At 36.9% G+C, this 53,151-nt stretch overlaps 2 long non-coding RNA genes across 2 annotated transcripts; both read left to right on the top strand.

The window, feature by feature from the left end:
* The first annotated feature begins 6,750 nt into the window (after nt 1-6,750).
* On the top strand, nt 6,751-10,425 carry LOC110696471. The gene is made up of 3 exons (XR_002506291.1): nt 6,751-7,096; nt 8,900-9,127; nt 9,702-10,425. It is a non-coding gene; the product is annotated as an uncharacterized LOC110696471 (long non-coding RNA).
* Nucleotides 10,426-24,022: 13,597 nt separating this feature from the next.
* Nucleotides 24,023-27,700, top strand: LOC110696470. Its single transcript, XR_002506290.1, has 3 exons — nt 24,023-24,368; nt 26,173-26,400; nt 26,975-27,700. It is a non-coding gene; the product is annotated as an uncharacterized LOC110696470 (long non-coding RNA).
* The last annotated feature ends 25,451 nt before the right edge of the window (nt 27,701-53,151 follow it).

The following is a 53,151-nucleotide window of genomic DNA, read 5'->3' as shown; positions in this document are numbered from 1 at the left end:
CTTTCTAGACTGGGAAAGGAGGTGCTTATCAAGACAGTGGCTCAGGCTATCCCAACTTAAATGATGAGTATTTTTAAACTTCCCGATGGATTTATTGATGAAATTCATGCTATGCTTGCGAGATTTTGGTGGGGCTCTACGGAGACTATAAGCAAGATGCATTGGCAACGATGGGAGCTCTTGTGTCGTCCCAAAGCTCTTGGTAGTTTGGGGTTAAGGGATCTAAAATGCTTCAACCAAGCTTTGTTGACGAAGAAAGTAAGGAGACTACACCATAATCCGGGAACTCTTATTCAGTCAATTCTAAAAGCTTAATATTTTAAGAATTGGGAGGTTCTCGAGGCTTCATGTGGCTATGACCCAAGCTATGCTTGGAGGAGTATGTGGGGTTCTAGAGGATTGCTGCTAGAGGGACTTAAGTGGAGAGTTAAGTGCTATCAATGTTTAGAGTGAGGCTTGGTTACCAAGAAACTCTTTTGCAATCGTGCCAACTCCTTGTGCTATGAGTGATATGGGTTAAGGGTAAGTGACTTGATTGACCATAATTGTGGGGAGTGGGATCTAAATATGATATCAAATAACTTCAATGATGATTATGCTGCAAAGATTCTCATGATCCCTTTGTCTACAAGCTACCCCCCCCCCCCCCCATAAAATGTTTTGGTGGCCTTCAAAGGACGGTGCATATACGGTGAAGTTGGGCTACTGGTTATGTAAAAGTGTACCGAATATGCAGGGTCTTGACATGAATGATGTGTGGAAGCTTGTATGGTCCCTAGTATGTCCACCAAAATTGAAGCACTTCTTATGGAGAGCCTGTAAAGGGTTCCTCCTTATCAAGGAGCGATCTTCTATCGTTACATTGTAGCTGAAAAAACTTGTAGTATCTGCCATGCTCCCGAGGAGACTATAATTCATGCCACATTCGAATGCAAGGCGGCAATCGAGATCTGGGCTGCTAGTCCTCTTCACGATCAAGTTAAAGCTGCTCCTGCTAGTAGTTTTTCTGAGCGTTTGGTGTGGTGCTCAAAGAATTTGTCAAGAGATGAGTTTCTCTCCATGGCTACTCTTGTGTGGGCTTCGTGGCATTGTAGAAATAAAGGAATTTTTTAGCAAGAATCGTTTAATGCCATTGAGGTGGCAAAAGGTTGGGTGAATTTCGTCAAAGAAAGCAATGAGTATACGGATAAGGTGTCAAATAGGGCTGCTCCTACTGTGTGCCGTGCTCCCAGCTCTTAGAGTTGTCCCAATGTTGGTGTGGTAAAGGTGAATAATGATGCTCATTTGGGTGCAAAAACAGGGTTGGGGGTGGTTATTAGAAGTGAGCAGGGCTCGCTTCTTGCTGCTGTTGTTCGTCATGTGGGTGCGGGGTGGGACGTGAGTGTTGCAGAAGCTGCTGCGTGTAGATTCGATGTACAACTTGCGAGAAGGTTAGGCTTCACAGATGTCCACCTTGAGTCAGATGTTGTGATGGTGGTAAATGCAATCAAGTCAAGGCTAAGGGTTTCTCTCCTATTTTCTGCTCTATGATGATATTTCTAGTTTGACTTCCTATTTTAATTATTTTTCGTTTTCTCATATTAAGTGTGCGGGTAATACTCTAACCCATCATGTTGCTAGATGGGATACTAGAGGATGTAATGAACTTGTTTCTCTCGGTCCTTTTCCCCAAAACTTAATTACTTTGGCGAAAATGGATCTCCTTTAATGATATTCGCAGCTTGGTTTTAAAAAAAAAAAGTATACATTACTCCCCTTGGTCCCATATTAGTAGTTTTTACACTTTTATTTTCCATTTACCCCAAATTAGTTGCACTTTCATTTTTGGAAAGGTCTAGCAATATTTATTTTAATACATCACTCTTTTTACTACCAAAAAGTTAGGATCCATTTTCAATTCTCTCACAATCCCTAGCTTATGAATAGTGTGCTGCCAATTATACCTCTCAAAATATGCATTTACATATTTACCCTCATTAACATGTACAATTTATTTTTTTTGCCTTTATGAATGTGGATTGCCCTTTTTTTTTTTCCTACAATATTGTTAATTTATTTTTTTAACTATTTAGAATAATAGTGTGGAAATTTATACCCATAAAATATTTGTTTACATATTTTCCTTCATTAACGTAACCAACAGTTGAAAAAGTTTCCTCGAACAAGCGAACATGACTAGCTATAGCGCGCGCATCGCGCACGTTAGCCACCTACTTAATAAAAAAAATTATAAAGTATGCCACTGCAATATCTTTTATCAAATCTATTTTTACAATAAATTAATCCCCAATATCTTATTTCACATCTACTTTACTTTTAGAAAAATTCTCCCTCTGTATCCATATAAGTGCAGCGCATTGACTTTTATACAATTCACAAATCAATTTTGACTTGATTTTCTACTATTATTGTTGAGGCAAAAATTGTTCTTTGCTAACAAGTTAAATATTCTATCTTGTTCTAGAGTATTAGGGGGGCTGTCCCTCGAGTTATCAGTTTCAAAGATTGATAACCTTGCTAACGTAACAACACAAACAATAAGGAAGCTTTCCCAAAGAAAGTAAAACAAGTTAGATTGCTTAAGCAAACGAGTATATAAACATATGACAAAAGATACAAATGCATTCCATAAATTAAAGGATAGAGTCAGGTCTACAATTATATAAGTTGAAGGAGAGGTTACCTCCATGTTCATACAATTGAAAAAGACGAACGAGCTTCAATATATACATGCTAAAGAATAAACTAAACTATTGCTTGGCTACTAAGCCAAGGGAAACTACGAAAGCTAAGAATAAAGCTTAAACAAAATGAAATGCATATTGTTGATTTATTTGCTAATGTCTTCCTTTGATCTTCACGCTTCTATTTATAGACAAAATGGAGCGGTTATGGCTGACTCCCATAACTGTTGTGCAGTTATGCTTTCTTGGCGCCAACTCTCTTCAAAAATCAAAATATCCATTTGTCTCCAAACCGGCGTTAGCATTGGGCCTTTGCACGGTATCGGCCCAATTTCTTGTTATTCTTCTGCTAGTCCAGCCTGAAGGATTTTGTTGTCTCCAAGACCCATTTCACTTTGTTAAAGTCAATAAAAGTCAAAAATCTGATTTTTGGGTGTAACAAACGCCCCCCTAATTTGGGTGGTTGATGGCGTTTGAAACCAACAAAATTATGACCTTTTTTCATATAAATAAAAAGTGTTTTGCATGTTTAATTCTGCAAAACAGAACATTAAATATTACTTATATTTATAAAAGACGAGATAATTACAAAAGAATGAAGAGCATTTCAAAACTTATTAGTTTTGAATTGTGTATGCTCTTTTGTGGACTTAAGACTAAATATATACAATGATATACTTATTGAAACGCCTCTAGTATCCAGGATCGTCTAGAATCATCGCTACATTGTTTTGTAGCCCAGGGTCTAAAAGGAGCCAATTGGCCCTGTGATGTTAAAAAATCTCAACATACCACAGTTGGCATGCACATTTGTACATCAGGATGTGTATCTCCCCTTCTACCCCTGGTTACTTTGACCTCGTAGTATGTGCTGCAACTGACGAGCAGCCTTTTCATAAGCAATCTAATACATGCAGGGGGATGAACGAACCTTACTTCTCGCGCCCAACCCTTGCGCATACTAACGCAGCATTGACCTTATCATCATCTTCCACAAGCTTAGATAAGATGTGATTTCTAAGAAGATCAACATCTAAACCTACGGAGAAACCGTTGGCGATGACAGGTCCTACGAAGTCTTTTATGATCGCTGGTTTTTCTCCCCATCTTTTATTAATTCGTCTATTGAGTACTCCTCTCTTCCTTATTCTGTAATTCTGGATCCACCTAAAATGCCAGTTAACGGCCAAATGGTGAATTGGACAGACACCAGGTGTGGGGAATATTTCAAACATCAACTTTGAGCCTCATTATGATCATGCACTTAAGCATGGTAGCTTCCAAAGGGAAAGAAGCTAGAGATAAAAGAGTCGCAAACAAGTTTTAGTAACTTGTAAACCGTTCACATGTGTGAAGGTTACAACCCATTCACGATCTCGGAGATCGCTAACTCCATAGTGGTCCGGAACCATGACTAGATATTCGGGGATGATGGTACGAATCCAATCTACAAGAAATTGAACCCGCCCTAAATCGGCCTCTACTTAATTCTTATGATATTCATGTGCGCTTTCTGATCAACATAAATACAACAAGTTAATCCTAAGCATATTTAATCTACGTCGGTTGATTATTAATGCACAAATAAATCTATTATTGGCGATCACTTGAATTAAAATCATATTAGCCTAAATCAAATTATTAATCATCTTATTAGGCGTGATTTCAATTATAAATTCCCTTTAAACATGCAAGAAAGGGCGTGATCAAGCAATAACAATGAATAACAAAGCAACATAATAATTAATATTGACACAACAAATCATCATCATAATCAAAAAAATCATTAGCAAGATCCTAGGCATGATACTAAACGGATTAATAACAAACCCTAGAATGTCACTAAATAATAAAAATCAAAGCTTTAGCCTAAACATGATACTAGAAAGTATGACATTAGAAATATCAAAATAAGACCCTAAAATGATACTTGAAATCAAAATCAACATCTTAACATGATACTAGGAATTAAAATAATATTTTAAGCATGATTTCTATATCAAAATAAAGGAATATAGATAGTAGATCTACTCACTTTGATGCCTCGTATCTCTTTCTATTAATACAATTCACGCGTTAGTAACTTCAAGAAAGATTAAATCAAACAAATAAATCAAATAAGAATTGAAATAAGGATTAGGGACCAAACTCTCAGAAATATCAACCTTTCACGTCGAGGTCGAAGGCAACTTCGAGAAGGGCTTGGAGTATTCAAGTCTCGCAGGGGTCGTATGGTGTGTAATGTGTTTAGGCTAAGGCTAAGAAAGAGAGAGAGAGAGAAGCTTATAGCTTATAGAGAGGATTAGATGATGATTGTTGGTTATCAAGATTGTTGATGAAAACGAAGGAAAACGACCAATATTTATAGAGAAAAAACGATGGAAAAGATCAGAAAAAGAGTCAGAATCCGACTCGGAGTAAAACGCCTTTCATCGCGTAACGATGGTTACATCGTAGCTCGATATTAGCATCGTTGTGCGATATTTCCATCGATGGGCGATGCTTTTCAGAAGATAAAATCCGTATGGAATCCAAATTCCAATCAAATTGGGTTAGTCGAATATTCGTACTTATCCTTATTTTATCAAAATTAAATCTATTAAAAAAAAGTGTTTTATCCGATATAAAATTCTTAATCTTTATCTTTTCAAAAAGATGATAAATTAGAACCTTCTAGAAGATTCTAGAAGCAAAAAAAAAATCTTAGGGTTTAAGGAATGATGTTTAAGGTAATGGACCCTCCACATGGCCATTGGGTCATAGGTAAGGCTCGGTTTAGGCTCAGTTTAGTATTTTGGCCACAACTTCTTCGTTATAACTTGGATTTGGGCTTATAATATATCGTTGGAAAGGTCTTTTCAAACCCCATCCAACTACTTAATTATTGGACCAGAATTATTGACCAAAATAATCAGGTTTGGACATTTTTATAAATTGGACACGAAATGAACTATCTTAGGTTGAAAGGCTCGAAATTAATGATTTTGGATTAAAACATTTAAGGAAAGGTTAGGAATGGTCAGGGTTTAAGGAAATTCACGAGACTGTTCAACTCTTCACCTAACTTGATAATCAAAGAAGTGAAGGGTACTCATCACTGTGTTTGTTTTTTGGGGAGACACAATCAGGTGTCTACAGAAGCCCCCACTTTGACTGAGTTTGGAGAAACATAAGTTTCGAAAACTAAGGTCAAAGTACCAATAGGGACGGTGAATTATTCAGAACGTTCTGCGATCCTACATTTTTCTTTTTTAACACCGATACCTGCAAACTAGCGTTAGTTATACAAATAAGGGACCATATCTTGCACCATCGGGTGCACGCCTTTGGGTAACATCTTATGCTTTATTTGACAACATCCACAATGCTTTGTTGTGCTGCGATTGGTTCTGTTGTGATGCGCTGGAATCGGGTAAGAGCTTTTGAACTCTTCTTTGCTCGTTCGGCTTTGCTGTTGTTGCTCATGCCTTTTCGCTCAATCAAGTCGCCTCAAATCTTTTGCAAGGTTGCTCGTCCGCTAAGGACTTAGTGTACCTGCATCTATATTTTGGACTATAGGACTTTGCTCATGTTTATAGTTTCCTTGAGGTTGACCCAAGACTTGGTGTTACTTGACTCATTGTGTGACTCAATATGTTTAAATCAACTCGACTCAATGTAATGTGAACGTATGTGCAGACTCAACTCAATGTGGTATGACATGACTCAATATGCAGACTCAACTCGATGTGATGACACGACATGACTCAATGTGCATTGACTCGTGATTGCATTGTACAATGATTGTGCTCGTACACTCGAAAATGCAAAAAATCAAAAAATTTCCGTCATTTTTGTGGAGGGTACCGAATTCTCCCGAAAAAGAAAGACTTGAAAAATGAATGAAGGTAGAGTGTTGGTGTAAAACACTACTACATTTTTAATCAAATGCAACGGCTAAAAAAGAGCTATGGAAACGGCTCATTTTATTTTCGTTGCATTAGATAAGCCTAATACAACGCCATAAACTTTGTACATCAAAAGGTGGAGCTAACGCAACGGCTTTAAGAAGCCTTTGCATTAGGTTTACTAATACAACGACCTGAAAGGCTATTGCCACGGCAGTGATATTAAATACTCCGTTATTATATTTTTCTCATCTCTCTCGTAATCTCGTTCACTCTCCTCACTTCCTCACACCTCACCACCTCAGTTCTCTCTCCTCTCTCTTTCTCTCCTTCTCCCTCTTCTCTTCCTCAAAGACGAAGGCAACCATCGCCGCAGCCACAACCACATCCACAACCATCGTCGCTCACAGATTAATTCTCTCTCTTTCTTCTCCCTCCTCATTCACTGATGGACACGGTGGTGATGGTGGTCGCGAGTGATAGCGACAGTGCGATTCGATTTTTAGGCTTTTGATTGGTGTTTAGGTATGAGCTTCTTTAATTAAACTTTCCTCTTTAAATTTCAAATTTAGGGTTCCTTTGCATAATTAATATGTCAAATTTTTTTTATTTTTTCGATTTAGCCTTCTCTCTTTATCTCTCCTTTTTCTTCTTTCTTGCTCCTCTCTAATTCATCTCTTCTGCATTCATTAGGAAACAGACTAATCTACCAAAAAACAAGTCCATGTTTAGGCTTTGATTTATATGATTTCAGATTTATGTCTAATTTTGGGGAATTTACGAGTCTTATTAACTATTGTTGCTAGGTTGTGTGATTTTGATTGCTTTATCTTGTGTTCACTGGAAATGTTTTGATGTTTATTTTCTAAATTTTTGAGTTATTTGATGTTTTCTATATATTTTAACAATGAGAATTTGTCTGATTAGGTATATCAGGGTTTAATTATAAGTATTAATTTATATATATTGTTCATTTTATTGTATAATTAGGGTTTAATTATTTAGATTCTGAGTTGATTACTTAATTAGTGTTATTTTTGGGGATTATTTGCTGTAAATTCTGTATTTGACTTTGAAATGAGCAGAATTTCAGGCAACTTGACTTAGGATGACAGTTTGTTCAAGTCTTGGTTAAAGGTACATGATTTAGGTGGAAATGTCTTTTTCTTTCTCTTGATCATCTTTTTCCCAAAACCAAATGGAAAAGGGTGATTTCTGATTATGGTTAGAACGGCTTGATTTCTGATTCAATTTTGGATTTTTTATTTCCTTTGTATGTTTGATTGTGTGATGCTGAGCAAATTCTATACTAAATGTGCATATGTTGAATTAGGGTCAATTTGGATGAACTTGTCTCTTAACCTATAATGATTTGTATGATTAGTATTAGTTGACTTAAGTGAACTAGATAATTGAATGAAGTATAAAATTTAGGCTGAATTGTCTTCTTTTTTTTTCTCCTCTCTATTCCATCATCATTATTGCTTGAATATAATTGAGACTTTCTTTGCCTTAAATTCGATCTATTCCAAGTTTCATGAACTCAATTTTTAGGGTTTCTTTCTTTTTACAATGTCTATGTAAATTGATTTTGCATTTCTTGATTTTCCATTTAAGACTATAATTAGTCATGAAATCAAAATTTAGGGGTTTGGGGATTTTTTTTCTTGATTTTCCAATGTAAATAGTTGTTACAGGTTTCAAATAGGGATGCAATTAAGCTTAGGCTGCTTTTAAGATTAGTCAAATTCATGCTGATCCAACTAGAAGGATTCTACTCACACTTAGTCTCTGATTCAACATCGAACTCCAGGTGTCTAGACTCGTGTGCTACTAAACTTGATATTTACTTTTAATTTCTAGATTATCTGTTTCTTCTCATTAAAAAATTTTGACTTTTGTTTTAATTTTAATGCTTTAAATATTATCAAATGATTAATGCTCACGATTAATTGTTTGAATTTAATTAGTGGTTGCTTGATACATGATTAAAGTTTATTAAATTTACATTGGTTGATTATTGTTATGGTGGTTAAGTGACCAAATTAAGCATTAGAATTGGTAATGTGGTTTCATACTTTCGAATGTCATGTCAAAAGAAAAAGTAAAGAAAAAAAATCAATTTCAATGTTAGGCAATGGTTGTTACTTTATTTATTGTTAAAGTGATGATCTTACTGATTTAATATGACAATATTGGCAAAATTAGGAATTTGTTACATTGGTTGTTGTTAGTAATAGTAAGTGAATTCAGCTTCCTAGTGTGGCAGTGTTTAAATGCCTCAACTAAGTATTCATGGTTAACTGTGATTCTTGTGTTCTATATCAGGCTAAGAGAGCTCTAAGAGCATTGAAAGGATTGGTAAGACTGCAAGCACTTGTTAGAGGGCATGCTGTGAGAAAGCAAGCTGCTATAACTCTTCGTTGTATGCAAGCTTTAGTGAAATTTCAAGCTCGGGTGCAAGCAAGGCATGTGCGTTTGGCTTTAGAAAGTCAAACTGAACAGCAGAAAGCTCATCAACAACTTCTACAGGAGGCACGTGTTCGAGAAATAGAGGTGATTACTTACTCTATTGTCAACGTCTATTATCTCTTTGGTTGCTTTGATTGGGACTGGGATCTGGCAATCTAAAAATATTATTAATCAGACCTTTGTAACCTTAATTCCTCTTTGGCAACCATCATTACTTGGATCAATTTCATGGTTTAATAGTAACCATGGTATTATACTATACATGAGACTAACTCTATCCAACATTTTAAAAAAAAAAAGCAATTTAAGAAATCTCTGTTTATTGACCCCTGCTTAGTTGCCAAGTGAAATTTCAATATGTTCTTGTCATATAGTGCATGCTTATTCTCATGTTCAGAATATTTTGTCATGTACCTGCCTATCCACATACACAGTTAGTTTTATTTCCATCCTACAATTCATTACAAAATTTTAGATATTAATTCCCTTAAGTTTGGAGTGTTGTTAGTAGATTCTTTTTGACAATCCATACTATGACATCTTAAAATCAGTGCTTGGTTTTTGGTAAAGCATGAAGTGTTTTGAAATAATGGGATGTTCACCCATTAGATCCGGCCTAAGCCTAATTATACATCTTACTGAATGTTTATGTATTCAGGAAGGATGGTGTGACAGTGTTGGCTCTGTAGAACAAATACAGTACAAGTTGCTAAAGAGGCAGGAGGTTGCTGCTAAGCGGGAGAGAGCTATGGCAAAAGCCTGACTAAACATATTACTGATTTGTTTGTGTGTTTTGTTTATTAGGGGATCTAGATCCATTGGGTATGTGTAAACAGCGCTAGAGGTGGATAATATTGAAGTTGAAGAAGATGCTTCATGAATTGCTTTACGAGAAATTGGAGAAGCAGGAGAAAGAAATGATAATGCGCTCCACAGAATTGCCGAAAATATTGTTTGGCGGACAAAATGGTTTAGTTTTAACTTTTAATTGTTTTTTCCTTAGTTTAACTAGTGATAATTTAATTTTGTAATTTTCGTAATAGATAACAATGTACAAACTTTGAATTCATATTAATAAAATTCTAATCTTTTTTTTTTTTTTTTTGGAAAATTCTGATTTTAATAGTATTATTATTATTATTGGTATTATTGGCATTAGGTATATGTATTGTGTGGAATTAGGTATTAGGAACCGTGGCATTAGGGTATATGCATTGTGTGGCATTAGGTATAGGGAACCGTGGCATTAGGGTATATGCACCGTGGCATTAGGTATAGGAAATCGTGGCATTAGGTATTATACCTAATGCCACAGCATTAATGTTGTTGTTGCATCAGGTATTGATTTAATCCACAGATCATTGATGCCGTGGCATTAGGTGTCATATGTCGTTGAATTAGACCTACTGCAACGCCAGTAGATGCCACATTACATGGCCGTTGCATTAGGCCTAATGCCACAAATTTTGACGCCTAATGCAACGGATTTGGGGGTTGCAATAGATAAAAAATGTAGTAGTGAAATGAAGTTTTTTGAACTTCCCCAAAAGGAAAAATATAAAAAGAATGAATCAAGTGATGGTGCATGTTGATTGATCCTAATCAAGTGTATGTGTTGATGTTGTATCTCATGGTGCAAGGATTGTAGCATCCTAGACTATCACAGTGATGACTCGAAAATGAAAGTATTTAGGTAACATAGGCGCAGAGGCTAAGTACTTCATACTTTGTGATGCAATGATGATTGTGATAATGAGTTATTCAAATATGACAAAGCATGCTTCAAGGTTGTATCAATATTTCATGACAAAGGGTTCCTAAGGGAAGGATTATTTGGCTATGTATCTGTGATGTGTGTGAAAGTGACACTAAGGTTAAGCTGCAAACGCTAAGGGTGTGGAAAAATATTTTGAGAAGAGCCAAATGATGGTGACTCTTAGGCTGGGTAGGTTAATGATGTAGGGGTCCAGCCCCCAATTCTAGCTCTAAATGGATAGGGATGAGCATTGGAGATCCCTTGAAATGATCATGTATGAATGTGTAAATGAATGATTATTACGGCCGCACCCCAATGTGAGGTTGCCTACGTATTCGTTAAGAATCAGGCCAAACATAGCTCTAGTCGAACCTCGCACAAGTGTGTGTATACCTTAAGGAGGTCTTTCAAGGGTTGTAACGGGGTTAGGCTAAAGGTTGAAGAAGAAGGGATAAAGGCTTAAGAACCTAGATAAGCCCCTAAGGTGTGCAACCTTGCATTTGAATCTTGGTATTTGTATGCTCGAGGTTTCTCACTTTTGAACTCTTTTTTTTTTTTTTTGCTGCATTTGAGATTTTTATTTGAATTCTTTTGTATAAGTGTAGGCAATCCCGATCATGCGGTCTATCACTCACTTGGCATTCATGTTTCTCAGGCACGGTACCGAGCACTAGATAAGTAACGCTATCCAAGACTTGTTCATATCACAGACATGTTCATATCAAAGACATTGGAACACCTGCCCTTTTGCACATTTTTATTTCTATTTTCTTTTTTGAACTTTTAAATTTTTGGCACTTTTGGTAAAAATTACTCAAGCTTTTGTATTTGGCTTTGAAAATTGCATAAGTTGCACGCCATCCTATCCCAAGGTTAGGTAGATGTGGGTTGAAAAAATGGAGGTCTATCGTTAGACGAGGCCTAAAGTGGTTTATCAAGAAAGGGATTGTAATTCAAAGGGTGAAGGTGATATGACGTGGCTACAAAGGGTGCCTCAAATCATTAGTATACCTTGTGCTTAGCTCGGTGTTGGTTTTATTTTATTTTATTTTATTTAATGCGATGCAATAATCATATGGAAAGAAATAAATGCTCATTTTATTAAAATGGGAAGGGTGAGAAAACCAACTCTAAGAAATAAATCTAAGGAAAATGAAGGGTGTCTATGCTAGACTTATTAAGGGAAAGGGGAAAAAAAAAGAAAAGTATCATGAAATCTTGTCGTTGAATCCTGCTTCACGCTTTGTGATTATCATCACTCGGTCTTCTTGCCAGCTGGAGGAACGGGAAGCTTGTTATTATCAATAAAATGTTGGATGGCCTCCTTTAGCTTCCAACAACTCTCAGTAGTATGACCCCTACCTTGATGGTACTTGCAGTGTGCATCTGGGTCCCACTTGGATGTTCTACTTTCAAGTGGAGGATCTTGCATAGGTCCAATGGGAATGATGAGTCCCTTAGCATGGAGTCGATCAAGGTATCGTAGCTCATCCCGATAGGGCTGAGCTCCTTTCTTAGTTGCCTTCTCGGCCCTTGATTATCCACGGTTAAGACATCATTGAGGTTAAAGGTACTAACATTGTTACTAGAGTGGGTGTGTTCGGAAGAAGAAGGATTGTCATTCTTTTTTCCTTTCCAGCCACTGTTGTTACTATTGTTAGCAACTTTTGATTTTCATAAGGTCATCCTCAATTTCAATGCCTATGTTATAAATAGCTTTGAAATTATTCAAGTTGCATTGATATTTCAAGTGTTTTTGATATTTTTCTTGGAGGTTTTTAATGAACATCCTTACAGACTCTTTCTCGCTTGGAACTTCGATCATTTTAGCAGAAGTTTCCCTTCACTTATTATAGAAAATAGTAAATCCTTCATTTTCTTTCTGTTTAAGTATTTCAAGTTCAATATTACATTTGTATCTATCAATAAAAGCATGTGTAATAGATTTCCATGTAGCGATCTTCTCTTTGGCTATAGAGAAGAACCATTGCTGACATATTGTATCAAGAGAAAGCGGGAAGAGTGAAGGGAAAACTCTCCTATCAGTTCCCTTGATGTCGATTGTTTCAAAAGCTCTTAAGTGAAAGTAAGGATTGTCAGTTGGCTTGAACTTAGGAATGTCATTGGCAGAGAACTTTTGCGAAGAAGTTCCTTATCCACTAAGATCCCTTTGGAGCTAATCCCATGGTACTTGTAGTCATTAGACATTTGACTCAAGCTTTCTTTTATGCGTTTGATGGTCTCGACTGGTACTTGCTTGCTAGGGTCGTTAACTTGATTAGTGAGCCCCTTGAGAATCTCGGCAAGTCCATTCATAGTTTCTTTAAGTTGGTCAACTTCTTCTTGACTGGCCATTATTACGAACTTTTTCCTGCGTCAAATCGGTCTATCAAAGAGTAGTACTTGAACAAAAGTGTTGTCCTTGATTAAACGTCCTTCTCTCCTTGACCAAACGCTGTGGAAAGGGAAATTATGGACATTCATTGTCAATCACATGACTCGAACTCGATTTAACATGCATAGATGTGGAAATATCATAGTGTATGAGGTGAGTGGCATGTATGGGGAAAGCATGTAAGATGAAGGAATGTGGAAGGTGTTATAAGAAGGAAAGTGTAATGTATGGAAAGTATGTGGGAAGGTATATGTGAATGTGAAAGGATATGAAAATTTGTGGGAATAAGATGGAACCTTAACTCAAATGATGGAAAGGACGACTCATGCATGGACCTAAGACATGGTCATGGTGTGAAAAAAGACATGTACCAAGTGAGTGCTAAGACTTGTGAATGAAAGTGATGTGTTCAAGACTTGTGTCATGACCATGTGAGTAGACATGTGGTTAGACTCATATAAAACCAAAGAAGACCTCGTTTATTCATTAAACCAGTTAATTATGAAAATTAGACTTAACATGAAAAGAAATAAAATAGGTTGGACGCTAAAAAGAACTCCTAACTGGACAGGCTGTAGTATTTAAGTCATAACGTTTGATCTGTGACTCTGATTGGGAGGAAACCAACTCCAAATAAAAGATAAAAACCGGGGCTACAGATCCATAGATTTTACAACTCGTAACTCTTTCTAAAACTCCGTCTATGACCAAAACAAGTTGACACTTGTGCATGATACGGGGATAAAAATCCGGGTTGACTCAAATAATAATAAAAACAAAAAAAAGAACTATGATTTGGCTTAATAAAAAGGAAGAGGGTTAAATAAGATAAATAAGTCCTAAAATTATTAATTCATCAAAAAAAAAATTTAGACTCGATGCGAAGACTCAGAAAGGAAAATCGAACTATCGCAAAACGATGGAATTATCACATTGCGTTGGTTCTATCGCAGCGCGATATAAATATCACGTCGCAATAGAACTTACGTTCTGCGCTACAAGCCAAACTTTCATGCCAGAACTGGAACGTCAGTTTAACTTGTTTTTGGTAATTCTTTCAAAAGGGAAAACTATAGTCTTAGTAGGTCAAGTATGTTTAGACTTTATTAATCCAAATTAATTAATTAACTAAAGTCCTTTTAAGTCATTAATTAGTTTATTAAGATTTTATAAACACAAGTCAACACAAAAGGTTAGTTTAATCACAAGCAAGATATGCACAAATAAGGGATGCACAACTAGTCAAATAGTCACAATATGATGCAATGAGTTTGCAACCTAACCATGGCTCTAGTTCTCTAAAGTTCAAAAATGATGGTAGTCAAAGAGGGTCCATGGTTATGAGTCCGGATGCATCACGCGGAAGCCTTACCTTTGGAAGAGTTGGCGCATATGGATGGGACCCCGCAATTTAGACTTGCTTCCATGGTTTGGTGAATTCACAAACTCGGACGTACCTTCCGTTGCACGGAGCGTTCGATAGGGTAGATGGAGCGTGAATTCCCTGGGGCTAAAATCATATGTAGAACACATATGGGTTTAGAAAAGAAGGAAAAACTCAATCAGGAAGTAGAATCGGCGAAACAGTACTAGAATCGGTCAAAATAAGAAGCCAGATTCATGGCGCGATGTCGGAAGAACTTGGCGAGAGAAAACAGGAGCCATCGCATGGCGATGGGTCCTGTCGTCTCGCGACAGTTCCTACGCTTCGTGGTAGTTTTCTGTGTTCTTCGGATTTTCTATTTTTTGTAGTATTTTTTTTATTCTAGTTTTGAAAGATATTTCCCAATTTTCCTACGTGTAAAAATCCTATGTTTTGACGCATTTCGGATGGTCTTTCCAATGCTGACCTTTTTATGCTTATACCACAATGTTAAAAAAAATTACGCACAATGAATATCTAGAATTTTTCAAGTCTTATCCACTCATTCTAAATTTAATTAACAAAATAAATTTTAGGATTCAAACCTAGAAATCCTCCCCAGCGGAGTCGCCAAAAACTGTGGGGAATATTTCAAACATCAACTTTGAGCCCCACTGTGATCATGCACTTAAGCATGGTGGCGTCCAAAGGGAAAGAAGCTATAGATAAAAGAGTCGCCAACAAGTTTTAGGAACTTGTAAACCGTTCACGGCTGTGAAGGTTACACCCCATTCACGATCACGGAGATCGCTAACTCCATAGTGGTCCGGAACCATGACTAGATATTCGGGGATAATGGTACGAATTTAATCTTAAAGAAAATGAAACTGCCCTAAATCGTCCTCTACTTAATTCTTATGATATTCATGCGCGCTTTTCGATCAACATATATACCTACAAAAAGTTAATCCTAAGCATATTTAATCTACGTCGGTTGATTATTAATGCACAAATAAATCTATTATTGGTGATCACTTGAATTAAAATCATATTAGGCTAAATCAAATTATTAATCACCTTATTAGGCGTGATTTCAATTACAAATTCCCTTTAAACATGCAAGAAAGGGCGTGATCAAGCAATAACAATGAATAACAAAGCAACATAATCAAGCAACATAATAATTAATATTGACACAACAAATAATCATCATAATCAAAACAATCATTAGCAAGATCCTAGGCATGATGCTAAACGGATTAATAATAAACCCTAGCATGTCACTAAATAATAAAAATCAAAGCTTTAGCCTAAACATGATACTAGAAAGGATGACATTAGAATATCAAAATAAGACCCTACAATGATACTAGAAATCAAAATCAACATCCCAACATGATACTAGGAATTAAAATAATATTCTAAGCATGATTTCTATATCAAAATCAAGGAATAAAGATATTAGATCTACTCACTTTGATGCCTCGTATCTCTTTCTATTAAAACAATACACGCGTTAGTAACTTCAAGAAAGATTAAATCAAACAAATAAATCAAATGAGAATTGAAATAAGGATTAGGGACCAAACCCTCAGAATTATCAACCATTCACGATGAGGTCGAAGGCAACTTCAAGAAGGGCTTGGAGTAATCAAGTCTCGCAGGTGTCGTATGGTCTGTTATGTGTTTAGGCTAAGGCTAAGAAAGAGAAGAAAAGCTTATAGTTTATAGAGAGGATTAGATGATGATTGTTGGTGATCAAGCTTGTTGATGAAACGAAGAAAAACGACCACTATTTATAGAGAAAAAACGATGAAAAAGATCAGAAAAAAAAGTCAGAATCCGACTCGGAGTAAAACGCCTTTCATCGCGTAATGATGATTACATCGCGGCGCGATGCTTGTATCGCTGCGCGATATTAGCATTGTTGTGCGATATTTCTATCGCTGCGCGATGCTTTTTAAAAGATATGATCCGTACGGAATCCGACTTCCAATAAAATTGGGTTAGTCGAATATCCGTACTTATCCTTATTTTATCAGAATTAAATCTATTAACAATAAGTGTTTTATCCGAAATAAAATTCTTAGTCTTTATCTTTTCAAAGAGATGATAAATTAGAACCTTCTAGAAGATTCTAGAAGCAAATAATAAATCCTAAGGGTTTTAGGAATGATGTTTAAGGTTAATGGACCATCCACATGGTCATTGGGTCGTAGGTAAGGCTCAGTTTAGGCCCAATTTAGTATTTTGGCCACAACTTTTTCGTTATAACTCAAATTTGGGCTTATAATATATCATTGGAAAGAACTTCTCAAGTCCCATCCAACTACACAATTATTGGACTAAAATTATGGACCAAAATAATCAGGCTTGGGCATTTTTATAAATTGGACACGAAATGAACTATCTTGGGTTTAAAGGAACGAAATAAATGATTTTGGATTAAAACATATAAGGAAAGGTTAGGAATGGCCAGGGCTTAAGGAAATTCACGAGACTCTTCAACGAACGCGATAATCAAAGACGTGAATAATACTCATCACTGGGTTTGGTTTTTGGGGAGACACAATCAGGTGTCTACACCAGGATACTTCAAAGAGCCATATTCTTTCACCAAATACTAAACGTTGTTCTCTGGTATGAACACTGGCAATGGCACTATTGCTTCATTTTGTGCTTGGCCTTGCTCTCCTTGATCATCGTCTTGTAATTCTTCATCATTGTACGTTATTTCTTCATGAATTAACTCTTCCGCCATTTTAATTATTTATTCGAGTATTTCAAGAAAAGAGACAAACTCGGAGACTTGATTTTTAGATAGAGAAACTAACTTGGCTTAATTAAGAAGGAAAATTTGAGTGAAGTAACTATACATATTTATAATCACCCTTGCGTCACTCCTTGACGGTTAAAATTCTCCATCACTTCAACACTTCATGGTAAAACCACGTAACTTTCCACATTCTTGAAATCATTTATCCAAAAATTTGATTAAGGGGGATAAATTTTTGAGATAAATCGTCACAGAAATTACTTGGTAACTTCCAATTCCAAGTTAATAATTACTGACCATTTAATTTTATTGGGAGTTTATAAGTGTCTTCTCAATTAAATGTCAATAAAAATTATTGTCTTTCACTTGGTAAACCGTGCAAGTAATAATAATTATCACCCATATATTTTAATTACTAAACAAAAATCGAAATATATTTTTGTGGGTACAATTATAATAGAACAATTGTATCGCCTGATCACATAACCAAAACATTTATACTTTGCATTGAATATGTATTTAATCACACAGTTCCAAGTTTAAACAGCATAGAAATTAATCTTTACAGAGTTAAGACATGATCAAAAACATGTTTAAGTACTTAGCTTTAGTAGAACTAAGAACATGTAATAGATCATGTTTGAGCACTTAATTTTTTCATCAAAAGTTAGTTCATTGGGACAAAAGAAATCAAACCAAGCAAAACCTTATAGCCATGATCAATCCCAAGTGTGATTGGGGCTTTTGAAGCTTTTGTGTGCTGGTTCGAACATATTAGAAGATAAATCAGAGCTATCCCCTTGCTTTATTATCATCATCTTGCCCAATCTTCTTGATGGTGACTTCTTTTCTTTCTTTTACCGCTTTTTCTTCATGGGTTCACCTTCATCTCTTCGGAGCCTATGGCTCATTTTCTTCCTAATTGGTTCATCTCTCACCAGATCAGGATTGAAGCTGAAACATGCATTGCCAAACCTGGCCTTGCGATGGTGTTCAGCATCTTCTGCCTTTTTAGCCTCCTTGTCCATCTTATCCCACTTTTCTAAAGCCAACACTTTTTCCAGCACTTGACTGTTCTCATCTCCTGAGCAAAGCTTCTCTATATCAGGGAACTCTATAGATAGTTCATCTATGTCTAGATTAAATTTTGTTGCCCCCTTGGGATGAGACTTAGCGGTGCTAGAAGTTGGACTTTCCATAGCTACGGTGAAGGAAAAGATTTTTGGGAAAATTTATTGAAGTTAGCTTCTTAGAAAAAAGATTTTAGTTGAGATAGAAGGTACACTTTGCGTATTTGAAGTTAAAAGTGATTTAATGATCTCAACCTATATCTATAAGTTGAAATAAATGTTCTGATCACTTTACATAATATGTGATATTTTGGAAATTACCTTGCGATTACCTTATAAAAAGCTATCAATAGTGTTATTTGATAAGCTTCATCGAAGGGTAATTTGGTAATTTCTTGCTTTTATTGATTAATTTCCAATTACTAAATTGAGTCCTAAAAGCTTTGTTTAAGGTTGTGCTTCTCAATTTCAATCGAAAATCAATTTCTTTTTTACCAGACTCTATCAAACCATTTGTATCGTTTTGTGTTTGAACAAAATCAAACGACACAATTTAAATAACTCTCCCTAACGCTTGGAAAAGCTGTAAAAACCTACAAGGCATCCCTTACACTATCTCGATCTTCACCAATTCACTCTTTGACCTTCCAATCTTTTCAACCTTTAATCATTTGAACTTTAAGAAGTACAGAATGACTTCTCTTCCTTTGCAAGAAGTGTTCAAACCTCTTTTAGTTAAAGAATGTTCAATTGAGGCTCATGAATTATGCGAATTGATAAGCAAATACCCTCAGAACTTTAGATCTGACTTCCTTTGGCATATTTCATCTTCAACCACCGAAGGCATCATGAAAGGCACAACCTCTATGGGCCAGCGTTCCATTTTGATCTTTCATCTCTTGGTGCACAACAAGATTTTCGAAAGGAAATTCAGCCAAAGTTAACTAAGTGCATCCTTGGTAAGGGTTCACCTCGCCTTGCGGCATTTATTGAATTGCATCCAAACGACAATTGGGTTTTAAGCCAGAATCCAATTAAGGGTTGGGTGCAAGACCTTATAGACAGAGGTTGGTTCATGAGGCTTTCCAAATTCCACTCCTCATGGGAGAAGAAGAGAATTTTCAGTTTCCTTATACTGGCGACATATGGTAAGACTCCATTCAACAGGTCGTTGACATGTGCTCTTATATCGCTCTGGGATCCTGTGTTAAACTGTTTTATCCTGCATCAAGGTTGCATGACTGTCACCCTTGATGACATTGCTTTCCTTACTTGTCTATCACCTTATGGTGATGAAGGCCAACAAGTCAGAGTGTTCAGCCTGATTGAAGGCGATGGACCCTTGTACAACATATTTCATAACCTTCTAAATCAGATATTAGCAACATCCAAAAGTAGCAAGGTCGCCTTCAATGCCTATATTTCATACTTTGCATCATCATCATACTCTACCAAAGTATCGCAAGAGGAAGAGATACTCTTTATTTTATTCGCTCTTACTCGCTTAATGATTTGCAAGTCCGGTGGTATTTCTGCAATGTTATTACCACTTGTAGTGAACATTTCTCATAGAAAATCTTTTGTAGCTCTATGTCCAATTTTATTAGGACAATTATACAAATGTTTGTTTAGATGTAAAGAAACTCTGTTTGCAGGTCGGAGTTTATAAAATGTTGGTGGCCCATTCTGGTTGATCACTTGTTGGGGTCATCTCTACACCACTTTGTGTATGGAGAACACTAAAGAAGAAGTCAAGAAAGTGATGGCAGATTAGACAACACTATACTCATCTAAACTTAATTATAGGGAGAAAACATTAAAAGTGGACTATCGCTCATATGCTGAGATTTGTTTCAACTATTTTGACCACCAAAAAGTCCATGACCCCAATCTTGTTATGCATTGTCTATTGAAGTTAGACCCTTTGTCTATTAGTTGGTATATTATGAGCCAAAAAGACAACCCGGATCCTAACAGTATTTGGGTCTTTGATGCAACTCTAGAATAGCTCAAGAAAGTAAGCATGAGGAAAACCTTTAAGAGGGATTCCCCATTCTAGTGTTCTGTATTAGCCTCTAGAGATTTGCCTACAGAAGAACCAGATCACTTTGATTTTGAAGCCTATAATCCTTATGTGGTAGCCAGACAACTTGGTTTGTGCCAATCTCTTACCGTTCCTTTATTCACCACATGTAATACACTTTGGGACTCTAGGCCAAAATTTCATGAAGAAGATGTTTAAAAGAGTGAATCCCTTACATATCCTACAACTATTTTACAATCCGAAAAATCCAGCGATGTGGTGTTGAGTTATCTCGAGTGGTGGTATCATGGACCACTTTAGGCTCATGCTGCTAAAGATGCCAAAGCACACTTTGCTGTGAATGTGGGAAACTATAAGGGTATGGTTCCTTCTCAATGTTTTATCTAATGACTTCTTTTATTTCCATTCACAATCTACTTTTCTAGGTAAAAAAAAATTGTTGTGTCTTCAATCAAATTAAAAGGCACGACTAATTACCATCAAATTGATCGTTCATCTGAGATAGCCGTAGAGTTTAATTATAAGCCTATGGCCATAGATGATTCATACAGAAGTATCATCCATCCCCACACTGATAGGGTCAGATTGAGAAAGATGATCTCTCTTTCAACCCCAAGTTCCTTACAGAAGTCAAGGAGTAACAGGCATAGGAACATCCCCATATCAAGTCCTAGCACAAGATCACAATCTGCATTCAAGACAGATTTAGAGATAGAAACTACTAATATCCCTCTTACCAGTAAGTTGATTAGCTCTAATTTGTCCAAGATTCTTGCATCTTGTTACTCACTCTAACCTCCTTCATATCAGGTCTGACTCCCAATTTTAAAAAGAAATGGAAGTCTCCAAAGAAAACCACACCTTCCTACCCTGTTTCAATTGACAGTGATGAAGCTTGAGCCACGTAAGTGCAACGGCCTCCTACGGCTCGCACCCTCAACCCGACCCAAACGGTCTTAATCCCGAAGCTTAGTCGGGACTTGACCAAATAAAACTAGAGTATTACTAACTTAAAGGTTTTCTCACTAATGATGAGATGCCTTATTGAATTCAACTCAAGTGATTTTTCCCAAACCCAAAACTTGGGTATTTATAGGGAAGGGAGCCTTGATCTCCCTTCTCCCATTATTTTGGAGATTTGCATAATCCTCCATTTTATTTTAATCAAAAACAAAATAAAAATGCAAGGCAATCAATAAGCTCCAAGTGTCACATGGAGGGAGAGAGTAGGTGAGGACCATTCAAGGGGGGACCAAATCCCCTTGCTCACCAAGCAATCTCTCAATTTTGGTCCCCACACAAAAACTGCATCACCTCGCCACGTGGCTGGCTGGCAGCCTGCCTTGGCTGCTAGCTGGCGCCTAGCACCAAGGCTAGGCAGCCGAGCCAGCCAGCTCGCAACACATGCGCAGCCAGATAGAATGCAGCCAGCCAGCACACGCATGCGCTACTGCTGCTGCTTGGTGCGTGCTGCTGTGCGAGTGGCAAGTGCTTAGTGCTGCTCGCTAGCAAGCACGCACAACCAGCTGCTTGGTGCTGCTACGCTAGCTTGCACGTATAGCCACACACAGGCACGCATGGATTGCGATGTTGCGTGCTGTGTTGTGCGACGCCCAAGCATGCTACGATGCTAGCGATGATGCAGCTGGTGCTGTTATGCTAGCAAGCACGCCCAGCTATGCATGCACAACCATAGCACACGCACGCATGGCACGCATCTTGCGATGCTCGTGCTGTGCAATGTGCGTGTGCTAGGTAATGCTAGGCACGCTAGCACGTATGCGGTTTGGGACCTCGCATGGCTAGACCAATGCGATGCTACGGCTTGGCTCGTACTTGTCGCTTGCTTGATTCCACGTCTCTTCGAAACCTAAATTCGACTCGACTTGCGACGCTTGGTCTCGACGCTCTAAGCTCGATATCTGACGTCTTTGTTCGTAATACTCTAATGACCTATCTAATCCTTCGGATTAATTTGTCGTTTCGGATTGGTTATTCGATAGGGGTGCAACCCAAAGGGTTCAGTCAAGATTAAGCCGTAATATTAATTATGCATTAATATTACTGATCGGAAGCTACCTCCACCCAGGCATTCCAATCACTTAACCTTACTGAAGAATTAGCTTTCTAATTATTCTGAACTCTCTATTAGAATAATACAGTTTTTGGAAGGACACCATTCCTTTCAATCTCCCACTTGTCCTTCCGGACAAGTGTGCAATTAGTGTATAGCCTATTTCCCATGTCGCTTAATGCCTCTTCGTGAACTATAAGGTAAGATTCTTCGTCATCCTTACTACGTCCAGAAGTGTTTCTTGATTTTTGAGTTCGACTGTCAATAAGCAGATGATTTCTAAAATCCATCTAAGCACGGCCATGCATTTTCACAGTCTCGCTCTTCGAGAGGCCTTGTAAACAACAAAGACACATTCCCTATTGTTAATGGGGGACATTCCCAGTCTTGTACTACAAGCTTCCCTTAATGAGGGGACCTAGCCGCCCGAGTGTTGCCGTTATAATCCCCTTTACGGCAGACGTTTGACAACATCAAAACGACTAGTACTCAAATTATAGAACTTACAATACTCATGGTCGAGGAAAAAGGTTCCGATAGCTATAATGAGAAATGTACTTATGACGGTTTTTAAATCTCTTAAAGTAATCTCATAGGTCGATCCGGTACAGTTCCAAACTAGTACCCGTGCAAATGATTTATGACAATCATGTCCTCGTAGCACAAGAAACGGTGCTATAAATCATACTACACACTAATCTCAAGTGGTCATTAATCGTCCATCGTTTAAATGACCTTGATTAGGGATAATTTTCGATTAAAATATTCAATGTTCACTTTAACAGGTGTTTCTTTATCCAAGAGCTGTTGTGCTGCGATTGGTTCTGTTGTGATGCGCTGGAATCGGGTAAGAGCTTTTGAACTCTTCTTTGCTCGTTCGGCTTTGCTGTTGTTGCTCATGCCTTTTCGCTCAATCAAGTCGCCTCAAATCTTTTGCAAGGTTGCTCGTCCGCTAAGGACTTAGTGTACCTGCATCTATATTTTGGACTATAAGACTTTGCTCATGTTTATAGTTTCCTTGAGGTTGACCCAAGACTTGGTGTTACTTGACTCATTGTGTGACTCAATATGTTTAAATCAACTCGACTCAATGTAATGTGAACGTATGTGCAGACTCAACTCAATGTGGTATGACATGACTCAATATGCAGACTCAACTCGATGTGATGACACGACATGACTCAATGTGCATTGACTCGTGATTGCATTGTACAATGATTGTGCTCGTACACTCGAAAATGCAAAAAATCAAAAAATTTCCGTCATTTTTGTGGAGGGTACCGAATTCTCCCGAAAAAGAAAGACTTGAAAAATGAATGAAGGTAGAGTGTTGGTGTAAAACACTACTACATTTTTAATCAAATGCAACGGCTAAAAAAGAGCTATGGAAACGGCTCATTTTATTTTCGTTGCATTAGATAAGCCTAATACAACGCCATAAACTTTGTACATCAAAAGGTGGAGCTAACGCAACGGCTTTAAGAAGCCTTTGCATTAGGTTTACTAATACAACGACCTGAAAGGCTATTGCCACGGCAGTGATATTAAATACTCCGTTATTATATTTTTCTCATCTCTCTCGTAATCTCGTTCACTCTCCTCACTTCCTCACACCTCACCACCTCAGTTCTCTCTCCTCTCTCTTTCTCTCCTTCTCCCTCTTCTCTTCCTCAAAGACGAAGGCAACCATCGCCGCAGCCACAACCACATCCACTACCATCGTCGCTCACAGATTAATTCTCTCTCTTTCTTCTCCCTCCTCATTCACTGATGGACACGGTGGTGATGGTGGTCGCGAGTGATAGCGACAGTGCGATTCGATTTTTAGGCTTTTGATTGGTGTTTAGGTATGAGCTTCTTTAATTAAACTTTCCTCTTTAAATTTCAAATTTAGGGTTCCTTTGCATAATTAATATGTCAAATTTTTTTTTATTTTTTCGATTTAGCCTTCTCTCTTTATCTCTCCTTTTTCTTCTTTCTTGCTCCTCTCTAATTCATCTCTTCTGCATTCATTAGGAAACAGACTAATCTACCAAAAAACAAGTCCATGTTTAGGCTTTGATTTATATGATTTCAGATTTATGTCTAATTTTGGGGAATTTACGAGTCTTATTAACTATTGTTGCTAGGTTGTGTGATTTTGATTGCTTTATCTTGTGTTCACTGGAAATGTTTTGATGTTTATTTTCTAAATTTTTGAGTTATTTGATGTTTTCTATATATTTTAACAATGAGAATTTGTCTGATTAGGTATATCAGGGTTTAATTATAAGTATTAATTTATATATATTGTTCATTTTATTGTATAATTAGGGTTTAATTATTTAGATTCTGAGTTGATTACTTAATTAGTGTTATTTTTGGGGATTATTTGCTGTAAATTCTGTATTTGACTTTGAAATGAGCAGAATTTCAGGCAACTTGACTTAGGATGACAGTTTGTTCAAGTCTTGGTTAAAGGTACATGATTTAGGTGGAAATGTCTTTTTCTTTCTCTTGATCATCTTTTTCCCAAAACCAAATGGAAAAGGGTGATTTCTGATTATGGTTAGAACGGCTTGATTTCTGATTCAATTTTGGATTTTTTATTTCCTTTGTATGTTTGATTGTGTGATGCTGAGCAAATTCTATACTAAATGTGCATATGTTGAATTAGGGTCAATTTGGATGAACTTGTCTCTTAACCTATAATGATTTGTATGATTAGTATTAGTTGACTTAAGTGAACTAGATAATTGAATGAAGTATAAAATTTAGGCTGAATTGTCTTCTTTTTTTTTCTCCTCTCTATTCCATCATCATTATTGCTTGAATATAATTGAGACTTTCTTTGCCTTAAATTCGATCTATTCCAAGTTTCATGAACTCAATTTTTAGGGTTTCTTTCTTTTTACAATGTCTATGTAAATTGATTTTGCATTTCTTGATTTTCCATTTAAGACTATAATTAGTCATGAAATCAAAATTTAGGGGTTTGGGGATTTTTTTTCTTGATTTTCCAATGTAAATAGTTGTTACAGGTTTCAAATAGGGATGCAATTAAGCTTAGGCTGCTTTTAAGATTAGTCAAATTCATGCTGATCCAACTAGAAGGATTCTACTCACACTTAGTCTCTGATTCAACATCGAACTCCAGGTGTCTAGACTCGTGTGCTACTAAACTTGATATTTACTTTTAATTTCTAGATTATCTGTTTCTTCTCATTAAAAAATTTTGACTTTTGTTTTAATTTTAATGCTTTAAATATTATCAAATGATTAATGCTCACGATTAATTGTTTGAATTTAATTAGTGGTTGCTTGATACATGATTAAAGTTTATTAAATTTACATTGGTTGATTATTGTTATGGTGGTTAAGTGACCAAATTAAGCATTAGAATTGGTAATGTGGTTTCATACTTTCGAATGTCATGTCAAAAGAAAAAGTAAAGAAAAAAAATCAATTTCAATGTTAGGCAATGGTTGTTACTTTATTTATTGTTAAAGTGATGATCTTACTGATTTAATATGACAATATTGGCAAAATTAGGAATTTGTTACATTGGTTGTTGTTAGTAATAGTAAGTGAATTCAGCTTCCTAGTGTGGCAGTGTTTAAATGCCTCAACTAAGTATTCATGGTTAACTGTGATTCTTGTGTTCTATATCAGGCTAAGAGAGCTCTAAGAGCATTGAAAGGATTGGTAAGACTGCAAGCACTTGTTAGAGGGCATGCTGTGAGAAAGCAAGCTGCTATAACTCTTCGTTGTATGCAAGCTTTAGTGAAATTTCAAGCTCGGGTGCAAGCAAGGCATGTGCGTTTGGCTTTAGAAAGTCAAACTGAACAGCAGAAAGCTCATCAACAACTTCTACAGGAGGCACGTGTTCGAGAAATAGAGGTGATTACTTACTCTATTGTCAACGTCTATTATCTCTTTGGTTGCTTTGATTGGGACTGGGATCTGGCAATCTAAAAATATTATTAATCAGACCTTTGTAACCTTAATTCCTCTTTGGCAACCATCATTACTTGGATCAATTTCATGGTTTAATAGTAACCATGGTATTATACTATACATGAGACTAACTCTATCCAACATTTTAAAAAAAAAAAGCAATTTAAGAAATCTCTGTTTATTGACCCCTGCTTAGTTGCCAAGTGAAATTTCAATATGTTCTTGTCATATAGTGCATGCTTATTCTCATGTTCAGAATATTTTGTCATGTACCTGCCTATCCACATACACAGTTAGTTTTATTTCCATCCTACAATTCATTACAAAATTTTAGATATTAATTCCCTTAAGTTTGGAGTGTTGTTAGTAGATTCTTTTTGACAATCCATACTATGACATCTTAAAATCAGTGCTTGGTTTTTGGTAAAGCATGAAGTGTTTTGAAATAATGGGATGTTCACCCATTAGATCCGGCCTAAGCCTAATTATACATCTTACTGAATGTTTATGTATTCAGGAAGGATGGTGTGACAGTGTTGGCTCTGTAGAACAAATACAGTACAAGTTGCTAAAGAGGCAGGAGGTTGCTGCTAAGCGGGAGAGAGCTATGGCAAAAGCCTGACTAAACATATTACTGATTTGTTTGTGTGTTTTGTTTATTAGGGGATCTAGATCCATTGGGTATGTGTAAACAGCGCTAGAGGTGGATAATATTGAAGTTGAAGAAGATGCTTCATGAATTGCTTTACGAGAAATTGGAGAAGCAGGAGAAAGAAATGATAATGCGCTCCACATAATTGCCGAAAATATTGTTTGGCGGACAAAATGGTTTAGTTTTAACTTTTAATTGTTTTTTCCTTAGTTTAACTAGTGATAATTTAATTTTGTAATTTTCGTAATAGATAACAATGTACAAACTTTGAATTCATATTAATAAAATTCTAATCTTTTTTTTTTTTTTTGGAAAATTCTGATTTTAATAGTATTATTATTATTATTGGTATTATTGGCATTAGGTATATGTATTGTGTGGAATTAGGTATTAGGAACCGTGGCATTAGGGTATATGCATTGTGTGGCATTAGGTATAGGGAACCGTGGCATTAGGGTATATGCACCATGGCATTAGGTATAGGAAATCGTGGCATTAGGTATTATACCTAATGCCACAGCATTAATGTTGTTGTTGCATCAGGTATTGATTTAATCCACAGATCATTGATGCCGTGGCATTAGGTGTCATATGTCGTTGAATTAGACCTACTGCAACGCCAGTAGATGCCACATTACATGGCCGTTGCATTAGGCCTAATGCCACAAATTTTGACGCCTAATGCAACGGATTTGGGGGTTGCAATAGATAAAAAATGTAGTAGTGAAATGAAGTTTTTTGAACTTCCCCAAAAGGAAAAATATAAAAAGAATGAATCAAGTGATGGTGCATGTTGATTGATCCTAATCAAGTGTATGTGTTGATGTTGTATCTCATGGTGCAAGGATTGTAGCATCCTAGACTATCACAGTGATGACTCGAAAATGAAAGTATTTAGGTAACATAGGCGCAGAGGCTAAGTACTTCATACTTTGTGATGCAATGATGATTGTGATAATGAGTTATTCAAATATGACAAAGCATGCTTCAAGGTTGTATCAATATTTCATGACAAAGGGTTCCTAAGGGAAGGATTATTTGGCTATGTATCTGTGATGTGTGTGAAAGTGACACTAAGGTTAAGCTGCAAACGCTAAGGGTGTGGAAAAATATTTTGAGAAGAGCCAAATGATGGTGACTCTTAGGCTGGGTAGGTTAATGATGTAGGGGTCCAGCCCCCAATTCTAGCTCTAAATGGATAGGGATGAGCATTGGAGATCCCTTGAAATGATCATGTATGAATGTGTAAATGAATGATTATTACGGCCGCACCCCAATGTGAGGTTGCCTACGTATTCGTTAAGAATCAGGCCAAACATAGCTCTAGTCGAACCTCGCACAAGTGTGTGTATACCTTAAGGAGGTCTTTCAAGGGTTGTAACGGGGTTAGGCTAAAGGTTGAAGAAGAAGGGATAAAGGCTTAAGAACCTAGATAAGCCCCTAAGGTGTGCAACCTTGCATTTGAATCTTGGTATTTGTATGCTCGAGGTTTCTCACTTTTGAACTCTTTTTTTTTTTTTGCTGCATTTGAGATTTTTATTTGAATTCTTTTGTATAAGTGTAGGCAATCCCGATCATGCGGTCTATCACTCACTTGGCATTCATGTTTCTCAGGCACGGTACCGAGCACTAGATAAGTAACGCTATCCAAGACTTGTTCATATCACAGACATGTTCATATCAAAGACATTGGAACACCTGCCCTTTTGCACATTTTTATTTCTATTTTCTTTTTTGAACTTTTAAATTTTTGGCACTTTTGGTAAAAATTACTCAAGCTTTTTGTATTTGGCTTTGAAAATTGCATAAGTTGCACGCCATCCTATCCCAAGGTTAGGTAGATGTGGGTTGAAAAAATGGAGGTCTATCGTTAGACGAGGCCTAAAGTGGTTTATCAAGAAAGGGATTGTAATTCAAAGGGTGAAGGTGATATGACGTGGCTACAAAGGGTGCCTCAAATCATTAGTATACCTTGTGCTTAGCTCGGTGTTGGTTTTATTTTATTTTATTTTATTTAATGCGATGCAATAATCATATGGAAAGAAATAAATGCTCATTTTATTAAAATGGGAAGGGTGAGAAAACCAACTCTAAGAAATAAATCTAAGGAAAATGAAGGGTGTCTATGCTAGACTTATTAAGGGAAAGGGGAAAAAAAAAGAAAAGTATCATGAAATCTTGTCGTTGAATCCTGCTTCACGCTTTGTGATTATCATCACTCGGTCTTCTTGCCAGCTGGAGGAACGGGAAGCTTGTTATTATCAATAAAATGTTGGATGGCCTCCTTTAGCTTCCAACAACTCTCAGTAGTATGACCCCTACCTTGATGGTACTTGCAGTGTGCATCTGGGTCCCACTTGGATGTTCTACTTTCAAGTGGAGGATCTTGCATAGGTCCAATGGGAATGATGAGTCCCTTAGCATGGAGTCGATCAAGGTATCGTAGCTCATCCCGATAGGGCTGAGCTCCTTTCTTAGTTGCCTTCTCGGCCCTTGATTATCCACGGTTAAGACATCATTGAGGTTAAAGGTACTAACATTGTTACTAGAGTGGGTGTGTTCGGAAGAAGAAGGATTGTCATTCTTTTTTCCTTTCCAGCCACTGTTGTTACTATTGTTAGCAACTTTTGATTTTCATAAGGTCATCCTCAATTTCAATGCCTATGTTATAAATAGCTTTGAAATTATTCAAGTTGCATTGATATTTCAAGTGTTTTTGATATTTTTCTTGGAGGTTTTTAATGAACATCCTTACAGACTCTTTCTCGCTTGGAACTTCGATCATTTTAGCAGAAGTTTCCCTTCACTTATTATAGAAAATAGTAAATCCTTCATTTTCTTTCTGTTTAAGTATTTCAAGTTCAATATTACATTTGTATCTATCAATAAAAGCATGTGTAATAGATTTCCATGTAGCGATCTTCTCTTTGGCTATAGAGAAGAACCATTGCTGACATATTGTATCAAGAGAAAGCGGGAAGAGTGAAGGGAAAACTCTCCTATCAGTTCCCTTGATGTCGATTGTTTCAAAAGCTCTTAAGTGAAAGTAAGGATTGTCAGTTGGCTTGAACTTAGGAATGTCATTGGCAGAGAACTTTTGCGAAGAAGTTCCTTATCCACTAAGATCCCTTTGGAGCTAATCCCATGGTACTTGTAGTCATTAGACATTTGACTCAAGCTTTCTTTTATGCGTTTGATGGTCTCGACTGGTACTTGCTTGCTAGGGTCGTTAACTTGATTAGTGAGCCCCTTGAGAATCTCGGCAAGTCCATTCATAGTTTCTTTAAGTTGGTCAACTTCTTCTTGACTGGCCATTATTACGAACTTTTTCCTGCGTCAAATCGGTCTATCAAAGAGTAGTACTTGAACAAAAGTGTTGTCCTTGATTAAACGTCCTTCTCTCCTTGACCAAACGCTGTGGAAAGGGAAATTATGGACATTCATTGTCAATCACATGACTCGAACTCGATTTAACATGCATAGATGTGGAAATATCATAGTGTATGAGGTGAGTGGCATGTATGGGGAAAGCATGTAAGATGAAGGAATGTGGAAGGTGTTATAAGAAGGAAAGTGTAATGTATGGAAAGTATGTGGGAAGGTATATGTGAATGTGAAAGGATATGAAAATTTGTGGGAATAAGATGGAACCTTAACTCAAATGATGGAAAGGACGACTCATGCATGGACCTAAGACATGGTCATGGTGTGAAAAAAGACATGTACCAAGTGAGTGCTAAGACTTGTGAATGAAAGTGATGTGTTCAAGACTTGTGTCATGACCATGTGAGTAGACATGTGGTTAGACTCATATAAAACCAAAGAAGACCTCGTTTATTCATTAAACCAGTTAATTATGAAAATTAGACTTAACATGAAAAGAAATAAAATAGGTTGGACGCTAAAAAGAACTCCTAACTGGACAGGCTGTAGTATTTAAGTCATAACGTTTGATCTGTGACTCTGATTGGGAGGAAACCAACTCCAAATAAAAGATAAAAACCGGGGCTACAGATCCATAGATTTTACAACTCGTAACTCTTTCTAAAACTCCGTCTATGACCAAAACAAGTTGACACTTGTGCATGATACGGGGATAAAAATCCGGGTTGACTCAAATAATAATAAAAACAAAAAAAAGAACTATGACTTGGCTTAATAAAAAGGAAGAGGGTTAAATAAGATAAATAAGTCCTAAAATTATTAATTCATCAAAAAAAAATTTAGACTCGATGCGAAGACTCAGAAAGGAAAATCGAACTATCGCAAAACGATGGAATTATCACATTGCGTTGGTTCTATCGCAGCGCGATATAAATATCACGTCGCAATAGAACTTACGTTCTGCGCTACAAGCCAAACTTTCATGCCAGAACTGGAACGTCAGTTTAACTTGTTTTTGGTAATTCTTTCAAAAGGGAAAACTATAGTCTTAGTAGGTCAAGTATGTTTAGACTTTATTAATCCAAATTAATTAATTAACTAAAGTCCTTTTAAGTCATTAATTAGTTTATTAAGATTTTATAAACACAAGTCAACACAAAAGGTTAGTTTAATCACAAGCAAGATATGCACAAATAAGGGATGCACAACTAGTCAAATAGTCACAATATGATGCAATGAGTTTGCAACCTAACCATGGCTCTAGTTCTCTAAAGTTCAAAAATGATGGTAGTCAAAGAGGGTCCATGGTTATGAGTCCGGATGCATCACGCGGAAGCCTTACCTTTGGAAGAGTTGGCGCATATGGATGGGACCCCGCAATTTAGACTTGCTTCCATGGTTTGGTGAATTCACAAACTCGGACGTACCTTCCGTTGCACGGAGCGTTCGATAGGGTAGATGGAGCGTGAATTCCCTGGGGCTAAAATCATATGTAGAACACATATGGGTTTAGAAAAGAAGGAAAAACTCAATCAGGAAGTAGAATCGGCGAAACAGTACTAGAATCGGTCAAAATAAGAAGCCAGATTCATGGCGCGATGTCGGAAGAACTTGGCGAGAGAAAACAGGAGCCATCGCATGGCGATGGGTCCTGTCGTCTCGCGACAGTTCCTACGCTTCGTGGTAGTTTTCTGTGTTCTTCGGATTTTCTATTTTTTGTAGTATTTTTTTTATTCTAGTTTTGAAAGATATTTCCCAATTTTCCTACGTGTAAAAATCCTATGTTTTGACGCATTTCGGATGGTCTTTCCAATGCTGACCTTTTTATGCTTATACCACAATGTTAAAAAAAATTACGCACAATGAATATCTAGAATTTTTCAAGTCTTATCCACTCATTCTAAATTTAATTAACAAAATAAATTTTAGGATTCAAACCTAGAAATCCTCCCCAGCGGAGTCGCCAAAAACTGTGGGGAATATTTCAAACATCAACTTTGAGCCCCACTGTGATCATGCACTTAAGCATGGTGGCCTCCAAAGGGAAAGAAGCTATAGATAAAAGAGTCGCCAACAAGTTTTAGGAACTTGTAAACCGTTCACGGGTGTGAAGGTTACACCCCATTCACGATCACGGAGATCGCTAACTCCATAGTGGTCCGGAACCATGACTAGATATTCGGGGATAATGGTACGAATTTAATCTTAAAGAAAATGAAACTGCCCTAAATCGTCCTCTACTTAATTCTTATGATATTCATGCGCGCTTTTCGATCAACATATATACCTACAACAAGTTAATCCTAAGCATATTTAATCTACGTCGGTTGATTATTAATGCACAAATAAATCTATTATTGGTGATCACTTGAATTAAAATCATATTAGGCTAAATCAAATTATTAATCACCTTATTAGGCGTGATTTCAATTACAAATTCCCTTTAAACATGCAAGAAAGGGCGTGATCAAGCAATAACAATGAATAACAAAGCAACATAATCAAGCAACATAATAATTAATATTGACACAACAAATAATCATCATAATCAAAACAATCATTAGCAAGATCCTAGGCATGATGCTAAACGGATTAATAATAAACCCTAGCATGTCACTAAATAATAAAAATCAAAGCTTTAGCCTAAACATGATACTAGAAAGGATGACATTAGAATATCAAAATAAGACCCTACAATGATACTAGAAATCAAAATCAACATCCCAACATGATACTAGGAATTAAAATAATATTCTAAGCATGATTTCTATATCAAAATCAAGGAATAAAGATATTAGATCTACTCACTTTGATGCCTCGTATCTCTTTCTATTAAAACAATACACGCGTTAGTAACTTCAAGAAAGATTAAATCAAACAAATAAATCAAATGAGAATTGAAATAAGGATTAGGGACCAAACCCTCAGAATTATCAACCATTCACGATGAGGTCGAAGGCAACTTCAAGAAGGGCTTGGAGTAATCAAGTCTCGCAGGTGTCGTATGGTCTGTTATGTGTTTAGGCTAAGGCTAAGAAAGAGAAGAAAAGCTTATAGTTTATAGAGAGGATTAGATGATGATTGTTGGTGATCAAGCTTGTTGATGAAACGAAGAAAAACGACCACTATTTATAGAGAAAAAACGATGAAAAAGATCAGAAAAAAAAGTCAGAATCCGACTCGGAGTAAAACGCCTTTCATCGCGTAATGATGATTACATCGCGGCGCGATGCTTGTATCGCTGCGCGATATTAGCATTGTTGTGCGATATTTCTATCGCTGCGCGATGCTTTTTAAAAGATATGATCCGTACGGAATCCGACTTCCAATAAAATTGGGTTAGTCGAATATCCGTACTTATCCTTATTTTATCAGAATTAAATCTATTAACAATAAGTGTTTTATCCGAAATAAAATTCTTAGTCTTTATCTTTTCAAAGAGATGATAAATTAGAACCTTCTAGAAGATTCTAGAAGCAAATAATAAATCCTAAGGGTTTTAGGAATGATGTTTAAGGTTAATGGACCATCCACATGGTCATTGGGTCGTAGGTAAGGCTCAGTTTAGGCCCAATTTAGTATTTTGGCCACAACTTTTTCGTTATAACTCAAATTTGGGCTTATAATATATCATTGGAAAGAACTTCTCAAGTCCCATCCAACTACACAATTATTGGACTAAAATTATGGACCAAAATAATCAGGCTTGGGCATTTTTATAAATTGGACACGAAATGAACTATCTTGGGTTTAAAGGAACGAAATAAATGATTTTGGATTAAAACATATAAGGAAAGGTTAGGAATGGCCAGGGCTTAAGGAAATTCACGAGACTCTTCAACGAACGCGATAATCAAAGACGTGAATAATACTCATCACTGGGTTTGGTTTTTGGGGAGACACAATCAGGTGTCTACACCAGGATACTTCAAAGAGCCATATTCTTTCACCAAATACTAAACGTTGTTCTCTGGTATGAACACTGGCAATGGCACTATTGCTTCATTTTGTGCTTGGCCTTGCTCTCCTTGATCATCGTCTTGTAATTCTTCATCATTGTACGTTATTTCTTCATGAATTAACTCTTCCGCCATTTTAATTATTTATTCGAGTATTTCAAGAAAAGAGACAAACTCGGAGAGTTGATTTTTAGATAGAGAAACTAACTTGGCTTAATTAAGAAGGAAAATTTGAGTGAAGTAACTATACATATTTATAATCACCCTTGCGTCACTCCTTGACGGTTAAAATTCTCCATCACTTCAACACTTCATGGTAAAACCACGTAACTTTCCACATTCTTGAAATCATTTATCCAAAAATTTGATTAAGGGGGATAAATTTTTGAGATAAATCGTCACAGAAATTACTTGGTAACTTCCAATTCCAAGTTAATAATTACTGACCATTTAATTTTATTGGGAGTTTATAAGTGTCTTCTCAATTAAATGTCAATAAAAATTATTGTCTTTCACTTGGTAAACCGTGCAAGTAATAATAATTATCACCCATATATTTTAATTACTAAACAAAAATCGAAATATATTTTTGTGGGTACAATTATAATAGAACAATTGTATCGCCTGATCACATAACCAAAACATTTATACTTTGCATTGAATATGTATTTAATCACACAGTTCCAAGTTTAAACAGCATAGAAATTAATCTTTACAGAGTTAAGACATGATCAAAAACATGTTTAAGTACTTAGCTTTAGTAGAACTAAGAACATGTAATAGATCATGTTTGAGCACTTAATTTTTTCATCAAAAGTTAGTTCATTGGGACAAAAGAAATCAAACCAAGCAAAACCTTATAGCCATGATCAATCCCAAGTGTGATTGGGGCTTTTGAAGCTTTTGTGTGCTGGTTCGAACATATTAGAAGATAAATCAGAGCTATCCCCTTGCTTTATTATCATCATCTTGCCCAATCTTCTTGATGGTGACTTCTTTTCTTTCTTTTACCGCTTTTTCTTCATGGGTTCACCTTCATCTCTTCGGAGCCTATGGCTCATTTTCTTCCTAATTGGTTCATCTCTCACCAGATCAGGATTGAAGCTGAAACATGCATTGCCAAACCTGGCCTTGCGATGGTGTTCAGCATCTTCTGCCTTTTTAGCCTCCTTGTCCATCTTATCCCACTTTTCTAAAGCCAACACTTTTTCCAGCACTTGACTGTTCTCATCTCCTGAGCAAAGCTTCTCTATATCAGGGAACTCTATAGATAGTTCATCTATGTCTAGATTAAATTTTGTTGCCCCCTTGGGATGAGACTTAGCGGTGCTAGAAGTTGGACTTTCCATAGCTACGGTGAAGGAAAAGATTTTTGGGAAAATTTATTGAAGTTAGCTTCTTAGAAAAAAGATTTTAGTTGAGATAGAAGGTACACTTTGCGTATTTGAAGTTAAAAGTGATTTAATGATCTCAACCTATATCTATAAGTTGAAATAAATGTTCTGATCACTTTACATAATATGTGATATTTTGGAAATTACCTTGCGATTACCTTATAAAAAGCTATCAATAGTGTTATTTGATAAGCTTCATCGAAGGGTAATTTGGTAATTTCTTGCTTTTATTGATTAATTTCCAATTACTAAATTGAGTCCTAAAAGCTTTGTTTAAGGTTGCGCTTCTCAATTTCAATCGAAAATCAATTTCTTTTTTACCAGACTCTATCAAACCATTTGTATCGTTTTGTGTTTGAACAAAATCAAACGACACAATTTAAATAACTCTCCCTAACGCTTGGAAAAGCTGTAAAAACCTACAAGGCATCCCTTACACTATCTCGATCTTCACCAATTCACTCTTTGACCTTCCAATCTTTTCAACCTTTAATCATTTGAACTTTAAGAAGTACAGAATGACGTCTCTTCCTTTGCAAGAAGTGTTCAAACCTCTTTTAGTTAAAGAATGTTCAATTGAGGCTCATGAATTATGCGAATTGATAAGCAAATACCCTCAGAACTTTAGATCTGACTTCCTTTGGCATATTTCATCTTCAACCACCGAAGGCATCATGAAAGGCACAACCTCTATGGGCCAGCGTTCCATTTTGATCTTTCATCTCTTGGTGCACAACAAGATTTTCGAAAGGAAATTCAGCCAAAGTTAACTAAGTGCATCCTTGGTAAGGGTTCACCTCGCCTTGCGGCATTTATTGAATTGCATCCAAACGACAATTGGGTTTTAAGCCAGAATCCAATTAAGGGTTGGGTGCAAGACCTTATAGACAGAGGTTGGTTCATGAGGCTTTCCAAATTCCACTCCTCATGGGAGAAGAAGAGAATTTTCAGTTTCCTTATACTGGCGACATATGGTAAGACTCCATTCAACAGGTCGTTGACATGTGCTCTTATATCGCTCTGGGATCCTGTGTTAAACTGTTTTATCCTGCATCAAGGTTGCATGACTGTCACCCTTGATGACATTGCTTTCCTTACTTGTCTATCACCTTATGGTGATGAAGGCCAACAAGTCAGAGTGTTCAGCCTGATTGAAGGCGATGGACCCTTGTACAACATATTTCATAACCTTCTAAATCAGATATTAGCAACATCCAAAAGTAGCAAGGTCGCCTTCAATGCCTATATTTCATACTTTGCATCATCATCATACTCTACCAAAGTATCGCAAGAGGAAGAGATACTCTTTATTTTATTCGCTCTTACTCGCTTAATGATTTGCAAGTCCGGTGGTATTTCTGCAATGTTATTACCACTTGTAGTGAACATTTCTCATAGAAAATCTTTTGTAGCTCTATGTCCAATTTTATTAGGACAATTATACAAATGTTTGTTTAGATGTAAAGAAACTCTGTTTGCAGGTCGGAGTTTATAAAATGTTGGTGGCCCATTCTGGTTGATCACTTGTTGGGGTCATCTCTACACCACTTTGTGTATGGAGAACACTAAAGAAGAAGTCAAGAAAGTGATGGCAGATTAGACAACACTATACTCATCTAAACTTAATTATAGGGAGAAAACATTAAAAGTGGACTATCGCTCATATGCTGAGATTTGTTTCAACTATTTTGACCACCAAAAAGTCCATGACCCCAATCTTGTTATGCATTGTCTATTGAAGTTAGACCCTTTGTCTATTAGTTGGTATATTATGAGCCAAAAAGACAACCCGGATCCTAACAGTATTTGGGTCTTTGATGCAACTCTAGAATAGCTCAAGAAAGTAAGCATGAGGAAAACCTTTAAGAGGGATTCCCCATTCTAGTGTTCTGTATTAGCCTCTAGAGATTTGCCTACAGAAGAACCAGATCACTTTGATTTTGAAGCCTATAATCCTTATGTGGTAGCCAGACAACTTGGTTTGTGCCAATCTCTTACCGTTCCTTTATTCACCACATGTAATACACTTTGGGACTCTAGGCCAAAATTTCATGAAGAAGATGTTTAAAAGAGTGAATCCCTTACATATCCTACAACTATTTTACAATCCGAAAAATCCAACGATGTGGTGTTGAGTTATCTCGAGTGGTGGTATCATGGACCACTTTAGGCTCATGCTGCTAAAGATGCCAAAGCACACTTTGCTGTGAATGTGGGCAACTATAAGGGTATGGTTCCTTCTCAATGTTTTATCTAATGACTTCTTTTATTTCCATTCACAATCTACTTTTCTAGGTAAAAAAAAATTGTTGTGTCTTCAATCAAATTAAAAGGCACGACTAATTACCATCAAATTGATCGTTCATCTGAGATAGCCGTAGAGTTTAATTATAAGCCTATGGCCATAGATGATTCATACAGAAGTATCATCCATCCCCACACTGATAGGGTCAGATTGAGAAAGATGATCTCTCTTTCAACCCCAAGTTCCTTACAGAAGTCAAGGAGTAACAGGCATAGGAACATCCCCATATCAAGTCCTAGCACAAGATCACAATCTGCATTCAAGACAGATTTAGAGATAGAAACTACTAATATCCCTCTTACCAGTAAGTTGATTAGCTCTAATTTGTCCAAGATTCTTGCATCTTGTTACTCACTCTAACCTCCTTCATATCAGGTCTGACTCCCAATTTTAAAAAGAAATGGAAGTCTCCAAAGAAAACCACACCTTCCTACCCTGTTTCAATTGACAGTGATGAAGCTTGAGCCACGTAAGTGCAACGGCCTCCTACGGCTCGCACCCTCAACCCGACCCAAACGGTCTTAATCCCGAAGCTTAGTCGGGACTTGACCAAATAAAACTAGAGTATTACTAACTTAAAGGTTTTCTCACTAATGATGAGATGCCTTATTGAATTCAACTCAAGTGATTTTTCCCAAACCCAAAACTTGGGTATTTATAGGGAAGGGAGCCTTGATCTCCCTTCTCCCATTATTTTGGAGATTTGCATAATCCTCCATTTTATTTTAATCAAAAACAAAATAAAAATGCAAGGCAATCAATAAGCTCCAAGTGTCACATGGAGGGAGAGAGTAGGTGAGGACCATTCAAGGGGGGACCAAATCCCCTTGCTCACCAAGCAATCTCTCAATTTTGGTCCCCACACAAAAACTGCATCACCTCGCCACGTGGCTGGCTGGCAGCCTGCCTTGGCTGCTAGCTGGCGCCTAGCACCAAGGCTAGGCAGCCGAGCCAGCCAGCTCGCAACACATGCGCAGCCAGATAGAATGCAGCCAGCCAGCACACGCATGCGCTACTGCTGCTGCTTGGTGCGTGCTGCTGTGCGAGTGGCAAGTGCTTAGTGCTGCTCGCTAGCAAGCACGCACAACCAGCTGCTTGGTGCTGCTACGCTAGCTTGCACGTATAGCCACACACAGGCACGCATGGATTGCGATGTTGCGTGCTGTGTTGTGCGACGCCCAAGCATGCTACGATGCTAGCGATGATGCAGCTGGTGCTGTTATGCTAGCAAGCACGCCCAGCTATGCATGCACAACCATAGCACACGCACGCATGGCACGCATCTTGCGATGCTCGTGCTGTGCAATGTGCGTGTGCTAGGTAATGCTAGGCACGCTAGCACGTATGCGGTTTGGGACCTCGCATGGCTAGACCAATGCGATGCTACGGCTTGGCTCGTACTTGTCGCTTGCTTGATTCCACGTCTCTTCGAAACCTAAATTCGACTCGACTTGCGACGCTTGGTCTCGACGCTCTAAGCTCGATATCTGACGTCTTTGTTCGTAATACTCTAATGACCTATCTAATCCTTCGGATTAATTTGTCGTTTCGGATTGGTTATTCGATAGGGGTGCAACCCAAAGGGTTCAGTCAAGATTAAGCCGTAATATTAATTATGCATTAATATTACTGATCGGAAGCTACCTCCACCCAGGCATTCCAATCACTTAACCTTACTGAAGAATTAGCTTTCTAATTATTCTGAACTCTCTATTAGAATAATACAGTTTTTGGAAGGACACCATTCCTTTCAATCTCCCACTTGTCCTTCCGGACAAGTGTGCAATTAGTGTATAGCCTATTTCCCATGTCGCTTAATGCCTCTTCGTGAACTATAAGGTAAGATTCTTCGTCATCCTTACTACGTCCAGAAGTGTTTCTTGATTTTTGAGTTCGACTGTCAATAAGCAGATGATTTCTAAAATCCATCTAAGCACGGCCATGCATTTTCACAGTCTCGCTCTTCGAGAGGCCTTGTAAACAACAAAGACACATTCCCTATTGTTAATGGGGGGACATTCCCAGTCTTGTACTACAAGCTTCCCTTAATGAGGGGACCTAGCCGCCCGAGTGTTGCCGTTATAATCCCCTTTACGGCAGACGTTTGACAACATCAAAACGACTAGTACTCAAATTATAGAACTTACAATACTCATGGTCGAGGAAAAAGGTTTCGATAGCTATAATGAGAAATGTACTTATGACGGTTTTTAAATCTCTTAAAGTAATCTCATAGGTCGATCCGGTACAGTTCCAAACTAGTACCCGTGCAAATGATTTATGACAATCATGTCCTCGTAGCACAAGAAACGGTGCTATAAATCATACTACACACTAATCTCAAGTGGTCATTAATCGTCCATCGTTTAAATGACCTTGATTAGGGATAATTTTCGATTAAAATATTCAATGTTCACTTTAACAGGTGTTTCTTTATCCAAGACATGGTCTTGATACCCTGTATTGAATATTCTCAGAGATCGAATGGACTCATTATTTAATTTTAAACCACAATTAAATAGAAATGGAGTAATAGTAAATTTGCCTCCTTAGCTGCTTCCGAAGCTGCCAAGTGTTCGGCTTCATTTGTAGAATTTGTAGTGGTGCTTTGCTTAGCACTCTTCCAACTAAACACTCCTCCATTTAGGCAGAACATGTATCCTGACTGCGACTTGGAGTCGTCTCTATCAGTTTGGAAGCTCTTGTCAGCATAACCTTCAACAACCAAATCATTACTACCATCATAGACCAGGAACTTATCCTTGTTCCTTTTCAGGTACTTTAGGATATTCTTGGCCGCAGTCCAATGCGCCTCTTCTAGGTCCGATTGGTATCGGCTCGTAGCACTCAAGGCATACGATACATCCGGCCTAGTACATATCATGGCATACATGATCGATCCAATAAGCGAAGCATATGGAATTTGATTCATCCTCTCTCGCTCATCATATGTCTGTGGACACTGCTTCTTGCTAAGAGTTATGCCATGTGCCATGGGTAGGTGCCCTCTCTTGGCCCCTTCCATGTTGAATTATACTAGTACCTTATCAATATAAGTACTTTGGCTCAATCCAATCATCCTTTTAGATCTATCTCTATAGATCTAGATGCCTAATATGTACTATGTCTCTCCCAAGTCCTTCATTGAAAAGCACTTACCAAGCCAGCCCTTTACGAACTCTAACAGTTTAGTGATGTTTCCAATGAGTAATAGCCATCAACATATAAGACTGGGAATGCGATGTCACTCCTACTAACCTTCTTGTAAACACAATACTCATCTGGATTCTTGATAAAACCAAACTTACTAATGGCTTCATCGAATCACATATTCCAACTTCTACTTGCCTACTTTAGTCCATAAATGGACTTTTAAAGCTTGCATACCTTCCCAACATTGCTTGGATCAACAAAACCTTCTGGCTGTGTCATATACACAGTTTCATCCAAAATCCCATTAAGGAAGGCGGTTTTGACATCAAATTTGCCATATTTTATAATCGTAATATGCAGCAATTGCTAGGATAATCCGAACGGACTTAAGCATTGCGACTGGCAAAAAGGTTTCATCATAATCAACGCCGTGAATTTTCCTGTAACCTTTTGCCACCAGTCTAGCTTTGTATATAGATACATTTCCATTGTTGTCTATTTTCAACTTGAAAATCCATTTGCAACCGATAGGTTTGTAACTTTCGGGTAAATCAACCAAGTCTCAGACATGATTTTCAGACATGGAGTACATCTCGGATTTCATGGCCTCTTGCCATTTTGCAGAGTAGGGGCTCGTCATAGCTTGTTTGTATGTCGCTGGCTCATCTCCTTCCATAACTAGGATGTCTTGTTCTTCGGTTAAGACAATACCAAGGTATCTGTCTGGTTGAGATCTTGGTCGTTGCGATCTACGTAGGGTAATAGGTTGAGCATTTGCATGTGTCACTAGCTGCTTCTAAAGCACTTTGATTGTCAGTTTTTTCAGGTTGACTTTGTTGCTTGTCCTCTCGAACTTCATTGAGTTTGATTTTCCTCCCACTTATCATTTTGGAAAGGTGTTCCTTCTCCAAAAAGACACCATCACGAGCAACAAACACTTTTTTCTCGGATTTGTTGTAGAAGTAATACCCCTTTGTTCTTTTGGGTAGCCCTCAAAGAAACAGTTGCTAGATTTTGTGTGAAGTTTGTCATAAATTAATCTCTTGACATATGCTTCGCAACCCCAAATCTTAAGAAAAGACAACCGTGGAGGTTTCTTCGTCCATATTTCATGTGGAGTCTTTTCGACAGCTTTTGATGGAACACGGTTCTGAGTTAGTGCCGCAGTTAGAAGTGCGTGTCCCCAAAAAGAGATAGGAAGTTCACTAAGATTCATCATTGGTCGAACCATGTTTAACAAGGTTTGATTCCTCCGTTCGGACACTCCGTTCCATTGTGGAGTTTTGGGAGGTGTCAACTCTGAAAGAATACCATTTTCTTTCAAGTGATCGTCGAATTCGTGGCTCAAATACTCGTCACCTCGATCCGATCGAAGTGCTTTGATTTTCTTACCAAGCTGATTTTCCGCTTCACTCTGAAACTCATTGAATTTCTCAAAAGATTCAGATTTATTCGACATAAGGTAGACATAGCCATATCTACTATAGTCGTCCGTGAAGGTGATGAAATATCGACAACCATTCCTTGCAGGTAAACTCATTGGTCCACATACATTCGTATGTATTAGACCTAATAAGTCACTAGCCCTTTCTCCCAACTTGGAGAATGGCTTCTTTATCATCTTGCCTAACAGACATCCTTCGTAATTTTCAAACGACTCCAAGTAGAATGATTCAAGAATACCCTCATGAAGAAGTTTCTTGATGCATTTGATGTTAATGTGGCCAAGACGACAATGCCACAAGTAGGTTTGATTCGACTCAATGGTCTTAGCTCTTTTGGCGGTATTGTCAATCTGTCTAATCATATGTAAAACATGCAATTTTATAGAACATATAGGCAAGACATTTCAAAAACAACCATTTTTTATGTCTTGTGATCAAAGTAACCCGGTGTCCAACACCATAGATCAAAAGTATGTTCAAAAGCATGAGAAACTAAGATTAGTTAATTACAAGCCATAGACAAAACAAATGTGCCTACAAGCACGATCAAAAGACCATCTTTGTCGTCCGCTCGTAGTTGCACATCCACTTGTGAAGCCTTCTCACTTGGTTCCTGAAAAGGAAACATAAAGTGAGTTACACATGGTATCCAATACCTATGAATAGCTTTATACGTACACAAGTATTTATGAAGATACCTGAGGCAGATGAAACATTCCTCTCCTCCTGATCCTTTCGGAAGAGCTTACATTCCCTCTTGTAGTGGCCTTGCCCACCACAATAGAAGCATCGCATCTTCGCCTTGTTCTTGAACTCCCTCTTCCTTGCTCTTAAGGGCCTTTCGGTTGGTCCATAGGAGGTGACTCGGTGAAGCAGTTGCACCACCTATCTTAAAGAGCGTGTCTCCTTTCTCGTAGCTATATGCACTCTAAATGCATCATAGTCCGAGTGGAGTGAATCAAGCAAGATATGACCCGCCATCTCATCCTCCAATGAGATTTCGAGAAGCTCCATGTGCTTGAAGAGCCTAGTCATTCCAAGCACATGAGGTCGGAGGGGCATACCGGGTCTCAATTTGGTATTGTAGACCCTTGACCAAAGCCGGCGCCTCTCCTTAGCAAGACAACCTACTTCCGGTGGTTTTATCTTCTTGTTCGAGAGTGACCTAGTCACATCAAACACGAGTCCATCATAGTTGCCATTGTCACTCTTGGTGACTCTCACATTGACAACGTCCTCAAGTGCTTTGAGGAACATGTCTGGAAAATAGAAGGAGAGTTTTTCCTTCCAATCTTCCGGGATGGAATTAGCCATTAGTCGTGAGACTTTCTTGTAATCAAAAGACCATTTATCATGAGCCTCATCACTCATGATTCCCTTAAAGAAGAAGCTTGGAATGGGAGTATCAAGAGTGTACTCTAAGGAACAATTCCGAAGAGTTTTCCTGAGTTCCTCTTCCCATTCCTTGAAGTTGACCAAGTTAAGGCTAAAAGCCAATTTGTCGGGGAGTTCCGGGCACATAGAGTTGTTGTTTGAGTTACTTGCAGACATGTTTCTACAATTGAAAGAATTTGAAATAAAAAACCATTCATAAAACCAATAAGTTTGAAATTTAAAGCATTCATGCAAATTTTCAATCTTATTGAGAATTTTATCCACGCATTAACGTTAGTTCCTTTTAGGCGAGGATAAAATGATTCAAGATCCCAAAAATCAAAAAGGGGTCTTAACACTTAATATTTTAGGGTAAGCAATCCAATGGCTAATAGCTCCAAGCTACTCTTGGTTCGATAAAACGTCGCATCTAATGCTTCCTTGACATTTTATCTCCGTTGCCACGACATCTAAGGACTCCTTACTGATGTCGTTGAGCTTAACCAAGACGACTTGTATACCTAGTATACCTTACGTTCCTAGGGAATAGCGGTCATGCCTCACTTTGGCGTAGCCCATCACCACGCGCATTAATTAGTTCGGTAAGTGTCGTTCTTGGAATGGAAAGTTTGGCTCAATATTATAAGGACCTAAGGTCTCTATGTTGGTTGATTTAAGTGAATAATTAATCATCGCAACTTTTGAAATCCTAAACACGCATCTATCATACCATTCAATCATATATAAACACAATTATATATATAGAAAACATAAGTAAAAGATGCATTTGGCAACTAGCATGACCCCTTGAGTCTTCAAATCTTCAAGGGTCTCCGATACAACTTCTTTGGCTTGCCTTCTTAGAAACGTCGTCTTTGAGACATTTCCGCCAACTATGCAACTACTATCTACTACGACTAGGAATAATCTAAATATTAAGGTACAAAAATACGCAACGGTACGCAGATCGTATTTAGATTTACAAAAATACATAACGGACGCAGTCCGTATTTACTATCCTAGTCGGGCCTCACTAGTTGCCATTTTCACAAAACCTGTGAAGCAATATACATTCCATTCATCCATTCACTATATGTAAATGGCCCATGCATTTTACAACAATAAACAAGTAACAATGCATTAACACGCGCGAAGTAGCAACTAACTTAGGTGGTTAATCTAATTAACGCGCCTAAATAAAACTAGTCAAAATTGTTAAACATTTTATGTGATTAAAAAGCAATTAGTTCAAGAAATTAACAAAGCTCGCACTAAATTACGCATCCAACTTAATTAATCCAATTAATTAAGTCGGTTAACCCAAATTTTGTCAAAATATTTTGCAAGTGCCGGAGAAATCGAGGCCTAGCCTCGTTAAAATAATTAAATAGAATAATTAAAACGGCAAGAATTCGCAAAACACATAGCCCAACTAACGCAAAAAAAAAAAAAAAAAAAAAAAAAAAAAAAAAAAAAAAAACCGGCCCACCAAAAGCCGAGTGCCTAGCATCCAACCCATGGGGCTAGGCTTGCTAGGCACCAAGGCTACGGCAATGCGTGCTTGGGCGTAGGCATGCCTGCCTAGTAGCATGCTTGCGTGCATGCTGGCGCTGGCAGCGAGTGGCTGGGCTTGCTGGGGCTCGCATGCCTAGCTGCCCAGCAACATTTGCGAGCATCTTCTAGCATCCACACACCACGCAGCAAGCACGCACATAGCATGCACCCAGCTCGCCACACAGCAGTGCATCTACAAGGCAAGGCAGCCCCACCACTTACCTTGGCAGCCACATGTAGGCTGCTTGAGCGGCCTGGCTAGCCTAAGGGTGCGTTTTGGGCAGTTTTGCCTCGATTTGCATGCACTTGTCTCGGGATTTTAATTCCCGATTTATGTGTGACATAAAATTAATTCTAAATTTATTTTAGAACCAATTTAGAGAAAAACTGAAAATAAATCAAGTCCAACTTATTTAAATTCAATTTTAATAGTGCAAAAGCCTAAATTATTCAAGAACCATTCTTTAAATCAATTTAAGTCTATCTTGATGCTACAAAACTGAAGGGCTATACTCATAATTAATTTAACCATACATAAATTAATAATGAGATTTGACAAAATTAAAGAGGCTGGAAAAATAAACCCATTCATCTAATGAAAATTTCCAACTCTAACTTGTGTATAATTGAAAAATTACATCTTCCAATATGAAGACTAATTAAATATTAATCACAAGCTTTGAACTTTAAGGACTTTAATCAACTCAAAATGATTAAATCCAAGAATTAGTTCAACATGGAATTTACCAATCAAAGTTCCAACCAAATAAACAATTAAAGATTGTATCTTTAACATATTAGGGACTTCAAAATTACAAGTTCACCATAAACATTCACACTTGAAGCAATTTATTTGCAAAAATGTGAAAATTTCAATTTTATGTGAAAAATGAACTCACCAAATTAAATTAAGCACCAATTATGACTTCATAAACATGCTTAATAAGGTTTATAATTGTCGTAGATTAGTGATGCAACCATACATTTAATCTACCTTTAACATGACATAATTAATCAAGGTTTAAGGATTTAATATTTTTCGTCAAAAACGAAAAACCCCTCAAAAAACATGTTTCTGGGTGGATTTTGGCTTCTGGACAGTTCTTGAAGAAGGTCAAAAACAATTTTGAACATCGATTCCACCCAAATATCACTATTTTTTAGTCGAAATCTGGGTTCGTTGGCCAAAATTAGTAAAATACGATATTAAAACTAATTAAGATGAGCTTCTAATCTAATTAGAAAGCAAAACCAGAATTTAAATCCATTTTAAATCACCTCAATTAATTATTAGTTACAATAATTAAAATGAGCGCGGCTCCACTACCGTTGTTGGGTTTCGTAGAGTCCAACGCTACGCGGAAGAGAAACCCGCCCAAGACCCACTCACTAATTAAAGCAACTAAACATGCAATCACATAATTAACAACATAAGAGAAAGAAAGAGAAATGACATTCTTACCCTTGACGCGTGCTTCGCAGATTCACGAGCTCTTACTTCAAAGCTCGAGCCACGCAAGTGCGACGGCCTCCTATGGCTCGCACCCTCGACCAGACCCGAACGGTCTTAATCCCGAAGGTTAGTCGGGACTTGACCAAATAAAACTAGAGTATTACGAACTTCAAAGTTTTCTCACTACTGTTGAGATGCCTTATTGAGTTCAACTCAAGTGATTTTTCCCAAACCCAAAACTTGGGTATTTATAGGGAATGGAGACTTGATCTCCTTTCTCCCATCAATGTGGGAGATTTGCATTTTCCTTTATTTTATTTTAATCAAAAGCAAAATAAAAATGCAAGGCAATCAACAAGCTCCAAGTGTCACATGGAGGGAGAGAGTAGGTGAGGACCATTCAAGGGGGGGACCAAATCCCCTTGCTCACCAAGCAATCTCTCAATATTGGTCCCCACACAAAGACTGCATCACCTCGCCACGTGGCTGGCTAGTAGCCTGCCTTGGCTGCCAAGGCTCCCAGCTGGCGCCTAGCACCAAGGCTGGGCAGCCGAGCCAGCCAGCTCGCAACACATGCGCAGCCAGCTAGAATGCAGCACATGCCAGCCAGCAAACACGCATGCATGCGATGCTGTGTGTTGTTGTTTGGTGCGTGCTTGCTGTGCGAGTGGCGTGGTGCTTGGTGCTGCTACGCTAGCACGCACGCACGGCCCAGCATACCTAGCACGCTGCTACGATGCTCGTGCTAGCGAGAGCGCTGCTGCTATGCGATGCCCAGCATGCACAGCCCATAACACAAGCACGCATAGCGAGCTGCTGTGCGAGTGCTATGCGATGCATGCTTGCGGCTGGGTGCGTGGCCCAGCACACTAGCACGCTAGTATGCGCTAGCTGCTAGCATGCTTGCGGCCTCGTGCACCAGCCTTGCTAGCATGCTTGGCCTAGCATGCATTGGCTTGCGATGCGCATGGTAGCTTAAGCTAGCCTAGCACTCGCATGGCTAGGCCAATGCGAGGCTACGGCCTAGCTCGAACTTGTCGTTTGTTTGATTTCTCGTCTCGTCGAATTCTAAACTCGACTCGACTTGCGACGCTCGGTTTCGACGCTCTAAGCTCGACATCCGACGTCTTTGTTCGTAATCCTCTAATGACTCATCTAATCCTTCTGACTGATTCGTCGTTTCACATCGGTTATTCGATAGGGGTGCGACCCGAAGGGTTCAGTCAAGATTAAGCCGTAATATTAATTATGCATTAATATTACTGATCGGAAGCGACCTCCACCTAGGCATTCTGATCACTTGATCTCACTGAAGAATTAGCTTTCTAATAACTCCGAACCCTCTATCGGAATAATACACTTGTTGGAAGGAAACCATTCCTTTCATATATATCATCATACAAGAGGATGGTGTTGCTCTAAATATGGCACTTATGGTAATCGAATCCACAATGGAGCAAAATGTTGAACCTTCTGAGGAAACTATTGAAGGTGTTACTAATGCTATTGCCACAACTGGACTGGTATGCTTTTATTATTTAATTATGTAGGTTACCTACAAAGTATCAAGTAATTAACTTCTAAGAACTTTAAATACGATTTTTTATATATAAATAAATCACAAAATATGGTACTTTTAGTAGTTAGGGCCACAATGGAATATGATAAAAATAAAAAATAAAATTAAAAAAAATGTCAAATAATACCATAAAAAGGATGTCTTGATAATTATATTTACTAGTCATAAAAAAATTTGTTAAGTATCCTTAAAAAAAAAAAAAAAAAAAAAAAAAAAAAAAAAAAGCTATTATTTAATGTCCTTAAAAGTGAGTAATTTATACGATTATTACCTCCAATTTTTTCTATTATGACGTCACTTATCAACCTAAATGTAATTGATGCCATTTTAATTTCATTTTTACGACCTATTAAACACTTTATTAGCCGAAAAATGTAATTTATGATGTCACTCATTAGCCTAAAAATGTAAATGGTTTTCCCTTACTAGCCTGAATTTAATTTAAAATAGATTTAAGGTGATAAGTGATGTCATAATTAAGCCAATTCGTCGGAAAATGACTAAATGTAGTAATCGTACAAATTAATCACTTGATTAACAATCCTATTTAGGGACAGTAACTGATATATACACCCTTTTTCAGGTTATAATTGACAAGTTTTCCGGAATTGAGTGTTATACCATTTATGGCAACTTCACACTGCTTAAGCTTGTACAAACTACAAAGATCGAATGAAGTATAATAATTATTTTTAAATTATTTTCTAATTTTCTTTCATTTACATGTCTATCCTATTTTCAGTTGATTACTACTCTTACTATCAGTTTGGTAATCCGGAGCAATACTTTTTATTGTAGGAGATGACAAATGGAATGACTACTACTAATGATGATAATGTGCAAGATGTTGAAGTTATTACGCATTTGGTTGCTGCTGCTCAAAACTCAGCAACAAATAGGGTAAAATGCAATGTGGTTGACTTTTTATGCATATATATTGACCTCTTACACCTACCTCATTGTTCATAAATAATTAATTAAATTATCAAAATGTATTACTTTTAATAAAATGGATAGATCACTATATAATTCCCAACCTTTATGAAAGTTAATACTAAAAGAAATTAGGTTAAACCAGTGGTTTGGAACTGAAGTAAATTTGTTATTTTTTGAAAATCAATTTTTTATTTTTTTTTTAATTTTTTTCCCTTTTGTGCAAGGTGTTTAATTTATGAGTGGTAGTTTGATAAAAAAAAAATATAAACGTTATTATTATTGTTATTGTTGTTGTTGTTTTTCTGTTGTTATTGTTGATGTTGTTGTTATCTCTCTCTTTTCCTTCGTAGTCTACTCTTCAAATAATTGACTATTCTTGAAAACTATGAAGGTTTATAATTCAAATCAAGTGCAAAAAAAGCTTTCAAAAATTTCACTAGAAGAACGTTTACAAGGTTGGTGGATTAAGTATGCTCCTCGTCGAAACAGCAACAAGATTGATGAAGTATGAAAATAATTCTTCTTTATTTTAAAGATATTCACATATATTGTAGTTAGTTTACTAGATTGTATCTTCGTTCCTTTGTAGTTCTATATACATATAGGGTCCAATAATCGACATTTTAGATCCTTGAATGAAGTCGATGACTTCATTTACTTCAGCCATCTTTCTACAAGGCCAGAGAAGGTTGCGAAACCAGTTGATAATGTAAGCTTATCTTAGTAGTGTTAGTTTCTATTAAGTTTGTTTTAGTAGTGTTAGGTTAATATAATGGACGAAATAATGCTACTAAAACTAATTTAATGATTGATATATTAATCATAATTTTAGTATTTGTTTATATAGGCTGCAGAAGCTAGCACTTTCAAGAGGAAGCGCTCTATTAAACTGAAAATAAATTGGGACTTTCAGTTAAGAGGAGTTTTAAATCAACCTGATAATGGTATCACTAAAATTTACGATATCAGTTTTTTTAAACTCGACGCCAACCATGATCCAAACAATGTAAGTAATTGTTCTTTTTTTTAACTAATTAAATGTCTTTTTTGTTCTTATTATTATTATGTTATTGTGTGTCTAAAGTTACATGATGACTTTTTTTTTTTTTTTTGAGGGGAAGTTACATGATGACTTAAAAGTAATAAAAGTTGAATGTAGAATGCAAATATGTGTGATCAAGATTTTCTATTCATATATATTTATAATTTCTACAGTGTTATTGGAAGTTCCAAGACTCTATGGTGAATCAAGAAACATCATATTCTAGTGAAGGAACGATAAGTGATTCTGAAATCAAACCTAGGCAACATAAGAGAAGGAAAACGATGGCGCAACTTGTTAAGGAAAGGGTGGAGGAATTTCTTCATGAAGCATATCAAAATCTTATCACTAAGGAATATAAGGCAAACAAAGACGAAGACAAGGACGAAGATAATGGCAAAAGCGGCAAGGACAAAGAAATGGGAATAGTATATGAAGATTAAGGATAACAAAGGTTTGCCTGAACCTTTTGACAGTCGACTTCTTTCTAACTCTAAATTCCCCAGCTTCAAGCTCTTTTAAACTCTTTTTAAACCTCTTATAATTATCATGAGTAAGTTGTATTATGCAAATTTTTGAGACTAAGGATAGTAATTTAATCAGAGGGAGCCTCGATTCCTCATTATGAGAAACACTTTTGTTTTTCATAATGGCATTTTGGAAAATAATGTGATGTTTTTTACTGGTGGGGACCGCGTATGTGTCATGAGTGGGAGCTCCAGATCTTGACACATACTCCATGAGAAACAAAACTTGTTTCTCACAATGAGAAACAGAGAATTACCCATTTAATTATAATGAACATGGAAAGTAATTATTTAGTAGGCTCAAGTTAAGTAAAGAAGGGATGTAAAACAAGAAAAGCAACGTTGAACCCTTATAATTCTTAACCTAAAAGAGATATAAATGTGCTCGTGACTCTTTTTAAAAACCAAACTATAATTAATTAAACTAAATCTTCAACTAGAGTAGGGTAAAACTTAAATATAAATTGTTTAATGCTTGTTTGGCAATATTTTTTGTTTTCAATTTCTATTTTCTTTATAAACAAATAAACAAAAACTAGAAACAAGAAAAAGGTGTTTCCATTTTTCTGCTTCCAGCTTTCGAAAATATCATGATTTTAATAGATTTGACTTATTTTTTATTCATTATATGACATATATCATAGAATTTTGAAAAACAAAAAACAAGAACCCGAGCGATACCAAACGGACCCCTAATATGAAGCAACTAGCTTACTCTCAATTCACTCAATATCCAATATTTAGGAAATGCAACATGATCTTCACCTTGAGATAACCACTAATATCATGTGATTACTATAGGTAAGTGGCTATCTCAAGATGAGCCCTATTTCATGTGACCACTATAGGTAACTAGTTTACTACCAAAACGAGCCATATTTCATGTGACTACCTATAGGTAAGACTCCAAGGTATAGAACGAGCCCTAAACTTTGAATTGAACTTTATGTTCCTTTGACCTTTAAATTGGCTTTTAAATGATTTTGTAATTCTTGGCTTCCATAATTTTGCAAAAAATCTTATCCTTTCTATTTCAACTCTTGATTTTGAAGATTGCATTCTTGAATTTTGATATTGTCTCATTTTCTTTTTATGTACCATTCCATCCGAGATTAGGTAGATACGAGTAAGGTAGAAAATAATATTAATTTTAATGCATGTGAGGCTTAATGTGAATATTAACAAGTGTCAAAACTACAAATTTGGAACAATTCAAGACGCTAAATTAAGCGGTTGCATAACTTGTTGTGTTCCTTGGAGTTTGAAGTGATGACAAACATACACCATAGTTGATTGCTACTTGCTTTAATTTGTATTATCATCTGTTTTCCATGTGTAGTAACAACTATCTCAAGCCCTTGAAATGTTTCAACCCTTTTAACGATGATGAAGAAAAAATTACGTGATTTAAAGTGTTTTTGACAAGTGAATTTTTAAGACTTGAAAAAACATGAAGATTTTCGATAGGGCTTTTATCTTAGTTAATGTGATTATTTGTAAGTGTGCATGAATGATTAAGTAAATTGGCGAAGTATTTTCCTTAAAGGAATTAAGTGTTGTGAGTACCACAAACAGTTGAGCAGGTACTCTAGAGCCTAGACAAAGCAGGTACTCTAGACACTACCAATTCAAGAAATAGAATAAAAAGTTTGCTTGCTGAATATATACTGCCAATTGGCTGGCGAATACTTAGATTTTTCAAAGCATAAGGATTTTTCCTTAAGTATTTTAAGCAAGATGAATATTCGCTGACTAAGGAGATTGCAATCAATTATTTTGCATATATCTTAGGCTATTATTTAGGCCAGGTTCTATTCATGGAAAAAAAATTTAGGAGGTATTTTCCATGTGCGGCTTGTGTATTATAGAAAGTATCTTTGCCTAAGATATGATTTTCTAGGTCACAAAATAATTCATGTCGTAACTCTCAATGATTA

The sequence above is a fragment of the Chenopodium quinoa genome, unplaced genomic scaffold (genome assembly GCF_001683475.1).
Source record: "Chenopodium quinoa cultivar QQ74 unplaced genomic scaffold, ASM168347v1, whole genome shotgun sequence".
Lineage (NCBI taxonomy): Eukaryota > Viridiplantae > Streptophyta > Magnoliopsida > Caryophyllales > Amaranthaceae > Chenopodium > Chenopodium quinoa.
Note: the sequence above shows the minus strand (reverse complement) of the source record. Positions and strands in the feature narration are given on the sequence as shown.